A 72,089-nucleotide genomic window follows, 5' to 3' on the forward strand; every position below is an offset into this window, starting at 1 on the left:
TCAAAGTTCCTGCATGAAATGCTACTATAGAATAGGTAAAGGCTAGGAAAGATTGGAAGCAAACGTAGAGTAAAGTCATATATTGGTTATCTATCAATGTCAGAGATAGCATGATGGCCTTATCTATAAGAATCCAATATCCCCACTATTGCATGGAAGAATCTAGCAAGACTATTTGAAGTAAACACAAAGGGTAGAAGGCTACAACTCAAGTTGGAGAGCTGAACCAAGTGAAAAGAGAAAACCTCTTCATTAATGATTATGCCTTGAAGATCAAGGTTATTATGGAAGCTCTTGGATCTATCAATGTGGTAGTTGATGATGATAATGTTATGCATGCATGCTAAAGATGAATATAAGAGCTTCAAGTCATCTATGAATACAAGGAATGATATCCTTGATTTTTCACACATGATTTCTATGTTAATACTTGAGAAAAAGAACCTTGGCTTGGATTTCTCTTCTTCTCAAAGCAAGAACAAGTGTTCTACTCTATTAGCAAAGATATAGGTCATGGCAAAGACAAAGCTAGTGGCTGTGGTCAAAGTTATGATGCACAAGAAAATAGAGAAGGATAGTCTCGGGGAAGGGGGAGTCAAATAGGCCAAGTTGCAAATTCTAATAAGAAACAAAATTTTGGTGATACTAGGGAGTGTTGGCTTGAGTATTAGCATAGTGGTTAGAAAAAACACGTTTCTAAAAAGTACTTCAAAAAGAAGGCTGAAATTGGAAATGGAAAAAAGTAGCAAGGCACTTATGCATCTGGTAGCAAAAACAATGATGACATAAGTGAACGGTTGTTTGTTATGCAACACTTTATAAATACTATGACTATTGATGGTCCATTGAAGAATGATATATGGTATGTAGACTCAAGTACCTCTAAACCACATGACTTTTCACAAAGAGTGGTTTAGAGAGATGCGTAATCTAGAGTCTCCACGCTATATGTGGAGATATGGGATGATACAACTCACCCCATTACTCATGTTGAAAAATGTTACTTTGACTATGAAGGATGGTAAAACTAAGTACTTGGCTTATATGTTGTGTATACTAAATATTACAAAAAACTTGGTTTTTGTTGGTCAAATGGTAAAACTCGGATTGCAACTTTCGGTTATATTTGCTCATTATTGTGTAGAAGATCCTAAAATTTATTATAGGTTAATTACAAAAGGGAAACGTGACAGCAAATTGTTTACTGTTGATGTAAGTCTGCCTAAAATGGATGCCGTCATGTTTGTATAAGGTTCAGATGTCATACATGATATTTAAATTTGGCATAAGAGAATTGGTCAAAGACATGCAATCAAAGCAGATTGTGGATGGTTTGCCTAAGTTTAGAGTTGATGATGTATAAAGTATGTGGAGCATGTCAATTTAGAAAGTAAGCAAGGTATGTATTTCCACATGAAAAGCACATATGCAAGCAGCCACTTGAATTGATACATTCTAACGTGTGGAGTAAAACAAAGATTGTAACTTTGAGTGGTTGCAAGTATTATATTTTTTTCATTGATGATCATACTCACAAATTATGGATTTTCTTCATGTTTAAAAAAATTGATGCACTCACTCACTTTAAAAGCTTAAAAGACTTCGGTTGAGAAGGAGACAATGTTGCATATTAAATGTCTAAGGCCACATGGAGGAGGAGAATATCTCTCCAATGAGTTTTTTGACATTTTACAAAAAAGTGGTACATTGAGACATCATATATATACATATACTATGTAGCAAAATGGAGTTGCTGAGAGAAAAAATAGGCATATTGCAGAGGTGACTCATACATTGATGCCGGAAAGAAACTTGCCTCATTACTATTGGACTCTGAAGCAGTTGCTATTATTGCATACATTATGAATAGGACAACCATTGTTGATGTACATGGCATGATACTCAAAGAGAAGTTTACAAGTAGAAATCTAAATGTCCCATTTAAAATTATTTGGATGTATTGCTGCTTATGTGAATATTCCTAATGAGTTATGCAATAAATTGGATCCCAAAGCAAAAAAAATATATATATGTGGGATATTCTCTTCAATAGAAAAAATATAGATGTTATAACCATGTTACATGTGAACTAAGAGTTAGTAGGGATGGTTTTATGAAATAAGTAGTTGATATAGTAATGTGCAGAGTGCATTGAGACTAATGAGCATGAGAGTGTGGCTGTGTAGAAAACAGATCAACAATCATAGACATTGAGTAGACTATAAGAGCCTCCTAGTTATGGTTCTACTGGAGTGGTCGATTGAGATCACAGGTTACTCTACCAAGTACATTATAGATGTCAATACAAGGTAAAGAGAAAGTTGGGGACTCGCCTATTATGACACATGTATCTTCAGATTTCTCTCATGTTGATGTTGATTCATATGACTGTGATAAGAGCTTGGATAAGGAGTTTGGGATTCCTTCTATTAAAACACCTGGAGTTTAGGAGGCATGAGAGGATGATAAAATACTTGATAATGATCTAGGTCCACACAGGTCAAGTAGAGTAAGAAAGCCAACAACATGACACTTGATATATGATAGCTATGTAGCTCATCACTATGTATATAAAGTTAAGGCTAGGCAGGTGTGGAATCCACTTTTTTTAGGATGCCGTTGGTAATGAATATTGGGATCGTGCTATGGATAAAGAAATGGTTGCACTTAAGGACAACAACACATGGGAGTTTGTGCCTTTATCTGAAGCCAAAAAAGGTATTGGCTACAAAAATATAGCTAAGGTTTGGGCAAGATGTGGAACCCACTTTTTTTTAGGATGACATTTGTAATGAGTATTGGGATCGTGCTATGGATAAAGAAATGGTTGCACTTAAGGAGAATAACACATGGAAGTTTGTGCCTTTATCTGAAGCCAAGAAAGCTCTTGGCTGCAAATGGGTTAAGGTCAACCCAGATGGATCTATTGAGTGCTATAAGGCACAACTAGTTGCCAAAGGGTATGCGCACACTCATGATATTGATTATGAGGAGACTTTTTCTCCATTTGCTAAAATGGTCACTGTAAGGATTTTCATATCAATGCCTATATCAAAAGGTCGAATCATGTATCAAATGGATGTTAAGAATGTCTTCTTGCAAGGGGAATTGCAAAAGGAAGTTTATATGGAGCATCCATCTAGTTATGTGGATGAGAGTTGTCTAGATTATGTATGTAAGCTTCATAAGGCCTTGTATGGGCTGAAGCAAGTGCCCAGGGCATGGAATGCAAGATTGCAGAATACCTTGTTAGCATTGGATTTCACAGAGCATAAGCTAATCACTCACTCTATGTATGTGAGAGTGATGCAAGTATTGTGGTCATTACTATATATGTGGATGATTTGATCATTGTGAGTGATAGTGAGATAGAGATTGATCATGTGAAGGGTCTCCTCAAGACTGAATTTGAGATAAAGGATTTGAGAGAGCTCTGGTATTTTCTCAGCATAGAGATAATCAAGACTACAAAGGGTATATGGTTATTACAGAGACAATATGCATTGGACTTGTTAAAGAAGTATGGTATGGGTAATTACAAGCCTATTTCTATGCCTTTGTATGTTAATGTTAAGCTTAGTGCACATAAGGCTGACTTGATTGACAATGTCATTGTGTATCAGAAGATTATGGGCAACCTTATCTATTTGACAATCACTACGCTAGACTAAACTTACACAATTGGTTTGGAAATTCAGTTTATGCAGCTTCCACATAAGCCACATGTGGCTGTAGTGTGACACACATTTTGCTATGTCAAGTTCACATTGGATTATGTCTTATTCTATGACGCATGCATACCATTGAACTTACATGGTTATACAAATGTAAATTGGACTGGTAATATTTTAGACAAGAATTCTACCAATGATTTTATGTTTTTCTTTAGTAGTGTTGCTATTACTTGGAGCAACAAGAAATAGCTAACAATTGCCTTGTCTAGTACTACAAAGGTGCTACAATTGCAACATGTGAGGTAGCTTGGCTACACAAGCTACTTGGTGATTTGGGGATACATGTGAACAAGAAGGTTATCATAAACCATGATAACCTCAGTGCATTCAATTGGCTAGGAACCTAGTGTATTATGCACAGACCAAACATATAGAGATCCATTACCATTTCATTGGGGAGTGGGTTCTAAGAGGTAAGATTGACTTGATTTATGTCAACATAGATTATCAAGCTACTAACATTTTCACCGAGGCCGTGGGAGTCGAGAAGCTTCAATGCTTCGTGGCTATGCTTAGATTTCATGAGCTCATGTTGAGCTTAAGGAGAAGTGTTCAAATGTTAGGCTCTATATAAGCTAGCATCCACTACACGCCTTGGTAATGCAACAAGATATTACTCGCTGCATGTTAGGTGACCGACATGAAGATACACCAATGATTCTAAACTAGACTACAACTATGTAGTCCATCCTTGGTTATGGCACATTCATTGTGCCACCTCTTTTTTCCTTAGCGAGTTCACACTTAGTGATGCATGTACATAGGTTGTGGTGCTTTCATATTAGTCTTTTATCATGTTGTAGACTTAGTTCTTTTGTGTGGAAGGAGAAGGAAGAAGAAGAAAAATAATTCATCATTATCCTCTATGTGCTCAAGTCTCTATTGTTTTATATATGTGCTTTTGGTTTCTTCACCTCTCTTCCCTTTTATTTGTCTTCAAGCATGACCATTGATAAAATATTGGGTCAAAATGAGGCATGTAAGGCTCTAAAGTCTAATGTCTAGAGCTAGGAAAAGCTAGCATCTAGGGCTACTTTCTTGGTCCCAAACAAAAAACTTTGAACCATGGCCTTGCAAGCTTCATTTTGACCCAAGATTCTACTGAGACAGTCTCATTGAGACACTCAATGCATCGCAAGTCAAGTTTTGTCACATTCCTATAACTCCATGTTAATTAATAATCATGTTATAGTTTTCACCATGTGGTTTAAGGCATACTGTATTTATTTATTTATTTATTTATATTTTTCCGTCAAGGCAAGAAGAATCTAGGCATGTAAATTGACAGAAGAATTCAGCTCTGAAGGGGTACATTGGCAACCTTGTTACCACTATGGTGGTCTTCCACAAGAAGTGCTCACTAAGATAAGAGGAAATAATTATGAAGATTTGAGTATTAATTAAAGTTTCACCCTTGCTTCTTAAGTGGTCAAACCTTTTGTACCTTGCAATGTGCATACTTGCTACATTAGGTGAGCTTGCTAAAGCATGTCATTTTTAAAGCAAAGAAAGAACTCATATTTAGATTTGAAGGTCCCTTTTTTACACCATTGAAGAAGTCAAGGAATGAGAAATTTTATTTACACATCATTGTGAATGCCCTTTTTATCACTTACTATCATCAGCTTTTGCATAAATCCAAATTTATTATGTAGATGTGTGGTTTGCATAAATGTGATGATAATGTGTGGAACATGAATGTCTAGTAACATGTTATATATTTACATGTGATAATGTACAATACATTTGTGTGATAGCCTAATCCAATTTGATTTTGTAAGCATATTGTACATGCACATGTGATTACATAATATAAGTTGATTAGTTTAGTGTGATATTAGTGTGCACAATAATGTAATCCAAATCCACATAATACACTTGCAATACATTATATAGAGTACATGTACCTATTAATAAATTTGATGCATGTGTGCATTAAAGTAGACCAAATTTCTTGAACATGAGTTAATGGTTATGCTAGGCATTTCAAGGACCATAATAAATAAATTTACTCAAAATGATTGCAATTAAACACATTCGTATGCATAAGACACACATAAACATACGTGTGTGTGTGTGTGTGTGTGTGTGTGTGTGTGTGTGTGTGTGTGTGTGTGTGTGTGTGTGTGTGTGTGTGTGTGTGTGTGTGTGTGTGTGTGTGTGTGTGTGTGTGTGTGTGTGTGTGTGTGTGTGTGTGTGTGTGTGTGTGTGTGTGTGTGTGTGTGTGTGTGTGTGTGTGTGTGTGTGTGTGTGTGTGTGTGTGTGTGTGTGTGTGTGTGTGTGTGTGTGTGTGAACATCAAAGAATATACAAAATGTACTAACTTTTCAATTTGTTACAATGTATGGCATACATGGCAAAACCTTGTACCATATATATGAGAATCCCACAAAGGAGGTTGCTTTTCCTGAAGGAAGTCAAATGATAAAGTTCATGCCTTATTAATAACTGTGACCCACTTGATGTGGATAGCAACTAAGTTAATGAGGAACCCCTTAGCAACTACTTACAAGGCCTCCATGGCTACACTAGTCCACTTGCACAACAATGGGCCATCCACCACACATGCCCAATAACTCCCCCAATCGGCCAACTACATGTCTTGCAAAATCTCATGAACATCCTTTTCAAATGATACTTTCGGGATAAGTGACTCATAGCCACACTAAATCCACCTAATCTCATGCAATGCAATGGTGCTCAATCTCAATCTTCTCTTCTTCTATAATGGTGTTCGTACCTAGGGGGAGCATGTATTGTCTCAGAGGAGGCTCCACCTTGTGCATTATGCAAGACCATACGTGTAGTCACTTGCTTGGTAATGCCAAGCAACTTGCTTGGCACATGCCATGGAATAAGTATCAAGAAACTAGTATTTGGAATGAAGAGATCAAAAGAGCATTGGAACTTCCTAATTTCTCTAAGGTCCACTATACTACCTAGCCTCCAACAATGTTTTGTGTAGGTATGGTAAGGATGAACCCTCTAAGGGCGGCTTGAGGAAGTGGAGTCAGGTTTAGAAGGGACGATCCACTGGCATCAATAAAATTTATTGTCTTCATCATCAAAAAACCATATTTTGAAGTAAGGGAGCCAATTTATAATAATTCAAACCTGGGCTTTTACCATTGACTATTACCAATCTTTCTTTCTCCGTTACTTCATTCAAGAACCATAGCATAGAATTCTTACCATCCATCGTAGTCTTGCATCCTAGAAAGTACATCATTTCCTTCCTCATTGATATGTACTACAATAAACTTATTGGCCTTGGCTCCTCTAAAGTAAGGTTCCTTTGTCAAGTTACTAGATTTTCCTAATCTCTTTTCATCCTTTTCAATCATCACTTGATTCTTGTATAGCCCCAATCTTGAATATCATTCACCCAACATCTTACATGTTCCAATTGTTTCTTTCTCTGATTCTATTCTATAAGCAAAGAGAATATATTCGTACACAATTTTCTCCATAATCTTAACAAAATCATTCAACAAAGAAATATAAGCACAATTCAATGGAATGTTGAAGATAGCCTTCTATGTGGAATCTTCTTTATTACATATCGATGAACCACTTATTGCTCTTGCCAGTTTTTCTTCTTGTCCTTTGCTTCCTCTCACGCTATCAAGCATGTAGGCATGAAAATCTTATATTTGTACCATTGGAGATTCCACACATGCATTTCAAAGTTTTCAACTAGGTATTCACCATACCCTTGGACTAAGAGTATCTTGTTGGAGGTTAAAGGTCACATGTGCTTAGCCATCCACATTTACTTTGTAGTTAGTGCTTGCATAGTTGTACACTGCAACAAGCAACAATCACCCATCACTGTCCATTCTTTATTCTTTACTATGACAATAGAATAAGGGAAGACAAGTCACACCTTATAACTATTGAAGTTCCTAAATATGGTCTTGCTTTCTCTTCTTGCTCCAACCTCCATAGCTCTTGCTTTTGGCTTTTGCTTGTGAACTCATTCTTGCTCACACTTTCCATCTTTCAACTAGTATTATTATGGGAATTCATGGAGCTTTATCCATTCTTCTTCAACCCAATAAAGATAGCTTCAACCAAGTTTTCATTGCATCCATTTCTTCTTCCACTTGAGGCACATAGTAGCTCCCATTCTTCTTCAACTTCTTCTCGAATCATTTTCTAGTGACATTTGAGGTCAAACATGGTAGGACAACCCAAAGTAATAGTCCACATTTTTAAATGGAAATTTAGATGCTATTCCTATATTCCTTGCCTCGGCCCATTGGCTTCTCCTGTCCTTGTACTTCTCACCCAACATTTGGGGGTTTATTTCAACTTATTGGACTCCATTTCACATCCCATTCCAAGTTGATATGATCAGCATTGATTCCCTATTGAGAACAAACCTATTGTTCATAGATTGGGCCAAACAAATTCTTGAAGATTAGTGCTTCTTTGATGCTTATGCACTAAAAATTCAATGCTAGGATGATGTATTAATTCTCAGGAAGGATTCATGGATCAATTAGAGCTTGCTTTGCTCAACCATTAGAAGATTTATCACTATAATACCCTATGGAAACCAAGAGTACAACTTGAATGCTTATGTATTTAATGTCTACATACTATCAAGGATGTTACATGGACATAAAAATACTTGCCACTAATATACATGTGTGATTATGATCTTGTTGAGCTTTGAGCTTTGGTTTTGAGCTTTGTTACAAGCTTCATTGGCTTCTCAATTAGAAGCTTGAAGATCTATTATATGTATATGCTTCCATATGTACAGTTAATGTACTTGGGCTTCTTGAATGCTCTAAGCTTAATGTATTAATCTTACTTTGACATTCCCAATTTTCTTCAGTGGGAGTACCTTACTATTTCCTTGTAGATCTTGGTTCATTAGAGACAATGGGAATCTCTTGTTTATGTACATGCTCAATTAATCTATACATACATTGTATTTGTAAACATTGCCCATTGTGAATAACTCTACTTTTTCTTCGAATACATGGTACTTATTCCTATCAATGTGTTGTCAATGATTGATACATGCTTGTTAAGCAAAATGGTATGCATCTATGTACCTACCACCTTTGGATGTTTGACAATATTTGGTACTTAGTGTTTTATGCTCTTGCTTGACACCCTAATTTTTATCTGGATCTCCATGATAATGGGAGCTTGTCATTTTTTGGACTTTTGCCTACAATTTCATTCTCTTTTATTGCAATCTTATGGACAACAATGGTGAAACTCAATTTTGAGTCATATTGTTGAGAGTAGACACTTGGTTTGAGCACTTCATTGCATTTATTTTGTGGAGAGCCATACATTGTATTGCACTTCATCTCTTGCATTCCATTTTGGGATGGTTTTGGGACTGATTTACTATTAGTACAACAATTGATACTCTTTTTTGGGTAGTCGTGATGGCCTCTGCTTCAAGTGCTTTTGAAAATAGTGCTATTTTCAACATGGAAAAGTTGCATGTCAATAACTTTAACAAGATTTGGTTTAAAAGAAGAAAACTAGGCCATTGAAAACTAAAGGGATAAATCTCAAAAAGTATGAAGTAGAGATTTGGATTGATCTTAATGAGTTATGCAAATCCACTATCATTTTATCTTTGTCAAAGTAAATTTATTTTAATGTCATTGAGACCAAGGGTAGTGTTTGGTAGTTATGGGAAAACATACATAATCTTTTGTTTTCTATAGCCATGATATTATATTTCATGAGAACAAAATGCATAAGAAACTAGAGTAAGTGATTGAGGAACACGTGATGATCTTTTAAGAGGAAACTTTGATAATTGTATAGCCAACCCAATTAGATAACATGTAGCTTCTAATGATATAGTGGCCCAAGATCTGCTTGTTTTGCAAGATCAAGATGTTGGACAAAGAGGACATAATATATAGTTCTCCCAACCAAACTTGAGACACTCTACTAGAGCCTCATATCCTCCTAATCTTTGTGAACCCTCTACATTACATCATGGTAATAGATTCTCATGAGCTCCTTACTTATTTGGAGATTATGCACGAAGGTGATAGTTACTCTTTAGAGGGCCATGCAATCTGAGTTTGATTCACTACAAAAGAATTAGACATGGGATTTGGTTCCATTGCTTAGTGGAAAACATGCATTGCTATGCAAGTGGATGTGTAAATTAAAGAGCAACCATAGTCACCCTAAGCCAACATATAAGGTCCATTTGGTTGCTAAGGATTCTCAATAGGAAAAGGGAGTTGATTTTGATCAGATATTCTCCCCTATAGTCAAGATGACTACCCTTCTATTGGTTTTAGCCTTGGTTACACAAATGGATCTGTACTACCAAGACACTACGCTAATGGGTCACACAAACTTATATTAGGTAGGACGTACAGGCAATAGGTAGTCCATCTCTAGCTATGTCTTCACCTTTGTTGGAGGTGGTATTTCTTGGATGTCTGCATTATCTTGTCCACTATCAAGGCTAAGTACATTGCAACCATTAAGGCTTGCAAGGAGGCCCTATGGTCATGCCGCTTCATTGCAGATATTGGTATCATAGATATGAATCCTACATTGCATTCGAACTCTATAAGTATCATCCAATTGGCACATAATTTGATCTTTCATGTGAAGACCAAGCATATTAAGGTTCATTATCACTTTATCAAAGAGGTGGTTGAGGACAAGCAAATAGAGCTTATCAAGATCTCTACAGATGAGAATCCTACTGATCTACTCACTAAAAGTCTCCCAATGGAATGTTATGCCTTCCTTAGAAAGATGATAGGCATAGAATAATATGATCTCTCTTCCTTATCCAGTTATATGTATACATTGTACTTTTTCTTTTTTTCTTGTTTTTCTTCTCACTCATGCACATTTTTCTTTAAGTGGGATGTTATTGGGGATTAAAGGTCACCTATGCGCCTAGTTGCTCACATTTACTCTATACTTAACATCTACACACATGTACACTGCAAGTGGTGGCTGTCCATTTACTGCCACTTTATTCTTCATTCTTTATTATAAAAATAGAATAAGATAAGATAAGTCACACATCGTGATTGTTAGAGTTTCCACGTACGGTCTTGCTCTATCTTCTTGCTTCAATCTCCATAGCTCTTGCTTTTGCCTTTTCTGCTAGTGCCCTCATTCTTGCTTACCCTTTCCATATTTCATATCGTAGCATATTCTTGGAAATGAATAACGTTTGCAATACTTCTATACATGAAGAAGAGCTATAGTACCTCAAATGTTTCCTTAGAAACTTCAAATGCATCAAGCCACTATAGATTGAACATCTAAGTTCATTGGATTGTTTTTGTCAAATTATAAGGCTTTGTTCATCAATGTGGTACTAAGTCTTTCAACCTTTATTCCTTTGATAGCCTCACTTTCATTCACTTTTATGAAAAACTACAATTTATCATCATATTTTTTTATATTCATATTATAAAACATCACCATTACCAACTACACATTGAGTAAATCCATAACCTTTGAGCTTTATAAACCTAACCTTGTATGCTTTTTTTTGTCTCCATCTTCAATGTTTTTACACCATTAACATGCAATGGGTCTTCTATCAACTCCAAAATCTTTGTGTTGAATAGCTTTCAAACCTCTATTAACTTTGAAGGTCTAAGAAGACGCAATAATTTTGCTTCTCTTCAATGCACAACTAAACCTACACTTAACACCCTTGAATATTTTCATGCAAGTCAATGTGCTAATTCCAACCTTGTCACAAATAGATTGTGTGTCCATAGCAATAAAATAACATCTTTTAATAGACTCAACCACCTTCTCTTTCACAACATTGGACATTGGGTTGCTCAAAGTCTATTCCAATGTACTTTTATTTAGCAGTATGCAAATGGATAATCCAAGCTCACACTCATCACTAAGATTTTCAATTTGAGTAATCTTGGAAGCCTTAATATGTTGCTTTCATTGGTCTCTATTTACGATCAACTCAGTAATTGGCTTTGTCTTTCGTTTGAGTTCATGTATATGATCTTTTTTAGGTCATCCAATTGCAACTTTGTCTCCTCATACATAATCTCAATATCATGGGTAGTGTCCTACATTGTGATAATATAATTGCTTCTTTGAGTTATTATTTCATTCACTTGGTTCACTTGTCTTATTAGCCGTGTTGAACTTAAAGTTAATGTGCAACAATAATGTCATAGTTTCTATAGTTGCTTGATAGGTTGTAAACACCTTTAACACTTCACTAAGCCACCTAGTATAACCAAGTAATCCATTTTCACCCTCACATTTATTTCACCAAGTTTGTAATTCTAGAGAAAACAAAAGGTTTACTGGTTAGGGTATCAATTGGGTAGATTACCCACATCAAACCAAACATCCACATGCTTCAATTCCATCTACATTCAAATAACTTTATAGAACTTGAGGATTCGTATTGATATAATGTACATTATTGAATAAAAAAGCATATTCAAGTTGTATCTCAATGTGCAACTCCTTGAATGTATTCATTTTGCTTATTGATTGTGAGATCAAGTTGGAGATATATGAATTGATTCCACAAATTTTTTGAATGTATATTGAGTATATCAAGGTAGTCTAGATGGATACACAAAGGTGGCAATGAAGATACGGGATTTAATATCTACATAGGCAGATTGAAGAGGCTAAGAATGACACATATAGATATTGATGAAAAGAGAACAGTTGAGTTTATGGAGACAAATTGGAGAGGCCAAATAAATACACAAAGATGTTAACAAAGAATCGTTGATTCTATGGAGATAAACTAGAGAGGCATAGATAGACACACATATATATTTATGAAAATAGGGGATTTGATATCTATGGTAGTAGACTAGAGAGGCACAAATAGACACACAAATGTTAATGATATTAATATACTTGAGTCTATGGAGGTGGATTAGAGAGGCACAAATAGACACATAAAGATGTTAATAGAAATAGAGGGCTTGATGTTTATGGAGGTAGACTCGAGAGGCACAAATCGACATACAAAGATATCCCAAAGAAAGCATGTGACTTAGTGTGTGAAGGTTAAAATGGATAGACACATTCATATATTAATGGACATAGAATAGTTGAGTGTGAAGGTAAAGTGTACAGACATAAATAGACTGCATAGATTGGATATCATTGATTGATGGTGAGCAACAGAGATCAAGGGAAACTGGTAGTTTAGTGCATCAAGGTAAGCTAGATAGACATGGAGAAGAAGTCACAATAGAGCAATGAGGGTGGCGTGATAAAAGGTTTGCCACGGTATTGTGTACGCCTAGAACATTGAAAAGTTATATCAAGGGCATCAAAAAAGAGGGGCCGTCTTAGCAATCTCTTATTGCCAATCTCATTTGGTGCTTTTTTTGTGAGATAACTTGGCACATGTTGGAGATCTGTACGTATGGTGAAAGAAACCCCCTAGTTGCTTCAACATTTCTCCCTCCTCTTGAAATCTTTTACCTTTCTTATTTTTCCCCTCATCTTGTATCTCTCTCTCTCTCTCTCTCTCTCTCTCTCTCTATAATATATATATATATTATCTTTGTTTCTTTTCCAATGATATCTTCAACCTTCATTATGGACTCCTTGGCTCTTGTTGTACTTGGAATGCTCAAAGTTTCATAGGCTTTTTTGTCAACTTTGTGTATTGAAAGAAGCAACATGTCAAACTTGTACCTAAGAGCTTTGTTGTATATATATCCTTGTCCATCAAGGTAACCCTGTGAGCATGGGTAACACATACAGTCAAGAAGTCATTTGCAAAATCTTGAAGACATACTAGTGTACTTGATTGCCACCTCACATTGAGTCCATACTTGTCATAGATCTCCCAGATAAACCTAAAAAAAGGGGCTTTGTGTATGAGCGTGTGAAAGACTTTTTGTACCTGTCTAATTTCTACAAGGGTGTCCAATCACTATTTTACACTCCTCTTCATGGACTTCTTGGCCTTTACCTTGGATGAACTTTTTGATTTTGCCCTTGCATGGGCAAATGCCCCTTGTTTCCCTTTGCCAACATTTCTAACTTCACACTTCTTGCCTTGAGATGTGATAGTGTTGGTGTATGGAGTTTAATCTTGTGTCTCCTATGGAGGCATGCTATGGGGGTCTACTCTATCTTGCTTTGTGTCTTCTCCCCTTGCAGCCTTCTAAGGATTTTCCTCTTGTGTTATCTGTGCATCTTCTCCTCTTGTAGCCTTCTTTGTTTTAGTTTTGCATCCTCTCGTGTCTCTTGAGGATCTCCATATTGTACAAAATTGATCTCAATCTCCTTTGTTTTTGGTTTTGCACCCTCTAGTCTTTGCCTCTTCGTTGGATATGCTTTGGCCTTGTGACATGTCCACTTGGACCTTTGGAGCTTTTCTTGCTATTTTCCTCACGCTAGTCATTTTCTTATATAACAAACAATTGTGGAAATGAGAATAAATATGAAGGGGAGATGAGCATAGGGCAAGGAGACATGGAGTAGAACTTCTGACATAGGGATTGGACCCTATGGTGTGTAGGGAGTCCATTTGAGTGTCTCTATGTGCATTGTAGGGTTTGGACCCAATTTGATGACAAATAAACATTTTTTGACTCCCAAAAGACAAGGTTCAAAATGATCAAATATGCCTTTTTGTGGACCAAAAATGTGCAATAGGCTCCAAATTTTGCAGCTTGGACGTGATATAAGCTACATACTTGCCAACAAGGTGAAGAGTTGATTGGACAAGAGTAATATGGAAGGTTTACTCGAGAAGAGGAAGGTGAAGGTGAAGGTGAAGTTTCATAAGTTAAAAAATAGAAGTGAAAATTTAATTTATACATTCTCCACAATATGTATGGGCAATGTCACACTAACAATGTAGCATCAATCCTTTGGGTTCTCTAGTGAAAGTGACACATGGCAAGCTAGGAATGATGACATGTGTATAAATTTGTGGTTTATCTAGTCGTCCATTTGCCACGTGGCACTCATATTGTAATCATGGGAGTTTTTGGTAGACATGCATTAATGGGGTCATGTACCCTTTGTAAGGCCATGCAAGTTATCATATGCAAAATTTACCCCATTGCTCTTGGCATTGCCAAAAAATATTTGCAACTACACCTTCCTTGAAGCTTCTACCCTTGTCAAATTTGCAAGGTTTCCCCAAGTATGGCCTTTAAACATTCAAGAAATTTGAAGGCTATTTTGTGAATCAAATGTGCTATCCTAGGGGAAAAAAGGACCCAAAAAAAGTCCTAGTAACAGTCTTTCTTGACTTGGACCCTACAATGTGTAGGGAGGCAATCTAGGGTCCAGGTCAAGAAATGCTAAATTTAGGATTTTTTTCTTTCTAATTGCCAGGTACATATAAGTTATACTTCATGTAGGTGCTTAAAGATAGGATGTTGGGGTGTGTCTTGCCTCCCCTCAAGTAATTTCAACCTCATACCTTGTCATGCTCAATGTTTAGTCCATGAAAATTTGACTAATGGTCTTAGAGGTGATTTTGAAATCTCTATAGGTATTCTTGTTGAAAATGCACGGATATGGGATTTTCTCGATATTTTCTCCAAGAATAGAGAATTGAACTTCGAGTTAGTGCACAGAAATAGGGCATTGGGGTGTGCTTTGCATGTTGCCCTCAAGGATAAACCAAGTGCTCTCATCATGCTCCATTTTAAGTCCAAGAATGTTTGACTACAATTTCTTAGAGGCAATTTTCAAAATTCTTCAAGTATTCTTTTGGGAGTATGCTTGTAGAAGGAATTTCCTAGTTATTGTATCCAAGCATAGGGGTTGCAGTGGAATAGAAATAGGAGTCAACTTGTCCTTCCATGGAAGCTTCATTCGTGGTAGTTTAGAAAGGTCTAAGATGTAATGTCCCAAGCTCTTGAGTAAGATTGCACATAGATGGGATTTTGTAGATATTGTGTTTTTTTAAAATCAGGCACAATGTTTGAAGCTCAAGTTAGTGCTAAAAATAAGGATATTGGGTTGTACCTTAGACTAGTCTTCTTAGCATTGACTTTCATGGCTCTTTAAATATTTCTTGAAAATATGCATGTAGATGGAATTTATGAAATATTATGTTCCTAGCATAGGAGTTGAACTTTACGTACCCTCATGGAATTCTTGAAAAAAGTTCATGTAGATGGGAATTATCAGATATTTAGTTTCTTTTTCCTAGCATAGGAGTTGAACTTCAAGTATCCTCCTAGAATTCCAACCTATATTGCCTAGCTAATATGGTTGCATTGGAATATAAATAGAGTCAAACTTGTCTTGTCATGGATATTTGATTGGTGGTGGTTCAAAAAGGTCTAAGAACTAATTTCCAAGCTCTTGAGTTACTCTTTGGTAAAAAATACATGTGAATGATATTTCTTATGCAAATTATCCTTCATCCAAGCAAATTTTTTTCACAAAGACTCTCAAGCAAGATTATTGGCTTTTTCAATCATGTTGGATTGCCTTCTTGTGTGCCATAGGGTCCAGGTCACTTTGGGGTATTTTTTTTCTTATTTTCGTGATTCTTGCCATGTCTTTCTCATTCTAGTGCAAATGGAGGTTAAATAAGAAGGAAAAACCAAAGAGTCTTTTGATGTGGAGTTCTTAGAAGATATTGATATTAGAGAGGAGATGCAAGTTGGTCCAAAAGATCCATACATTAGGAGAGGATATTCTTGTTGGAGAAGAAGTTGTGTGTCAGATGCATCACCAACAAAGAAGCTATTTTCCTTTACAAAACTAGAAACAATTTATAATTTGACAATGACATGAAACATTGGAGTATCCATTCCATTAAGAGGAGTGTAAGCTTTATGAACTCTATTTTGGGTTTTTATTAGGAAAAAAAAGAACTCTCTTTTGGGTCTTTTAGCCACCTCCTCTTTCCTTAAAACAAGGAAAAGTATTAAAATAATATAGTATCCCTACTTTTTTAATCATGTTTGTGTTTTTAATATTATCCACAAAGGATTTGCTCAGATTTCTTCTCTTCTCATTTAATAACACTTTTTCAACCACATTTTATATTTAGATTTTAGTCACGGGTGTGATATGTGGTTTTCAATGCAAAATGTAGTAAGAAATAAAATTATTGGTCAAATTTTTTGTTTTTTATAAATATATTTGGAGGTAAAATTGAAAATTTTAAATTTAAAAACTAAAAATCCATTTTGTTTGAGTTATTCAACTCCATTCTACTACTCTACCCACCTACTGTGTATACTTTTACTTTTGTACAATATTCATGCACACTATGTGCCAGCAAGCACGCACTAAAAGATGTGTACTCACACCCACTAACATCAATAATTGTTTCCACTACCAAAGCCTATAAATACATCCCTTGTAACTCATTTGAGAGCACGAAGCAACAGGAGCATTCTAGCATTTAGTACTCAAGCTTTGTATCCTCTCCCAAACTCTCTTATAAGCCTTGTAACTCTCAGCAAGCTAATATAAGTCTCATTTCTCATTTTTGTTGCACCCAGAAGCATGTTCTCTCTGTGTTTTGTGTCACCCATCCCGCTATATTTCCACTTCCGCCTCTCCGCCGTGCCGCTCTGTGTTTGGTATCATAGCCATTAACATGACACCATCTGAGAGAAGTAAGATTGTTAGTGATGTGTGAGGTTTTGCTCACTATTAGGCAATAAGGCTGTTGTGCCATTTGTGCCATTGTTTAAGCGTTTTTTCCTCAAAGTCCAATAAATCCTCATGGCTTCCTCCAAGATCGATGGCAATGTGTTCAACTTTCAAGACATTGTCCGAGCGCTACAAATCATTGGGAAATTCGACTATCATTGTGGACGAAGCACACCCCAATTCCAAATGGATTTTGCCAAACATCGATGCTGCACATATTTATCGTGAGAATCAACTTTTCAAGTTCAAGGCTTCCACACTTTATATAGAAGATCAAGTAATTCTTGCAGTGGGAGATACATTAGCAAAAGACCAATGTGTTAATCTACTATCTCTAGTCCGTCCCAAAATACAAAAACATCAACAAAAGAAAGATTATCCCTATTTGCATTTAGAGTATATCGCCATAGGCATTATCCCTTTGTTCCATAGAGGTCTTGATGTCTCATGTATGGCTGCAATATTAGATACTAGACATGTAGAGCTGATGGATATGATTGTAGGTCACGTTGTGTCACCTTTGTCTAATGGTCCCACTTTCTTTGAGCTTCCCCTAATTACGTTATAACTATGGATGATCCATACCTTCTTGAATTGCTCGTGCTGCATATTAGAACTATGGGTCTACAAATGAAAGTCTCATCCGCTCATCTAGCTATTCAATATAGGATGGTCTTTAGGTATATGTCATTAGCGATTCCGAGAGTTATAGAAGAAATCAATTCCTCTAAAGGTAGAGGGCAAACCATCATCATGAAATCTGATGAAAGTACTCATCGCTTGCTTCCTGATTGTGTGACCCCATGAATGGCAATTGGACATCTCGTCCCTCAAGAAAAAAGTATTGCCCCACAAAGTTATAAAAGTATAAAATATCAAAGGTAAAACACTTCATCTTCCATGGTGCATGGCTCCTGAAGTTGCAAAAGAGAAAGCTCTACAAAAACTTCTTGTCCAAAGTCAGTCGCAGCTCAGAGTATCCCCATCACAAAGGGAAAATGTGTAAAAATTTCATACCTAGCCATGTGATCAGGTTCACATCATACATGGCATTTTCCATCATTGTAAGAAACTCATTGAACACGCATCCTCCTCCATTGTCAATGTTGTCCAAGAGTTTGAGTATGAGAACAATAAGTACAAGGCTACTCCGTACTTAAGGCCACAAGATTCTGCTTCCTCGACAACAGAATTACAAGCCTCTAATTTGACACACCTTGCTCTTACAAGTCTAATCAAGAAGGTTGATAATCTACGACAAATACGTAACAATATTGTTGTCTTATGTCAACAGTTAGTCAAAGCACAAAAGTGCAATCTTCATTAGTACTATCTAGCAGTGCTTCTTCTTCTACCAATCCTTCTCCCTCCACCTTGTTGTCCCTCACTCCTACTATCAATTGGCATGCTTTCTCTACACAAAAATTACAAAAATGTCAGAGTTCATACTCTGCTTCTCTTACACCAGGCTCCCTTTATATGCTTCAGGTTATGCCAGTGTCAACTAAAGGTAAAGGTAAAATTATTACTATCTCTGAACAAGGCACTAGTAAAATTCATGAAGGAATCTATGATATGCCGTCTACTTCTTATTCTGTGCCTGGCTTTAATCAAGAATGTCAAGACTCTCATGAGTCTGATGACGATCCAAATGAAATCATATTGCCCTTCTCTCATGTCTCTCATGAAATGTGAAACTACTATTCAGCAACCTAGTTTGTTTCAGCCTTCCTTACAACTAGAAGATACTGCTGAAGCATTGTTAGAGTATCTTGAGCTCGTGTTTCTTGAGTGGTCACATCATGACTATAAAGTTGCCTTTGATCATATTGATGAGTATGTCTTTTACAGAATTAGAAGACAGAGAGAAGCAAATCAAGTTCTGGACCAAATGCTACTATGTATCAATCCAGACGACAAGCAGAAGAAAGACACCCAACGCAAAATGGAATCATGTATCGATTCTCGCATGATGGGTGAAAGTTTGGAACAACATCTGCCTACCGGGTCTCCTAATGAACTACCTACATGGTACTATAGAGTTCAAGTTACTTTCCAAAGTCAAGCTACTTAATACTCTATCATCTTCTAATGAAGATGATATAGTGACAACATAGTTGATGAGGATTTCACTCCTATCAATCCTCATAGAGCCAACATTCCCCCAAATACATTGCTTTAGGCTCTACTCAATGCACATGAATCAACTATTGTAAGTACACTTCCTACTCTCCCTGTGAATACTGCTACTAAAGCTACTGGTACTGTGAATGCTTCTTCTTCCTATTCCAAAACTTCTTATACAAATTTCTACAATAAAATAGACATCCTTGAAAAGGTTGGATCCTTCCCTATATGGTCCATAGATGGAAAATCTCGTGAGAAAATTAAGATGCTCATTTACATAATGTACCACTATGTTGGCTAGAAAATTATGAACAAACCACAGACTAGCCGCATAGACATATTGAATGCCATGACTCATGGTTTTATTGGCGTCTTAAAACAATGGTGGATCTCTATCCATCCTCAAGTCAAGTTAGCAATTGTCCAGCATTCTGATCTAGTTCAGTTGTTCTTTGAATTGCTTCTTGGTAAATTGGTAGGCAACAAAATTGGATAATGTGCTTGAAACCCATGAAGCCTTTTTTAAGTCAAAGCTCTATGATCCCAAGCAATACAAGGAGTATTTGATTTATATGAGAGATTTATTGTATGAAGGATTAGGCCAATTTTGGTATAATTGAGTTTATCCAATTTAGACATTCAAGAAATTGCACTTGTTTCACATTTGTCAGTTCTTTTGGCATATCTAAAACCTCTATCAAGACATGTTTTTATGGCTTGATAGTACTACGTTGAATTTGTGAGCCTGAAAATTCAACTGTAGTGGTAAACATGATAAACTTTGTTGGGGAGAGTACCATTCATGCATTTCACTACTTTGACAAATTGATAGAGATTATCTATGTGTTCCTTAATGGTTTCAGAGAACACTAAAATATCATCGATATAGACTAAACAAAATAAAAATTTAGTAAAAACTGAATCGGTCCACGCCGCTTTGATACCAAACACAAAGTCGCGTGGCGGAAGTGAAAATACAATGGAATGGACGACACAAAACATAGAGAGAACATGCTTCTGGGTGCAATAAAGATGAGAAATGAGACTTATATTAGCTTACTAAGAATTACAAGGCTTATGAGAGACCTTGGAAGAGGATACAAAGCTTGAGTACTGAATGCTAGAATGCTCTTGTTGCTTCATGTTCTCAAATAAGTTACAAGGGATGTATTTATAGGCTTTGATAGTGGAAACAATTATTAATGTTAGTAGGATGTGAGTGCACATCTTTTAGTGCATGCTTGCTAATACATAGTACGCATGAAATATTATACAAAAGTAAAAGTATACACAGTAGGTGGATCAAGGTGGTTAGTGTAATAAAAGATATGCCACGGTATTGTGTACGCCCAAAATATGTTGAAAAGTTACATCAAAGTCATAAAAAAATAGGGATCACCTTAGCAACCTCTTATTGCTAATCTCATTCGATGCTTTTTTCATGAGATAACTTGGCAAATGCTAGAGGTCTATTTGTATGGTGAAAGAAACAAATTCCACAAATAGGCGAAAAGCTTTAATGGCTTTGATCATGGCCAAGATTTCTCTTTGATAAGACGGGTAATGTTGTGCTTTATTGAATATAACCAACGTATTTCGACAAATGTGTAGTGTAGGTGGAGAAGTAGAAGAATCTTCTTCACATAAGCAAGCACCACACCCAAAATCTAAGGCATTTGTGTAGAGAATGAGGGATAACCCAATAGGTAGCCGAAGAGGTGATAAATGGCAAAATTATTTCACACTTATCAATTCATCTAGCATGTCTAAAACATTCATCAAGACATATTTTTGTAGCTTAATAGTACCATGTTGAATTCTTAAGCTTAAAAATTCAATTGTAGTGATAAACATGATCAACTTTATTGAAGATAGTACCATTCATGCATCTTCCACTGCTTTGGCAAACTGATAGAGATTATCTATGTGTCCCTTAATAGTTTCAAAAAATACTAAAATATCATCAATATAGACTAAACAAAATGAAAATTTAGTAAAAATTGAATCAATCCACCCTTTGAAGTATGTCGAAGTAGTTTTAGTACCAAACAACACCATCCATCGATAATGCCCTTAATGGACACAAAAACTTAATTTATACTTGTCTTTCTTTCTTCAAAGACGCTACCAAAATTTTAATTTTAAATTAAATTTGTTGAAAATTTTAGCTTTCTTGAGCTTCTTAATCAAGAGATCCTTCAGTGAAATAGAGTGACCATGGCTGATGAGATATACAATTAAAGGCTGGTAGTTAATTACCATTCACTTTTTTCCTCTTTTGTTCAAAAAATGTATTTACATAGAAAGCTTGGCATGACCAAGGTGAGTTAGTGGATTCGATTAAATCTTTATCTGGATTAGAGCACAATTGATAGTACCTAACTATATCTCCAAAAGACACCATCTTCCTTCATAAGAAGGACAAGGAGATAAATGACACAAGCCTATTTCTCCTAAAGTATACTTTTTTTTTGTTTTTTTTCTTATATAAACATATTTCGTTTATTTAACTCACATATTGCATTTCTAGTTGGTTGCAACAAGTATTAGAACCTCTATGAATAAATATGTTATATTATTCAATTATTTTTTAAAATATTAAGCCCCACCTAGCCTAATTTTGAAGTTCTATTTTTGAAGGTTCCTTAACTTGATATTATGAGCTAATAAGTAAACTAAAACATTTGTGGTAGATCCTTCCATCTCTATAAAGGCCAATTCCAATGAGATGAGAATGAGATAACGTTCTTATTACGAGAAGGTGAACCCTGGGAAAGTCCAATATATTAACATTCCTTACAATGAGAGATCTAATGGTCTAATGATATTGTAGAAGCTCAATTAGCCCCTTGGCTCCACTTAGTTCATTAACCATAACAAAAGAGCTCTAATGGTATTGTAGAAGCTCAAGATCAAGAGAACAAGGAATGCAAAAAACCTCCAAAGAGAAAAGCTCCAAGGAAAAGCCCAAGTCAAGACTCCAAACAATACCCCTCAAAAGAACGAGCCTAAGGAAGATCCCAAAAAGCATCCCCTAGGACTCCTAGGAGAAAACCAAGCAAGGAGATAAGAGGCTAGAACATCTCCTAAAAGAATCTCTTAGAAAAACGACCCTAACAATGGAATTTTAGGAAAACGCAAAATATATCATTGTATATAACCAATTATATGCAACAAAAATCAATACAATCTTAATTATTTTTTATATTTTATTCATTTTTTCTATCAAATATACTCATTAATTATAAGTCAGATTATAAGAATCTTATATATGGGTTTGTTCTATAAGGCATGTACACACCTTTGATACTCTCAAATGTCCTATTGGATATGAAGAGTTGAGTAATGAAAATTCTCTCTCATAATACCTAGAGCACCTTTTAAGGCAACTAATCACATTTATTATTTGTGAGTTCATCCATATAAAACTTGAAGTGTCTCATTCCAAGGCCCCAAATCTTAAATCAATAGAAGTACTAAAAAAACAAATGAAAATTACCAACACTCGTACTTTCAAGGCTTTGAAAATTTTATGATGTATTACTGGGGTAGCTCATCACATTTATAAGGTTTTTTGCCCTTCTTCCAATTAATGTATCATGACTCCTAAAACATTCAAGCACATCTTCTCAAGATTATTGATCAAACCAAGGGCACCAAAAAACCACAATTCACATGAGAAATATCTCCATTACATTGCAAATAAAAAGAGAATACCCTTATGCTTACCACAATGCAAACATGCTGCCTTATTGAGCTTAAGCAAGATTAGATATGACACAATAGTGATTCAAAATCATAAGAAATTTATAATAAGAGCTATAAAAGAAACACTAACAACAAGGAAAAAAGTTGACAAGATCTAATGGATAACATTATCTCAACAATAAGAAAAATGAACCTCAAATGCTCAAGCATTCAAGCAAGGGGCAAACTAGTATGCACTATCAATACATGAATTTCACAAGTGATGAATGACAAAGTAAATATGAGATATCGGCAAACATGGAAACTCCATTGAAACAACCCCATTTTACAGTCAAATTCCACAAACCTAATCAGCACACTACTCTATTAACCATGTGGTTTTTCATGCTTCTAATGTGTATCGTTGAGCATGCCCAATGTGGTTTATAATAAATATTTCAATGGATTGTACACATTGTCTGGTGCAACTTTCAAGTACATCAACATTTAAAGATTCAATTTATTTCGAAGAGGAAGGGACTAAGTGACAATTAAAACGATCAACACTACTTAAAAGAATACTATTCCTAGTTAAAGCACTTTATTCCTAGCTAATTTAAAACAATTATTCCTAGTTAAAGCACTTTCTTAAACACATATTGAGTCTATGTGGAGCTTCCGCGTGGCGTGACTCCATGCATCCCAATGCATGGAGCTTACCTATAAGAAAATTATGAGCAACTCTGGTCAAGGGGAAGAAAAGGATATGGAGATGTCAAAAAGTGTTGGCAAGAATGAGCGATCAAGCAGCATCGTCAACAATACAAAATCCACTTTAAAAAAGGAAAGAAGTGAAGAAAGTCTACCTGAAGAAGAGGTCAAGCAAGACTAATGTAGAAAGGAAGAATGCAACAATGAAGGAAAATGAGATTCGAAAGAAGACTATAAGCTCAAAATTGAGGCTAATCCTCAAATCGTTTCAAAATTCTTAGCAATTATTTAAAACTCCTAGCAAAGATCCTAAAAAGAAGTATGGAGGAGAAGAACCAAAGCTTCATCCAAGGCTCCCGAAACTCTATGCATATGCACTAGCCCTCCATAGCCCCCAAAGCCACATAGTCCCGTGTCAATCTATTCTTTGCTGCTCTCCTCAAAGTGAATCTTATCCTCTGTTGCTCTCCTCAAAGTGAATCTTATTCTTAAAAATGCAATCTCCAAGTAAACATATCTTTGTACCACCTCCACTATCTCCTCTCCCTATGTGATAGGGCACTGATTGCCAAATCCATTGGAAGGAAGTGTTAAACACCATAACCTTGGTTTTCCCAAAGTTCATTCTGAGATCTCTGTCCTGACAGAAGGCTTGTAGTGCATCTAGGTGGCACTATGCACTACAATGTCAAGAATCGCGTGGTGGGGGGACTTGCTTGAACTGCTGCGTCGAACACACATTGTATACACAAGAGAAAGCTCACTCAAGAACACAAGAAGAGAGATGGAGGACAAAATGTTTTCTTGCTCATTTCTTCATCTTCTTCCACACACTATACAATGTACACAAAGTATAGATAAGATACAACATAAATGAAAGTGACCTACTAAGTCAAACACTACATAACAGACTACACTAATCGGCAGGTGCTATATCTTTACCAGCTGTAGGTAGGTGTAACAAACTAAATATAATAAGTGATAAGTCAGTGGTCATGTGGATATCATAATGACCATCAACGTGCTAAGTGTAGACGTGCGGACTCATCTAGCCATGCAGTCCATCATCAATGTCCGCACATGTTGAGCTTGCCATCTCAACATACAATCCCTCCAGTGTGCTAGAGATGAGGACTATGTCATCGGCATACACTAGTATGGTTATCAATAACCACCCTAGGCCAGCTCCCTCCCCTCCAAATCCATCAATGTAGTCCGTAATCGCATCAATATAGAGACTAAATAGAGTAGGTGAGAGTAGGCATCTCTATTTCACCTCAATGTTGCTTGTGATCTCCAACAACCCTTCTAGTATTCGTACTCGCTCTATAACAATCGCATACAGTGTTAATATTCCCCCATCTCATCTCCATTGAGACCTCCAACTCTCGTAGTCTCTACATGAGCCTAGCACATGGTACTGTGTCAAATGTCTTACCCAAATCCACAAAGCAGCAATATACCCACCTCCCTTATGCCTTGCTCTCCTCAATGATGACTATTGATCTAAAAATGCATTAGCCTGACTTAAACTGCCCCAAAACATGCTTGATTAATTTAAAAACGTTATTAGAAATGTGATCTTGGAGAGTATTTGTGTCCCACATGCCAAACCCTAATTTGGATGCCCTCAACTTTCTATAAATAAGCATGTAGCTCGACACTCTCCCTCAATCTCATTTTTGCAGATTTGAAGAGTTATATCTCTGCTACCCACACCTTGCTCGTGGAGAACATTTTCCATTGTTGTCTCATGTCATCTAGCACCTAATTCCAACCTCTTCCACTTGTCGCTTACCTCCTAGAATTGTCGCCACACCAAAGAGCTTACTTGGTTATGGTCAGGGCATCCACACGTAATCACCATCATATTTGCATCTTGTCGCCATCAATAGGAGCTATCGCCATCATCTTCTTACTTGTGTTTGATATCTATACCTAGCATTTGCAGTCATTTTCTCTCCTCCGACAAAGATCTTCATCATCATCTGCATTGTGGCCAACATCAACTTCCACCTGTCACCCACCAACATATGTTAGCTTATGTTTGCTTGTTCCTTCCCTCTACACAATCACCAGGTTTTCTCTCTCCACAATTTTATGTTTGCTACATATTCTCTCTCCTCTATTGTCGTTTGCATTAAATCCAGCCTCTTTGGTTGCATTTGTTGATGTTCAACAAGGCTACCTTGCTATGTTTCTGGATCCCTTTCGGAGTAAATACACTCTCCAACTCAGAACCTCTGCCTTGATCCTAGAGATACGAGACTTCGAGGGTCAATATTCACTGTATAGTGAGTTTGATGCATGAGCATTGTATATTCAATAATCATTCACTTCATTATTCATTGTGTTCATTGTTTCTAAGTTACCCTAACCCTAACTATGTTCCGTGTTATCAGTTTATGCTTTATTGTACGATTGATTTTGTGTTTTCTATGTTTAGAGCATTTTTTTCACATGGTATCAAAACTAGGTACTTTCTAAGAAACCTTGGTCTTTGATGGGAAAGCTCATCTGCAAAAGCAAAAACAACAAAAGGGTCATATGACTTCGAACGCATTCACATCAATGCCTGAATCTCCACATCTAAATATGGACAAAAACAATCAAGAGTGGAACCCCCAACTTGCTACTACCCAATCTAACATGAATAAAGAATGATCGAACTACCATGGAGTCCAAAGACCATATCAAATTTCCACCAGAGTATGATCTAATCTTTATACGTAGGGCTCAACAAGAGGTTGAAGGTAAGCTTGAGTTATCTCCTTTAGATTCAGTGCACAGAACTAATGATCTTGCAAGACCTTCAAAATCTCCACTACGAACACGCCATTCGCAAGTGGAGCCTAGCTCGAATTACACTCCATTTTCATGGTATTTATTTTCTCCAATGCTAAGTATAAACCCTCTTATATCAAACTCTATGCCAATTGATTCTGTCTTTTAAGATGGCCTTACCTAATGGACCATCCAACCATTATGTTATGCCTCAATTGAAATTTGGACGGGGCTATCGTGTCCCACGTGCCTCCACCTATGGTACCATATAGAACTATGACAGTTTTAGTACCTCTCCATCAATTGGCACTCCTTGGATGTCAACAACCTACTTCTGCCTATCCACCATTTACCCCCCCCTCCCCCCCTCATCCACCACCCCTACCACCATCATGTCCTTTACCTTACCTCGCCTATCCATCTTCATAGACACCTCATGGTTCTAACTCCTCATCCGTCAAGTATGCTTTTACTAACAAGACTCATTTCAACGGATCAAAATAAATCACTTGGTCTAACTTAATGAGGCATGTCTTAAGACTCTCAGTACCTATGGAATTTAGTACATGGGTTGGAACCCCAAACTGATCTTGCACTTACCCATACAAGATCATCCACTCATGGAAGACTCCCAACGCTTATGCTATTGTCAAGCTTATGCAAATCTTATAGCCTAAGTTTTACTCTCAGCTTTAGCATTTCGGCTTAGTATCTGAGCATTGGGCACAGTTGAGTACCAGCTATGCGACTCTGAAGGATGGGACCCATCGCATCAATTTGGATCATGGAGCTCTAAAAATTTAAGAACATAGATGAAAATGACTTGAAAGTCAAGCTGATTGAGTATCGGTGTCTCATCATTGAGTTCTCAATCACTAGGATCCCTAAGTCCTCTAATGATCAAGTTACCTTGCTCCTTAACAAGCTACCAAGAAAATATTTCCATTTTGTGTAGCAAGTGATTTCGTAGCCTCAAATGCCCGCATTTTATGAGTTTGAGTGTCACCTCTTGCATTATGCACAATTGTTTGCATTATGCACAATTGTTCTATCAATTTCATAAAACATCCTCGATAGAGGGGGTTCTCATTGCATCTTCTCAAAAGGGACATCAAGGCAAAGGCAAACAAAATTCAAACTCAAATCAAAATTAAAACAAGGCAAGTGGACCCAAGGAACCACACAATCTACTCTCAAACATGGATGGCAGAATGTACCTAAGAAGCATACGTATTGTTAACATTGTCAAAAGGCTGACCGTTATGATGACAAGAGACACACAATCAAAATCCTAAAATTGATTGCACACCAGTCGAGTAACCCCCAACAAGCCCCAACAAGGACGATGGCAAGGCCAAACCCACACTGCCACAATCAACTCCGGAGGGTTTGTCTAACCAGTCTGCAGAGCCCCATATCATCCCCTTCGAGACATCAGATGCAAGTCTCGTCACATCTGCAAGTTGCCTCTCGACGAGGTGACTGCAAAGGCACACTCATTACAACTGAGCACATCACAACATGTTTCGCTTGTGGATAGTGGAGCTACTCATTATATGACCCCTATAAATGACATTTTTATTTCACGAGCTCTTGCAGGTAAAAGAGTCCATGTAGAAAATAGCACATCGGTCAAGATTCAAGCCTAGGATCACATTAGTTTTGCCACTCACCAAGGCCCGAATTTAGCTACGCTGGATAATGTCCATCATGTCCCCTAGCTTGGAGTAAACTTGTCTGTTCAACAACTTTACCAAGTAAGGCAAGCAGTTTTCTTCACATTGACCACAGTCCAGGTCCTAGAATCTCAAATTGGTTTAGTGATTGTTCAAGGCAAGACACCACCTAATGGCCTTTATCATGTGACCCGTTTTCTTACCGAGTCAACTGCTGCTAATTCAGAGCTCCATCTCTTCCAAGTCTTGGCCACTACACGACGAGAGCCCACGAACTTTGAGCATCTTTGGCATTTTTACTTACGACAACTTAGCTACAAGTCTCTTTATGAGATGTTGTGTCAAGGGATGGTTTAGGACCTTCCACACTTAAAACTATCTCAAGAAGTTTGTAAAGCATGTCAACTAGATAAGCAACATCGTACACCCTTTCCTCAACAATTTACCACCCGTACTAAGGAATCCCTTAGGCTCATTCATGTAGATCTTTGTGGTTCCACATCCATTGTCGCCTTCATTAGTGTGCAATACTTTGTTTTGATAGTTGATGACTTCTCTACATATATGCGGGTGTACTTTCTCAAGAACAAGTCAAATGCCTTCACTTACTTCAGTGCTTGGGTACTATTGGTTTATAACCACATTGGTCGCCATGTGGGTACTATGAGGAGTGATTCTCGTGGCGAGTTTAACTTCCATAAGTTCTCTAAGTTTCTACATGAGCATGGCATTGCACGCTAGCTAGAAAAGCTTACCCTTCGAACTGATCTCTTGATCTTTGTGGACTATTATTTCAAAGCAAAAGCCTACCGTTTGTTGCATTCTTGAACAAACAAGATGATCGTTAGGAAGGATGTCATGTTTGATGAGAGGGACATCATACAATCTTCCGCAGTGGACTTTGCGTCCTCACCTCCACTCACATCACATGAGATTGTGTCTTTTGAGCCGGCGAGCTACTATCCACTCTTGACTTTCCTACAGACACTTCAATTCCCACGTCCCCTCCGCGAGACTCATTACCTCGCTAGTACCAACACACCATGCAGGATTCAAGGATTCTTCCATTCGAATTCCCTCCAAAGGGCCCTAGAAGATATGCTCGACTTACCTCTCAAGCTTCATATGCATTGTTATTTATGGCTAATTACATTCCATAATTTGAGCTAAGAAGTTGGGCAAGAGGCTCTCAAGGATCCTCTATGTTATGAGACCATAGAAAAGAAACTAGACAGTATCAACCAAAATGGAACTTGGACCTTGGTGGATCTTCCTCATCACAAGTCGATCATCGAGACAAAGTGGATCTTTAGAACTAAGCTAAAGGCTAACAATACTTTAGACAAATGCAAGGCTTGTCTTGTAGTGCAAGGTTTCGAGCAAAAGCACAACATTGACTATAAAGAAACCTTCAAACCTATTGCTCTATCGACATCTTTTCGTCTATTGGTTGCACTCACCGCTCACCATGGTTGGCCGATCTACCAGATGGACATCAAAAGTGCTTTCATTAACGATTATTTGGAGAAAGTCTATGAGGAGCCGCCCCCCCCCCCCCCCCTCCCCTCCCCCGAATTTTCTTCTACCAACTAAATCAATAAGGCATTTTGGTTGCAAAAGGCTCTTTACGTACTAAAGCAAGCACCAAGGTCTTGGTACCATAAGATAGACAAGTTCTTATGGATTCATGTATACCATTCTATCCCTTATGATCCAAAGCTATCTATGCACACCATAAGCATGTGGGTCAACTATATCCTACTCTACATTGATGACATCCTTCTCACTGACTCAGATTCTATAGCCATAGTAGAAATCAATGCAAAGGTTTGTGCTACATTTCAGATGACCGTTGGCTTAGGTTTGTTATCTTATTTCTTAGGGATGGAGATTGTTCAATCCGTGGAAAGTATCTTTGTATCACAGCAGAAGTATGCCCTATAACTGGTGGAATAATATTGCACCGATCAGCCATGGCTAGTGGCCACATCTCTTGATCATCCCACTATCCATCTACATAAGGATACCTGCAGTCACCCTTCTGATGCTCACACTGATTGCTCTATTGGAGAGGAAAACTACTTTGGTTGATACATACTAGGCCAAATCTTAAATATTCAATCAATTTGCTTAGTCAGTATTCTAATGCACCTAGAATGTCTCATTGGATTGCTTGTCTTCATGTGTTAAGATATTTAACATGTACCTATAATTATAGACTCACTTTTAGTCATGGATTATGCTTGCAAGGGTACACTCATTCTAGCTAGGCAAGAGATCCCGACACCTAGCATTCCCATGGCGGCTACCTCTTTACCTTGAACACAACCACCATCTCTTGGGCTAGCCGTAAGCAAGAGACGATGGCAACTTCCACAACTGAGACAAAGTATTAGCCTCTCTTTGATGATACTTGTGAGACCATCTATCTAAGAAACTTGAGGGTTGCGCTTCACTTGCCATATGAGGTTCCTGCAGTTGTCTATTGCATCAACCATAATGCCATTGCCCTTCGCAAACAATCTGATCATCACACCTCAAACGTGGCACATGGCAGTTCACTTCCACTTCACTAGAGAGCAAGTTCAGCTAAGCACTATTCGCCTAGATTTTGTGCCTTACAATGACAATTTTGCAAATATTTTGACGAAAGCAATTAATAGACCGGTTCTACAACACCTTCTATCACGGATCGATTTGGGTATACCCTCCACTACTTCAAATTACTTCAAATTGATGGGGAGGGTCATATTCTCGTACTTCTCCTTCTAGTTTGAGAGATGGCAATTTCCTTTTCTTGATAATGACACTGATTATGCTTACAAATTTTTACCCATATTTATTTACTTTGTATTGTACATTATGGACATTTGTAACTCTCAATCTTGAATGAAGAAATGAGGCGCATGTCTAGTGCAGAAGGCATCAACTCACTTTATAACGTAAGAGGCAAGGTTGAAAAGAAAAATGCAAATGCAGGACAGAGAAACAAAAGCAAAAGCAAAGGAGAGGAAAAGAGTGACATTACTTGCTATCACAGTGGTCGAAAGAGCCACAAGAAGCCTAATTGCAAATATTACAAGAAGAAACAAGAGAGAAATAAGAATACACAAGACAAAAAAGAAGGATAAGATAGATGTATCTGAGATAGCCAAAGGCAAGGAAAAGGCCAATGTGGCCTCCAGTGTAGTCATAGAGGAGATTTCGAATACAAAGGCTGGTGTATTATGTGCAATTGATTATGATGCCCTTGTATGTCACATGCAAGATATGCAAATTACCAAGGCTGATGTGATTGATGCACTTTTGTCAATTGATGATGGTGTCACTCAGACTTGGATTGTAGACTCTGGTGCCTCTTTCCATGTAACTCCTTGCTTGGAATGTTTTGCTATGTTCAATGCAAGCAGTTATGGAAAGGTGTATCTTGGAAATAATCATGCTTGCAGCATTGATGGAATTGGCACTGTACACTTGTCTTTAGATAATAGGCAAGTCCTTGTGTTGAAAGATGTCATATATGTGCCTACCATTAAAAAGAGTTTACTATCTGTTGGTCAGCTTGACTTGCATGGTTATACTACACTGTTTGGTGGTGGTTTGTGAAAAGTGAAAAAGAATTCAATGCTGATTACAAAAGGAACCAAGAAGGGCACTTTGGATTGTTTGCACTATAAATCTTTGAATGGCAAGTTTCTTGCAATTGCTGAAATTGGCTATCATTTGGAGTTATGGTATAAGAGATTAGGGCATATGAGCCAGAAAGGACTTGAGGTTCTTACCTCTTTGAAGAGGGTTAATAGAATAACTTGAATTTTGTAATGAGTGTCAATTTGGAAAGCAAATAAAAATTTCATTTTACTCTGGTCTTCCTGTACGCCCAATGTCTTGGACTTAGTGCATTCTGATGTATGTAGTATGCCTGTGAAATCTTTGGGTGGTGTTGCATATGTCGTCTCCCTCATTGATGACTATTCCAAAAAGATTTGGATATACCTATTGAAAAAGAAAAGTGAAGTGTTTGCTATTTTTAAAACTTTTCGTGCATTTGTGATAACTCAAATAGGTAGAAAGCTAAAATGCTTGCAAATTTATAATGGGGGTGAATTCACATCAACTGAATAAGTCCTTTTGTGACTTGCATGGAATTAAGAGGGAGCTTACAACTCCTTACATCCCTTCTTCAAATGGGATGGCTGAAAGATATAATAAGACTTTATGTGAAAGAGTGTGATGCATGCATCTCCTGCTAATCTCCCTCACAAATTTTGGGGAGAGTCAATCAAAACTGCAGTTCACATTTGCAACCGCTCTCTAAACAAGTCCTTAAATAATGGTATCACTGAGGAGGTTTGGTTTGGCAAATCAGCCTCATATGACCATTTACGCATATTTAGCTATGATGCTTTTGTGCATGTTCGAGATGAGCTGAGGAACAAACTTGACCCAAAATCCACCAAAGGCATTTTCATGGGCTATGGTCCTGAGGGTGAATTTGGCTACAAAGTGTGGTTACCTCAATCTAAGAAAGGTATTCAACACGAAGTGTAATGTTGTGTTTAATGAGACAAAATTGCTGAAAGGTACTTTAGCCTCTAATAAAGATATGAAAAAAATCAAATTTCAGAATTTGCAGCCACCTATTACTTCATATGATTAGCCTCATGGTGTTGTACCACAAACTAAAACTAATGATCAGCCGGTTATTTTTGAGCCAGATGATGATAGACAGCAAATAGAAGCACAAGGAGATCATGGACAACAAAATAGACTTGTTGATTATGAAAATGCAAGTGGTGGTAATGAAAATGAAGGTGCTATACAGCATGAACAGTATTGAGAATGGCTTACAATAGGTAATAAATGCTAAATATGCCAACATCCAGATGTAAACCTAATTCTTGAAAATCTAGATCATTGGATACGCAAGTCTACACACGTAAGAAGGCAACCACATAGGTATGACCTCTCCTTGCATTATGTGATGCTTACAGATGCGGGTGAGCCTCTTACATACAAAGAGGCCAAGTCGTGCAAATTCAGCAGTAAGTGGGAGCTAACTGTGTAGGAAGAGATTAAATCTCTATATGCTAATGATACTTGGAATCTTGTGTTGTTGCCCAAAGGAAGGAAGCCTTCTCCAAACAAATGGGTTTACAAAGTAAAGACAGTTGATGGGAAACCCAAGTACAAGGCAAGACTAGCTGCAAAAGGATATGCACAGAAGGAAGGGATTGACTTCCAAGAGGTCTTTTCACCTGTTGTGAAGATGACCACTCTACGTGTGTTTTTTGCTCTCACCGTTGTATTGGACTTAGAGCTGTACCAAATGGATGTAAAAACAACTTTTTTGCATGGTGACATTGATGAGAAAATCTACATGAAACAGCCCAAGGGTTTTATAGTTCCTGGAAAAGACACAGCCATGCATATCATTGTTTGTACATGAAGAAGGATACAGATGGCAGCCCCATCATACTTATTTTGTATGTGGATGATATGTTGCTAGTTGGAAAGACTAGCTTGGATACTCTCAAAAATCAACTGAAATCAATCTTCTCCATGAAAGATTTGGGGAATGCAAAGCATATTTTGGGCATGAGGATTCGCAAAGATAGAATGCAGAAATTGTTGTTTTTATCTCAAGGTACTGGACAGATTTAACATGGCTAAAGCTAAGTTTTTTAGGGTATCCTTACCTCCTTATCTTAAGCTTAGTAAAGCCAACCGCCCAAAGGATGCCATGGAAGCAAATGCTATGAAGGGAGTCCCTTATGCATCGGCTTGTGGCTCTCTTATGTATGCTATGGTTACTACTCGTCCAGACATTGCTCATGCAATGGGAGTTGTTAGCAGGTTTATGTCAAATCCTAGCAAAACACATTGGAAAGCTATCAAGTGTATTCTTCAATACCTAAAGGGTACACAAAGAAGGTGTATTTGCTATGGGCAGAGTGCACTTAGTTTGCAAGGTTATTGTGATGCAGACATGGCAGGTGACTTGGACACTCGTAGGTCCAGCAGCAAGTATGTCTTTACAATCGCTGGTGGGGTCATTTCTTGGTGTTCCAGGTTGCAGAACATCGTCACACTGAGTACTACTCAAGCTGTATACATATTAGCTACTGAAGCTATATGGTTGAGCAAACTTGCAAAGGATCTCGACATGTCTATGGGTATTGTAGTGTTGGGATACGATAGCCAAAGTGCTATGTATCTGGCCAAGAATGCCATGTATCATTCACACACAAAGCATATAGATGTGTGATATTAGACAGATTCTAGAAGATTGTCTAATCACATTAACCAAGATCAAAACACACGACAACCCTGCAGATGTTCTCACTAAAAGTCTAAGCAAAGCTCAACATGAGCATTGCATACGACTAGTGAGAGTTGGCTAGAGGTTCACTTCAAACCTTTAAGTGGGAAGTTGTTGGGGATAAAGACCCATTTTCACCTCCATATATAGTACATGCATATTATTTAATTGTACATGTGATTGCACCCTTATATGCCCTAAGTATAATTTTATTCTTTGTGTACCAACACATTGTTGGTACACTCAAGTCAAATCGTACTTGCACACACACACACACACACACACACACACTCACTCTCTCTCTCTCTCTCTCTCTCTCTCTCTCTCTCTCTCTCTCTCTCTCTCTCTCTCTCTCTCTCTCTCTCTCTCTCTCTGCAGCTCATTCCCAACTCAGCTCCAACAACATTGATTTGAAACCCTCACTTAATACTAAATCTTGTGACAAACTAAAACAAATCCCTTTAAAAAAACAATAACAAAAAAAGCCCATTGTTGATTCCATCTATCTTTGTAGGACTTGGTGGGTCCTTGGACAACCGACAAGCACCCTTAATTCGATGCCCTGGCCTCTCTGGGGTGATCACTTGGGCTCCCTTGGTAAGATAAATATTGTCTCTATAGTCTTGGTAGGTCACTTAACAATCAACGCACTCTCTTTGTCCGATGCCCTGACTGCTTTAGGGTGAGATGCCTCGAGGTAAAAGAAAATACATTACCATATTTAATTTCTCCTTGCTCAATTTTGGGCTTGAGAGGGAGTGTTGAGCTAAAAATACATTAGCCTAACTTAAACAGCCCTAAAACACACTTGATTAATGAAAAACATTATAATTTTAAAAAGAAATGCAATCCTAGAGAGTAATTCTATCGCACATACCTAACCCTATTTTGGGTGCCCCAAAACTTTCAATAAATAGACATGCAACCCACCACTCTCTCTCAAACTCATCTTTGCAAGTTTTAGGAGCTGTATCTTTGCTTCCCACATCCTATTCATGAAGAACATCGCGATTAGAGCTTCCCATTGCTGTCCAACTACCATTTGGTGCTTAATTCCAACCTCTTCCACATGTCACCTATCTCCTAGAGCTATTGCCATCACCAAAGAGTATACATTTATTGTTATCACAGTATTCACATACATTCTCCATTATCTGCATCATGTCGCCATCAGTAGGAGTTGTCACCATCGTCTTCCTACCAATGTTTGGTATTTGCACCTAACATTTATAATCATTATATCTCCTCCAACAATTGTCATCATCATCTACAATGTCACCATCAGCTTACATCTATCGCCCAACATTAGTCAACCTATGTTTGCTTTTTCCTTCCCTCTGCACAGTCGCTACATTTTTTCTCTCCTCCAAAATTTTGCTTTGTTGCATATTTTCTCTCCTCTACTGTTGTCTACATCAAATCCAACCTCTTTGGCTACATTTGCTATTGTTTGACACAAGGAGGCTACCTTGCAATGTTTCAAGATCCGTTTCAAAGTACGACACACTCTTCAACTAATAACCTCTGCCTTGAGTTCGAGATTCAGTATTCACTGCATAGTGTGTTTGCTACATGAGCATTGTATATTTAGTAGTCATTTACTTCATTATTCATTGTTTTCATTGTCTCTAACTTACCCTAACCCTAACTGTGTTCTATGTTTTTAGTTTATGCATTGTCATACAATTGGTTTTGTGTTTTCTATGTTTAGAGTATTTCTTCACAATGGCTCAAAGTGTGAGGATATGATTGAGAATGGAGTAACCCCTCCTAAACCCTGCCTCTCCACATGCCCAATGTTGAAGCTTCTCTACCCATTTGCTTAGTTCATGCTCTAGTATCGATCCATAAAACTTGGCTAGCAAATGGCCAACCATGACTGCCCTTTAGATCCGTTTTGGGATTGGTACTATAATATTAGCTAACCAACTAGCATTGAAGCCTTCACATAAGGCCATATTAAATAGGTGGGCTAGAAGGGATGCTAGGACGTCTCTGGCATGTAATAGGTGCTCTGCTACTAGTCCATCATGGTCCTAGGCCCGACTGTTTTAGAGCTTATTTATGGTGTCGTGAACCATTATTGGGCTGAATAAGGTAGATGATGTGGGTCTATCCTTTGGTCGTCGAGGCAACAAGGGCTACCCATGTGCATGGAATAATGAGGTGGCATATGCATGCCACATGTTTGGGGAGGTAATGGGTGTATGAACTCAAGGCATCTGGAATGCTTTCCATGCCTCCTTGCAAGCTTATCCTAAGAATAGCTAATAAAACTCATACTCCAATCTAGATAGAAATACCCTCTTCTTCCACTATAATAGGCGGCGAAAGATCAAGCGTGTCTAACTATGCGTATGGGTCCCTCGTCCTTCGCCTTGTTGGAGACAAAGACTAGTTTTCTTACATTCCTCATCGTATCAACTATTCTATGGGACATTCTTGCTTGGGGCGATGGTGTGGGTACGTGTAGGGAAAATACGTGGCAGCTAAGGTGTAAAGTGCTCCTACAATGTGTGTCATAAAATCCTCTAGGGATATGTGAGGGTCCATCTCCTATAAGCTCCAATAGAGATGATCCAAGTAAGCACTCTCTATCAATCTAGTGAAGTAGTATCTGGGCTCGGATGGCTACTCACTGGAGGGATCACCTCATGTTTGCAAGTAATGGTAAATTGTAGGTAGGCGTGATCAACTGCCATTGCTAGGGAATGAGGGGACACTCTAAATGATCGTTTGTCATCACAGATGAGGAATAAGGGCCCTAAGAGATAGTCCACTATATGCTCACTCCTAGTCTTTATATAGATCCTCCAAAGGGGACGACTCCTATATGTGTGGATGCATGCTTATATGGAAAGCATGTGAGAGTGTTCGATCCAAGCCATCTAGACAAGCCGTTAAGAATGGCTAATTCGTGTGCGCCTCCCAAGGCTAGGAGGTGATCACCATAATCTATGAACTCTACTGCATCCTATGATGTCCAATTGAGCCCCATCTCCTTTGGTACTCTCTCTCTATACATATAATCCTCACTCTCAAAGAAGGGAACTTGTCTCCATCTTATGCGAGCATTGAAATCCCCCACCAACATGACATCTCTCATGCTAAAATTATGTACAATGTCTTCATATAATGGTAGACACAGTGACTCTCCATCCGACCGTGCTTATGGAGAATGTGTTGGGGCAAAGTAGCACATTGCCAAGTATATACCACAAGGGCGATCTATATGTATCCAGCTCCACGTGAAGTGAGCCTCCTTGACTCTCCACATGACCCATATCATGTGTTATAGCTCCTCCCTATATAGCATAACTACTCCTCCAAACCCTCTAGATTTCCCTCATGATCAAGCTCTAGGACGGCATGCCATCTCCCATCTATATCCTCTCACTTTTGGCAAGTGCGTGCCCAAGCTCTGGTGTATCTTTGTATATAGGATGATGTCCCTAATAGTGAAAGTCTCCTGGAATAGCCCTATATCCATCCTCATGGCTCCATTGCAATTCCACATTGTGAACTTCAAGTATGTCTCATAGGTTGTGCCCACTCCTTGCAGTGGGCTACCTGGGTTGACATGAGAACATCCTCAAGGCATATTTTTTCTCCTTTGAGAGCCTTGCTTTTAGAGAGAAGCTCATCATGACCCCAAATCAACAAATTTGATGATAAGGGGCCAACCTTTTCCTAGATCTTTTCCCCCACGCCATGCTTTGTTCATCTTGGAGGGATCCTCCACTCCCATTTTTTTCATATACTCTTGGCATCTTCTAGAGGGTTGTCTCCCTCTTTCCACTCAACCACTCGAACATGCAAGGCTCTAATTTTCCTGCTCTTCTCCTCTTCAAGCACTCGATTCACAAGCTCTTCCTTCTTTGTTGGCATCTTCTTCGCCACTTCATTCCATTCGAAATTTTCAACCACCTTCGCTTGTGCTTGTTTCACTATGGTCACCCATGTATTAACCTCCTCCATCATGTGTGTCTTCAACTCATCTATTTCAATTTGCATGTTGTTGGACATTACTTCAGCGATTTCCCCTTCCTCCCTTTTAAGGAAGTCCAATTGGTCTTAGTATTCGATGATCTCATGCCAGAGTTCTTCACTCACCCTATTCCTCCCTTGGAGAGAGGCTTCAATATCTGCCTTCCAAGAGGTGAAGTGTGCTATAATCTCCTCATACATTTCATTCTTCCATTCTTGCACCTTCTTAGCCATCTACTCTCTAACTTGCTATATGTCCTCATCATATATTGCTGCCATCATCTCTTTGATATTTTCCCATATCCTTATAGAGAGAGAGAGAGAGAGAGAGAGAGAGGTGGATCACTCTTTCAAAAGAACAAGCCTTAGCAACAAGGAGTCATTTTGCAAGGCTACCTATTACCAACTTAAAAAGAAACTTGTAAGGAGGGAATGATCTGTTAAGGTGAACAAACTCTCCCTATAAGACAAACTATGTCAATAAACTCATCTCAGGCCCCTTGTTACCCCTTGTTAAATCCCACATCAGCTAGATAGTTTGAGAATTTGCCTTGTGTGCCCATGCACAAATCTGCATATAATAATTTGCTTAGTTACATCATTAAGCAACAAAGAGTTGCATGCAGCCCTCTGACAATCAACTAATGTGAAAGGTCGAACAAAACTTGCTACTGAGGCATTCTCCACAAAGAACACCTATATCTAATCCCTTGGGTGGTAGGCAAATAAAAATTTCAAGCTACACATCTGAGAGCTGATCTCCAGCAATGAATGACAATTTACGCAAGCTAATGGTTTTGAAAATAAGGATGCCCATCAGTCTGTGGAACTTGAACCTAAATCCTTCCATTCAAAGGGACGAACCCTTACCACTTTGGACATGTAACAAATAAATTATCCATCTTCTAAATGCAAAGGAGCATTAAAAGGGTTTCTAGATAGGCAACACATAGAGAAAGTTGCCTATCATGCATCATTACCAAGAAACCCTTTTAATGCTTCAGTCAGCTCACATTCCCACGGATTCATTTAAAATGCAGAAACGCCAGCAGACATTGCCAAAATTGACACAAGTGAGACAAATTCACATAATATGCGGACACCCTAGCATAACATGCAAGAAGTGACATGACACAGGAACAACACACTGCCAAAGTGCTGCAAGACAAGAAGGTTAGAAAGAGCTCTATTATCTAAGACCATGGAGCAGCAAAATCAAGCCATGACTTAAGATTATTGTGAAGAAGTCAATGAAAATTAAATTTGACTTCAACACTTGGAAATCTTCGCATGAGATTAACCATTAAGCAAGTAAACCTACCAATTGATTGGTAATCTTCACGGCATTTTGCCTCACTGACTGCTCCATCAATTGCAAGCCGCTTTAAATTCGGACAACGTGCCAAGAATGCTCCAATCCATGGGGCAAAAAGATCATGAATTTTCGATGCACCAAGCTCCAGCACAACAATTTTTTCCAGAAGTGAAGAGCCCCGGAATGCATGCCCATAAAGCCCCTCCCCTAAATCATACTTCAGGGCCAGCCAATTTAGGCAAGGAAATGAAACAGCAATGGTTTCCAGATCCATGGCAACTTCTTCTGCATCGAATGGCAACCCCCACAATCGAAGCTTCTTCAGCTTACTGGCCCTGGAAATCATTTGGTAGAACCTGGGCCACATGATGGTGAAATCACTCACATTAACTTCTTCAAGCAGGTCTGCCGCTTCACCTATTTCTAGCTGTATAATGCTCACATCCTCGATTCTTAAGCGCCGCAAACTCCCCTTGCTCACAAGCTCAAACTGCTCAAAGGTTGAATCTCTCAAAACAAGGCCTTCCAGCTTATCTGACTCCAAAAGGATACTATCAACACTCAGTCCCTCGATATTCAAGGTCTTCAAAGATGCACTGCTCAGCTCAATGGTAGATTGTGCATCCGAGAATGTGATGTCAGTGTTAACCAAAGATAGGTATTCCAACCTGGGACAGACAGCAAGTAGTAGGTTGAGGTCCAGAGCAGATAGAACAGCCCGATCAGTAAGAGTAAGTGACACAAGAGAAGGAAACTTATGAATGGATGGATCAACTGCTGGTACATGTGCAAATCCCCAAACCAAAGTTTCCAGCTTCTGTGCTCCACATTTCTCCAGTATGTTCACCTTCGGCTTGATTGGATTCATAAACGTCAGAGATCTGAGCGTATCCTTTGTGTGCATAAGCCATGCGATCACCAGAGCTGCAGAAAACTCTTTTGACTTATCCATGCATATTGACAGCTCCTGCAAGCATTTTGTCCGCATTATTGTCTCTGTCATAAGAATCTCACACTGACCCACTGTAAGGTCCCTGAAGGCAGGCCAGTCTGAATAAGCAAAAACCAATTTGTTCAAGTGGCATGTTGCAGCCTCTCGCCATCTCCTGCACGTTGCAGATGCAGAGACAACATCACGAGCAGAGGCCACATGAGACAGGATTATTCCCACTACATCCACAGGAAGTGACTCCATAGGTATCAATCTGAAATCATACAATTTCACCAAACCACCAAAAATCAATGATTAGATTTTAGAAAATGTTTCCAAGCAAAAAGGAAGCAATTATTTCTTATAATAAGCCATCCTATAAACAGCAAGAGTTATGAAAAAATCAAGAAAAGGACCACACCATAATGCCTGGAGAGGCATCTAAGCAGTTCATCTCATGCAACTGTATTAGCCATCCCAAATGAAAAAGCTTGTTAATATCCTACAAGCAAATGTCTGGAATCTGGACACTCAAAACGGTGTGCTGAGTGAAAAGACCAAGAGGTGACTAAAATAACTTCTTGGTTGCAAAATGAAGGCAGAGAGCAGGGCAAGTCAGCTTCTGTGTAGTAACTTATAGACGTGAGCTGTAAAAAGTGGATGAAAGAACAGGCCTGGCATGGGGTGGGCCTACACTACATATACATCAGACTTCAAAGTACACAAAAGCACAAAAATCTAAAATCAATCCACAAAACTCCATCAATAGAAGTCGATGGTCTATATCAAGCCTCCAATCATTGCATACAAGAAAAATCTATATAAGTTGACAGTATACTCCAAACTGCAAAACTCTGTCATCCTATGACAGATCATGAAGAATAGTGCCACGAAGCAGAAATTATGCAACGGTATGTAATGCAATGTTGCACTCCAATGCTAAGCAGAAAACAGGTTCCATCTGTCATGGCAGAAACCCCGTCAATATCAAAAGTAATTCGATGCAGGTGCCATCAATTGACACACTGTTGTCCATGACCAAGACGAATGCGTGGATTGACCTTGGCTCAAGAACTGCATATGGACAGACAGGGTCCCCTCAGGCGCTGAAAAATGTGTTTTCAAGAAGAAACCAGGCATGCCTGTGTGTGAGAGCTGCATGCTCATATGACATAGAGTGAGATGCAATTTCAGACAATCGGCTGGCTGTTTCAAAGAGTGACAGATCTGGTTCGAGGCTCATTTCTCATAGGCGCGTCGACCTTTCAAGACCAGCTTACGGTGCGTCAAAGATACGTCTACGACAGATCTTGCGTCATATACATCAGGCATGGCGTTGGAATCCGTGAGCAATTTTGTCTTGATGGAGAGGCAAGGCAACATGGCCAGAAGGAAAAGGGGAAATACAAAAGACTTACTTGGAAGAGGAGGAGCGCATAACTGCGTCATCGGCGACCTCCCTGATGATGATGAAGAAGAAGGGATTGATGAACTGGCTCTCCCCGCTCCTCCATGAGGATGCTTTCCGGCTGTGCAATGATGATGCTCTTCCTTCAGGCCACAAAAGGACAGGCGCATGAGCAAAAGAGAGAAAGACGCAACACAGAGAGAGAGAGAGAGAGAGAGAGAGGACTACTTTAATAAGGGATTGACTATAGGCTATTGTCCGGCAAGTTCAACGAAGCGCTCTCTCGCGCGCTCGCGTTAGACTATTTCTTGCAAAGGCGGCCCTGGCACTTGCAGGTTAACAATACCGCTCTTAGCTCTAGCCTCCCAAGGTTCTTATCCTCAAACGTATACATACGTAATATTCCCCATTTGTAATCACATTGTGAATTACAACAATATCATGAGCTTCTCCTTCACCAAGGGACTGCATACCTAGCAATGTGTCATTGGGTGCCACGAGCCCCAGTCTTAGAGAGACTCCTGCTATCACATACTAAACTCCGATAACATCATGAGCTTTTGCAGGGGAGGGACCTGACCAATAGCCCCCTACCCCCAACTGCACCTAGCTAGGTATTTGGCACCTCCCTGCAAAAGCTCATGATGTTGAACATTGCAGGGGAAACAATGGGGAAAAAAGCCCATTTTTCCACATGGGAAAATACCAAAAACTTCTCTTATGAAATCACACTATACATACCACACCATTATCTTCCTAAGAACTTCTTTAACCTACCCAAAACCAAAAACTAGGTATAGCAAGCAAATTCTCAACATTTTTTTATGTGAGCCTTTGTTATGACACCGGATGGGCCAAATTCTCAACATTTTTTTATGTGAGCCTTTGTTATGACACCGGATGGGCCTCGACATCTCAAAGGAAGATATGTGGCATCTTCGAGCTTCTCAATTGGAAGGAATCAAACCCACAAGCTCATACTACACATGCACACGCCTTCTCAATCAAGCTAGCCACCCACTCGCAAGCAAACTCTAAATCTTCTAAGATTAGATTTTAAAATCTAATATAAATAATTCAATTGTACTTTTTTGAAACCTCCAAAAACATGTACTTTTCTAAATCAAAGGTTTTTCTAGCAATTCCCAAAAAGGTTTTGCATGAAACCTTCTTTCATTTCACAAGATGACAATCATGCTTTTATAGGCTACAACTAGCCCAACCTTAGATGACACCGATGCTAGCATGTATCCATTTTCATTAGGAAAGTTTCACTAACCAAACAAATTATCATGATGATTATGAGATGGGATAAATTAGGAAAGATGGACAAGCATGATGATTATTGGGCGAGAGACAATAGGAAACATAGAACAACAAAAATTTGTAATGATTTTGGTTGTTGGCTAGTCAATCAAGAGGAAAGACACTTGTGTCTGTTTTGCAATACACCTTGTTGTTTATTGGCAAGTCAATAAAGAGACACACATCGTAGTTGCTTTCCCAATGCACATAACATTCATCAAAAAATGATGTATTGGTGTGATCTATGGTTTGTGAGTTTTATTGAGAACTTTTGTCTAGTTATAATCTATGGTTTGTCGGTTATTTTGGGAACTTTTGTTTACCTTACAAGCTCAAAGTGGTGTATATGCTACAAAAACACAAATCTCTCAAAAGGCATTGAGTATGTATTTAAAAAAGATGGACACAAGATAATGGTTAGCCATCGTAACACTTCTTAACCAGATGCTCATGTTTATGCTTTGACACATTCTAAGACTTACCTAAAGCTTTATTCGTCATCCATTTTCCCAATGGTGCATGGTCAATGCTCTTTTATGAGGAAAATATCTTAAATGCGGAGAAACATTTGTGAAGAACAACCCTTTTGCACATTCAATTTCTCCCTAAGTACTAGCCAATTCACCATGATAACAATAGCAAAATCATAATCACATTGCTTCTTTTAGACTTTGGATTTCCTCATAAGGTCATTCATCAATTTATCCAAGTTGTTGAAGTCTCCCATCTTGATTTTACAACTTGCTAACAATATGTGGCCATTTTAACTCTTATGGCTACATCATCAGTAGGAACCCTAACAAAGATGAAATGTTCCATATCTATAATTTGGTAAATTACATGTACATATTTTTCCTCCTATTTTTCTAAAGACCCTTTAGAAGTCTAAATCATTTGAAAAAACCTTAACCTTGAACCTCATGTTAGATCATGTGTAGAAATGTTCTCTCTCACATATCTAAAGACTCGTATTGAAACAAACTGGGGAGCAAATTCAACACATGCATTTCTAGTACTAATTATTAAACATCATACATCCATGTAACTAAAAATTTGTTTTGAAAACAAGGAAAATGGCATTTTGAATGTCGCACACGCGCGTGCGTGCATGCACACGCACGTGCATGCGCATGCACAAGCCTGCACATAGAGTTAATGCTTGTGTGTGTTACAAGAGGGCAATTACATTACAATTAAAGCAAGCTCATGAAATCTGATAATTGTTTATAAATCAAGACATAAGTATATTAGCACCATAATGCACCATGGTAGAGTACAAACGGAAGGAGATTTTATATTGTAGAACATTTTATATTTTAAAATGTATAACATTAACCATTGAAGCAATTTATAGAATTTGAAATCCAAATAGCGTGCACCACAATAGGGGTAAAAGTGAAGATTGGTACCTTATTGATGTGTGTGTGCACATGGGCATACACTTCTACATGCATGACTCTTCCTCCTTAGAGAGAAATCGTGTGTGTTTGTTTGTATTTCTAGTTATATAAGACTCTTCCTCCTATGTGTAACTCTTTCTCCTTGGTTCTCCTATTATGTTTCATTCTTCTCCTACTTACATTCAATAGCTCCTTCTCTATTGCATTTGTTCTCCTTTGTATGTGTTTGTGTATTTGTGTTCATGTGGGTGTGGGTGTGTGTGAGTCTAAACAATCCATACATTTTTAGAGAAAGAGAAAGTCAGAGTATATATGTGCTTTTGTGATCACATTTGCAACTTTCTCCTTGTGATATTATGGCAACAGAGTATCAAGTATTTGAGCATCATGAAGAGTTTCATAAGTCTTCTAATAGATAGCATAGATTGCTTAATGTAGATGCTAAAGGATATGAGGGACAATAATTTTCCCAAAGCTTAGCTTGTTTTTATGCATTGCATGAAGGCTTCACTGGGAATAAGAATAAATGGATTAAATTTCCTACAATTGTCTCAACTTTGAAGAAATTCTCGAAAAAAGCAACAATCATCTTTTTTCTCTAGAAAGGTACCATTGGCACAAGGTGTAGCTCAATGGATTTAAGGCATTGTTGGGAGCCATTTATGGAAGACATGTATTTTATTGCTCATAGTTTTTTTGATGTCTTGCTTTTAGATAATGAACATAAGAAGTTGAAGTTGGCAAAATTGCCTCACAAGGTACATGTTTTATACACATTGTCCCTTGGTAAAGGGTTTTCAATCTTTAATTAGACATCATTGTCGTGTTTGGGTAGATGTGTTGGATGTTCTTAAATATATGCAAGAGCACTTGCCAAGGTATTGATGCATATTTAGGAAGGGTGGTATGTTCACCTCGTCCTACTGGAAACAAGCATTGCTTTTGCATTGTCTAGGATACAAATAAGGATAAGCTTCCAACTATTTCAATTGAAGCTGAAAGTGTTAAATGTACCAGGACCATGCATTTTAAACTCGAATGGGAAGCCTTTGCCATGCTTGCATTCCATGTGACTGGTTTGGACATACGTCTTTAGAGTGTCCTTTTTTGTTACACCCTCCTCCTCTTACTACCATTCCTCCAATCAATGCAATGGTGACTTTGAAAATGTGAAATAAATAGTCAAGTAGTCTCCTCAAAATGTATCACTTGGAAAAGAAAAAAGTGATTTGAAAAAGTCCCACTTGAAAAATAAAAATGTAAATCCAAATGAGTGGCATCCTAGGCTCTAGTTTTTAACATTCAAGGCAAAGGAAAGGACAAGATTGGTTCAAATTCTTGACAAGCACCTAAAAACCATGTCCATGTACAAAAAAAAAAAAAAATCTAAACTAGTAGCATCATAGGCTTTGTTTTCTAACATTCAAGGCAAAGGAAAAGACAAAGTTGGTTCAAATTCTTGATAAGCACCTAACAAACATGTTCAAGCACAAAATTATGTGATGGAATCTGGTTGGATTTAGTCTACTCTTGCTTTGAGTTGCATTCTATGCCATTAACCTCTACTGCAATCACAAGATTGTGGATTGATATTATGAAAAGTGATTCGTCTTCTATCAGTTTGAAAGAATGTTCTAAACACAACAATATGACCACTTCTTATTCAACTTTTCATGATGATGCTCTTGTCATGCAAGAAGTTGTGACTTTTATGAGATGCATATCATGTTTAAATATCATATAGAATGTGTTTCTTGTAACATTAGAGGCCTTTGTGATTCTAATAAGTGGAGGTTGATCCTCCATGTGTGCGTTACTTGTGAGCTTATCACATAAAAAATGTCATAGATTGCCAACTTTCAAATAGTGTAACAACAAAGTAAAGTTTTGAATAATCATGGTTACATTTCTTAGTTGAATATAATATAGAGAATGATATTCTGAATATGAAGTACATATGGGGGACTATGGACCATCCTCAATAAGAGGAATATACATTGGAGTCTTGCACGATGAGGATTGCTTTATACCACATTTGTGAAAAAAAAAGAAGATTGCATTTTTCAAAAGTAATAAATACGTGACCACAGAGGTGATATTGTTACTTGCAAAACCAACCAAAGACACTAGTTAGTGAGGAGTACAATGTATCAATGAGTTGCATGTGTCAAGAGACCATCTCGGTTGTTATCTCTATCATGCCATGTGGGTAATATGTTATTTGAAGCAAAATAAGACATAATTTTTGTGGTACACAACAATTTCCTTTTATCTCTAAATATATGAACCGATCTAATTGCCCTCACAAATTAGCTTGCGGTATGGGAGTTGCCATAGCTTATGAGAAAAACCTTTTATATGGGTGTACATTATAAAAGCTCTTAGATCCCATAAAATCCTTAAGATTTCCTAGAATTGGTGGCTTTTTCAACTTTTGGTTATATTTATTGTACAAAAAATTTAATAAACTAAAAATATGAATAGGGAACTACTAAGAGAGTCGATTAAGGAGGTTGATAGGTTAGAGTAGTGGATTACTATGTGAGTTGGCATATTTATAAACTCATGGATAAGTTAGCAGTAAGATAGTAGATCAATAGGGCACACTACCTTAGGGCATCTATAATAGGGCACATAGAGTAACATTTAAGAGGAATAAACTAAGAAGATGAATAGAGAATTACTAAGAGAGTTGATTAAGTCCAAATTTTGAAGAATAAGATAAAATGATGCGTATATTTGTCCAGAGAGAGAGAGAGAGAGAGAGAGAGAGAGAGAGAGAGAGAGAGAGAGAGAGAGAGAGAGAGAGAGAGAGAGAGAGAGAGAGAGAGAGAGAGAGAGAGAGAGAGAGAGAGAGAGAGAGATGTATAATTATGGGACTAGCACTTCCAATCATACTTAATGAATGGGTATTTCCTCTTACCTAGTTTAGTGTGTAAAAGCTAAAAACCATAGAGATGATAACATGATTAGAATTTATTATTAAGAATTTGAATATCAAGAGGGAGATTTACACATGGAAGAAGGTAAAATAACAACATTACAATGAGGCCCAAAAATGCAAGGGTATGAGGAATTCGATGAATACAATGATGAGCTGATGCGATTACCAATGGGTGCTCATGATCTTTTTTTTTTGGGGGGGAAGGGGGGGGCTTGGACCGCATAAAGGCATCAAACTTATGATACCACTCCCTAGGTGCCTACTTCAAGCCATAAAGACTTTTCTTCAACTTGCACACTAGGTGCTCCGTGCCAAGTTCTGCAAAGCCCTTAGGCTGCGCAATGTATATCTCATCATGCAAATCCCCATGCAAGAATGCAGTCTTGACATCCATTTGGTACAAGTCCAAGTCAAGCTGCGCAACTAAGGCCAAAACCAAGCGTAGGGTGGTCATCTTGACCACATGAGAAAAGACTTCATCAAAGTCAACTCCATTCTCCTGTTTAAAACCCTTAGCAACAAGTCTTGCCTTTATAAGCCGGCTTGGGGTTTCCAGGGGTACTTTTCAGCTTGTATACCCATTTGCATGGCAAAGCCTTCTTGCCCTGAGGCAGGGCAACCAAATCCCAAGTCATATTCTTATGCAGGGAGTCTATCTCAGACTGTATTGCCCTCTCCTAGGAGTGACTATCACCCTTGCGCATAGCCTCATCATAGGTGAGAGGCTCTCCTGCATCTGTAACCAAGACATAATGCATCGAGGGCTCAAAACTATTAGGTGGACGTCTATCTCTAGTAGATTGGGTTGCATCCCCATAGCATGCATCCCAGTCTCGCCTGCATCCCCATAGCCAAGGAAAATGCATTTGACACTCTTAGGATCCAACTTAGTACGCTTGTCTTTGGGCACATGGCAGAAGGCCTCACATCCAAAGACACGTAGATGTGCATAAGATGGAGGTTTCCCAGTCCATACCTCCTCTGCAACAACCTAGAAATCCAAACCATTAGAAGGTGATCTATTTATGACATGCACAGTTGTACTGACTGTCTCAGCCCAAAAGCTCTGTGGCAAGCTTGCATGGCTAAGCATACTACGTACACGCTCCTGGATGGTTCTATTCATCCGCTCGGACAAACCATTCTGGGGTGGGGTATAGGGGGCGGTCAATTGATGCTTAATACCCCTCTCGTAACATAGTTGCTCAAAAGCACGTGACACATATTCTCCCCCATTGTCAGTCCTAAGGCATTTCAGCCTATGCCCAATGTGGTTTTCAACAAATGTAAGCCATCTCTCAAATACAACCAAGACATCGGACTTAATCTTAATGGGGTAAGCCTAGACTTTACGCGAAAAATCATCAATGAACGTCACAAAATACTTTGCACCACCCATAGACTGACAGGGCATGGGCCCATAGACATCCGAATGTACCAATGCCAGGGGCTCACTCATGCGTGTCCTACCAGACTTCTTATGTGTATTCCTAGTCTATCTACCATAAAGACAATGCTCACATGAATCAAAATATGCGTAGTCAAGGGGCGGTAAGTACTGCAAACCAAAAAGCAATTTCATTCCCTTCAAAGACATATGGCCCAAACCGGCATGCCAAAGAGATACATGTGGGATGGAACCCACTGACAAAACATGGTCAACAGAGGACCCATCAACTACAAGAGGATAGAGGCTGCTAGCTTTGGCACCTCTAGCAAGCACAAGTTTGCCATGGGTGATCTTCTAGGCAGAATCCCCAAATGAAACATGAAACCCAGCATCATCAAGCTGCCCTGCAGACATAAGACTGCGTGTAAGCACGGGTACATGACGTACATCCTGTACCAAAAAAGTACTGCCAGTAGAGAACTGCAGTCGTACATCCCCAATGCCAACAATAGCAAGTGACCTATCATCACCCAAGCGAACAAAACTAGAGATAGTACGGTAAGAGTGGAACCACTCACGGCATTGTGTAACATGAAATGAAGCACCAGAATCCAAAAGCCAGCACTATGCATACATAGAGTGAACGTCGGTCAACGACGTAACATCACAAGAACTAGCTGCAAGTATATACTCCTCATCGGAGTCATCAGTCTGTATGACATTTATCTCCTCGATTTTCACACTGGATTTCGCAGGCGTAATGCTGTGATCAGAGGACTTTTCCTGTACTTTGTCTTTCCCCTTCTCTTTGCGCTTCTCATTGCGCAACTCATGACACTGTGGGCATACATGACCCTTTTTGCCGCAATGATGACATGTCACATTAGCATTTCTCCCATGAGACTTGCTACGTGACTTAGCACACGACTTAGACCTAGACTTCTGTGAGTCTCTACCATGGCCATTCGCATGGTCATTCTTACCACTAGCATCTCTGCATCTAACAGTAAAAGCATGTGACACACGAGAGGCATCCAAGTTCTTACGGTTGATCTCTTCCTGCAGAATAGCACTCTCTACATCAAGCAAGTTCAAAATAGTAGCGGGAGCACATAAGGTAGTGCGGAATACATCCCATGACTCACTTAGAGTCCCAAGCAAAAACAATGGAGTAACCTCATCATTAAAGGTAACACCCTTCGAAGTCAAGTTCTTGAGAATAGCATGGAACTGGCTTAAATGAGCAGATATTGTCATATTCTCCTTCATGTGCAGGTCCATAAGCTACTTTAGCCAACACATCTGACTTGCTGGACTTTTCTTGTCATAGAGGTTCTTAATTTTATCCCAAAGTTGCCAGGCACTCTATGCTTCCTCAACCACATTGTAATGCACCTCTTCAATGAGAGACAAGATGAGGGTGGACTTGCATAACTCATCAAGCTCATCCCATTCGTCATCAGTCATAGTCTCAGGCTGCTCCCCATGCATCCTTAGTGGCTTTATCTGTGATTTTTGCACCAATACCTGCCAAACTTGGCTCTTCCAATAGGCATAATTCGTACCATCAAGCTTAGTAATGTTGAAGATAGCACTGTCAATGGAAGAAGAACCCATAATGTAGTCCAAAATAGTACAGACAGTTCAAAATTGCTTGTTGTTTTCTGCTGTAAACAGCCAAAATACCACCAAAATCAAGGCAAAATGACCACGAACTGATAGCTAATGATATTGTCCACCAAGTACCATCAAAAGTACATAAAATTAAGATAATTTAGCATGAAAATTCCACATCAGTCCATACACAACTGCTTGCTGTAATAAATTACAGCTAGGTACAATGAGAACAAACTGTAGGCAAAATCAATGCACCAAGTCAACCATGGACTATCAAAGCATGACCAGCATCAAGCGGGCATAAATCAGCATATGACAGTCATATGGATATTGAGCAAACACCCAAGCATGTCAAACAAATTTGTCAGTAAGCCGACACACCCCTTGTGTAATAGGGAAAAGTGTACACAACACTGGCAAGACTTGACACAAAGAGGTGTATGCTCAGTAAGTGCAAAGCCCAAATCAGCCCAAGTACATGTATGCAGACCACGGCATATCAACCATGCAACATCCAAGTGAAGAAGATCCCAATGTTAGAAGACTCAAAGCTCAATAGCATAAACCACCTGCTCAATGTCTGTCAAACATCCAACGATGCTCCCACTAGCATAAAAGCCGTATGGATCAAGCCAAGAAGCTCAAGAAAGGCATATGAGAGTACTAGTGATGAAATATCCAAGACCAGACATCAATAAGACATCATGACCATATAGGCTATGTAGCCTCCAAATAGAGCATCTATAGACATCAATTGTATCCAAGAAGTATCCCAAGTAAGTTCTAGGAAGCTAGATGCAAGCCAAGACAAGGCACTAGTAGCAATCAGCTCCAAACAATGTAACTAGCATGTAGTAGTGGCATAGGCCAAGCATGTTAAGATCGGTTAGACATAGGTAACATACATGCCATATGTACATCCAAGACGGAGCATCAAATGCATTCCAAAGCTGAGCTCAAGCTCAAATGAAGATCCGGAACCAAAGACAAGCTCGATGTCATACCCCGAAGGTCAATACTTCATTGCATATCCCAAAGACATAGCCCAAAACCAATAGGCATAACCAAACGTGAGATAATAGGCTTCAGCCCACTGTGGTACATCAGTGATTTACTATTCAAAATTGAGTATTTTCAGCAAGAAAATCAGTCCAAAATGATGGCATAACATGTGTCTTACATCCCCCAAACAATCGGGCATCAATAGGTACCAAATTGGTTAAGTAGAAGTGCCCAAACAAGCATAGCATTAGATGCCAATGTTACTTCTGCATAAGATGACTGTGGAATTGCTGTAAACAGTCTTGGGAATGTACAGATTAGACCCAAAACTGATGCCAATTATCAAGGAGGCTTCAACATGACTGTGGGATTGCTGTAAACAGTCTTGGGAATGTACATATTAGACCCAAAGCTGATGCCAATGATCAAGGAGGCTTAAACTGAGGTTAGAGACCATTGCCAAGTGGTTTGCCAAGCCCAAAGAAGCATGACATAGCCATCAATGAGGAGTAGGTGAGCTGCTATAGTGTGCTGTCTAGAACAGCTAAAAAAATGGTGCAAATTTGTTGATCCCTTCTTCTACTCCTGTGCATCCACGTGGCCTCAATGGTAGTGGTTGAAGGCTCCGGGGGGTGCCCAGGGAGGCAGAGGCGCCTTTGCCCCTAACAAAAACAAGGAAATAGAAAAAATCTATTGTTTGGAAACGTTTGATGAAGGCTGAGATTACCATATGCGACAATAGCCCCACCACTTGGAGAGCTAGAGCAATCCTTGTGACATTCTTCTTAGATGTGCTCAAGCAAAGGTTTGAGAAATAGAGAGACGCTATAGCTTATTGGAAGGAAAGGAATGACAATAGCACGAATAGAGAAGAGGGAAGAATGTGGTGTTGTGAGGGAGGAATTGATTACCCTTTATAGAGAAGCAAGTCCTTTGTTGGTCATGGGGCAATTTAAGAGGAGTACAAAATCATAGCCTATCATCAAAGATGGTGAGGGCCACTTAGAAATCAGTTACTTTTAGCAACCAATGGTACAATCTATAACTCCTAAGTAGGATGCCACCATGCCATAGTATTATTTTTGTGGATTGAAAAATCATCTTGCAAATCAGTAAATAGTAATCTAGACTATCATATTTGCTAGGATGCCATAGTTGTAGTCAAAGTAAGCAATCTGATCTGCAAATCCTATTAGAATGTAATCAAAATGGATTCACTATGGATGAATAGTGGGCCTGTGTAAAATTGAAAATTAATAGGAAGTTTTTTTACTTATTTATGCAATGGTGTGTGTGGTTGTGTGCACCCAACATACATGGGCGTGTATGAGCATGTGCATGTGCACCCATCAACGATCACTTGGGTTAACCACTCACTGAGCTATTTTCAATATGTACAGAAGGTGTATGCATATGTATGTGTGTGCTACCTCACTCATATGTTCCATGTGTGTCTTTAAGTGTCCACCCCTTAGTATATACACATGGATGTGTAAGTGTAAACATCTCAAACCTTATGTGAACGTGTCCTTACTTTTTCATATATGTGTATATACTTGTGTGCACATGGCCGTATATGTTAGAAAGTGCATGTGCACTTCCATCCCTCGAGTTAATTATGTCTAATGTGAGTATTGGGCAATCATCCACATCATTTAAGGCACCCTCTTTGGAGTTAATGGACACTACGTTATGGCATATATACTAGGCCACATAGAATAGCTAACACATATAATTAGGGTTCACTCACAAGGAGTCGTAGTAGCACACTCTTGCACAAATCTTAGTTTAAAGCACCATTAATGAGCACATGGGGTAGTGACACAATTATGTTAGTACTTAGGCACATTCACAACTTAGCTTTAGAGCACATTATTCTCACAAGTATAGTACTAGGGCACATAGTGCATCCTTCTACACATAATCACCTTAGGCACCCACACAATTGGCCATTACACCCATGCATATATCCTTAGGTCATGGTTAGCTTAGTTAATGTCTTGAGTACTAGTACTGGAAGTTTGTGTAATATTTCCACACAATAAAAGTTAGTTGGTTAGTTCAGAAGTTAGTTAGTCAATTAATAAGTTAGTAAGGTCACTAACTAAAGACTAACTAACATTAATAACTAAGGATTTTTATTTAATGAAAAATATTTTATTTAGAAAAATCGAGAGTCGTAAATTCGAGATATTTTTCGGATTGACAAGGACTGTAGCCACCCTGCACGTAAGTTACAACGTGAACTAGACTTATGAGCTATATTAATCACAAGTATTAATGTGTATAGTTTGGGATGGTCCAAAAATATTAGATTTTGGGCAAAACTAGTTTATTTATCCTAAAAAAGATATGGAGATTTCTAGAACTGTATGTTATCTAAAAGAAAAGGCAAGTGGTGTTTTAATTAGTTTGGAGATTTTATAAAAAGAAAAAAATAAAGAGAGGATTGCAAAATCGCTCCTTTGCGATTGCAGCCCACATACAGAAAACAGCACTTCGAACAGAGAAAAGAAGAAGGAGTGAACTAAGAGCTTTCTAAGCAAGTGTCTTGGGGTTTTGCCTCCCTTTCGGAGCAAACGGAACCATTAGATTTATGATCTGAGCATCAGATCACTGATCTTTCCAAGATCCCCCTCCACAAAGAGCTGCACTTCTCAGCCACAAGCCCTCTCCTCTAATTCACTATAAATATGAGGCATGGGGAGGCACAAGAGAGCATAAGGAGACCCCGAGAGGCTGCGAGAGAGAGGTAGAGAGAAGGATACCCTCCAAGAGATTGAGAGAGAGAGAGAGAGAGAGAGAGAGAGAGAGAGAGAGAGAGAGAGAGAGAGAGAGAGAGAGAGAGAGAGAGAGAGAAGAGTCACCTCGAGAGGCTGCACAATTCCCTCTATCTCGATCCTCGACTTAACCATCTTCTCTTACACTCTCCCATCTTGAATCTATTCCACCTTCTTAATCTCTTGAGTCTACTTGCAAACAATGGCCCCCAAGCGAAGAATGTCACGTGCGGATGGCAATCCCATAACCAACAATGAAGCTTCGGGCGAAGGCATCACTGTCAATCCAACTGCAGTACCAGTCGTAAGTAATGTATTTCCAAATTGATAGATGCCTGTTTTGATTCTCGTATGAGATACGTTAGGCCCCATACTATGATGCTCGAGTATACGCCATCGGAAAGGATAAATTTCATCTCACCTACTTGAAAGATGGAGTTTGTGAAGTGCATATATCAAGGGAAGTTAATTGCACCTAGTTGCATATGGCTTATTTATTGGTAGAGCAATTACAAGGAAGAGTTAGTCAAGGGTTATGAATGGTATAGTCGTCAAAAGAACGACATTAAAAGATGGTGCATACAAGTGCTAGGTTAAAGCATAGTCAAGGGTTATAAATAGCATAATTGCTAAAAGAATATGACATTAAGAATCATGAATAGAGAGTACTAGTTTAAAGTTTAGATACTTCAAAAGTACTTAACTTAAGAGCCCAAATATTAAGAAGAACTAGATTCTAGCTCAAGGCAAGGCCTGTTGGAGTCTAATTACTTGAGATAATCTCGCACTTATCTTATCAAGAATTTACACGTTATGCCTATAACATGTTTTGATATATGAGAATAATTTTCTGTTTGCCTCATGGCTTGACTAAGAGCTAGTACAAGAAATTAATCATAGGGATTAAAACTAAGATGTTTTGAGATCCATTGGATAACTATAATCCAATTCAGGGTTGGGTCATCGATCAATGTAAGTTACCTATAGAACTTACGTCATTAATAGTGTTTGAACACTTAACATATGCCTTAGCCGAAGAAAGGAAGCGTTAAGAAACATTTTGCATAGTATCGCTCTTAGATCCCAAGGGGAAGAGTAAATATGCAATGGAAATGTTATATCATCTATTCTTGCATTGTTTGGAAAGAATACAATTGGTTTTTTTGTTAGTTGATCGAACAACATCCTAAATGCTTTTACATTCAACTGGTTGTTAGTCTGTTATTTGGATGATTGTTCCAAGTGCTTGTGATTTATGCTAAATGCATGGCAAGGGTCTGTGATGACAAGTTGCCATGGGGATAAAGAAATGTTTTCTTAGAAAATGATATTAGCACTGAATGCCTTGTTTGTGCTTGATTCTTAAAGGATTTGATTAAGAAAGGATCGTGCTAGGCTACCCCCAAGCTAGCGGCGAGACCCTACTTCAAGGGGGTCATGATTATCGCTATGAGAGGCTTGGACCAGCTCCGTAGGCGAAAGGTCTGTCAATAGGGATAGTCTCGAGCTGTAGGAAATGTGGGTGCCAGAGGGGGCTCTGGCTGTAAATCCTATATTGTTTCTAGAATCTGACGAGCCCCTTTGTGACCCAGGATGGGATACTGGAACCCTAAATACTAGTTACAAGGGTGGAATCTTGGTGGGCAGAATACCTTCGTGGAATTCTGTGTATCTTCCACTGGGTCAGTGAATTTGTGGTGCCATGTGATTTGGACCAGTTACTTCTGTTGGACAAAAGGGATACATAATTTCTCCTGTATGGGCGGGAGACAAAGATTAACATGAAGATAAATTAAGGAATTTTTTTGAACTTATTTTGCTTGCTCTATTTTTGTGTATGTGCTATAAGTTACATGAACGAACCTCGTTCCCTAAAAGGCTTAATTAAAGAAGCTGATTTTAAGTGTCACACATAAATGTGGTATGACCTAATTAGAAAACTAAAGCTATTAAGGGTGGGCGGAAGCCCCAATAGGTCCGTCCTACGGCAGGGTGGTCCCAAAGAACTGGAAGGCTTCTCACAAGATTTTACCGTCATTCAACCTTTAGGTATTGTTAGGTTAGAACCCGATTCATGCCGTTTTAGGGGACTGGAATGGGACTATGCCCTACGGGCAGAGAGGTTGAGCGGCGCATCTCTCTCGTTTCCCATTCTCTTTGAACCAAGTGCGGCATGGATCTGCTTCGGCTTGGGTATCTCTATGTAAAGTAGGATGTCCAAGATTTGACGCTAGAATGTTGTCAGGAGACCTTGACAACTAGGAACCCAAATTTTAGGTCGATCCTAGTGGATTCAGCCGTGAACGTTCTGTTGCGAGAGGTGGATTCGGGAAACCCTAGACGATAAAACTCAAAACATTCCATGGGAGTGCTGAGCAGCAACGCTTAGATTCGTTTCTCGATAGAGCGCTAAAAGCGTGCTTGGACAGCCGATGGGGTGGGCACCTTACAGTTTGAAACTTCTTAGGTATGGTTAGGTCAATGCTTGTGCATATAGGGGGCAAGCATTCTTGCACAGTAGGCTATCATATTCATACATAGGCCTTCTGAGTCACACACACCCGTAAGTCATATTATATGCCTCTAGGGCACTTAGGGTATGTGCATTTTTATTAGGTCACACTTACCCATAGTTTAGGAGCATTGATTCTTTAGGGTGCATGCACATAAACCCAAGCATTCCACCCATCTTAGCTACATATACTCTAGATCCCATCCACACACACATCTTAATGTGTGGGAAGGTTTGCTATAATATTTTGAAAATGTTCAATGTTCATGTGTATTTGAGAGTGTTTAATGTATTAACTATGGTCAAGTGGTCTAAATTCTTCTAGTTTAGGTTGCTAAACTAAATCAAGTCCTATGTAAATATTTAGAGACATGCACATAAGTTCTTTTTTGTGAAATTTAAAGAAAGTTTAGCTTATAGAAAACTGGTGGGATATGATTGTTAGAGTAGTTTTAAATTCTCCCACAAGATGTCATAAAATGCCCATAGTGTGATGCATGGGTTATGGCATGGGATCTTATGATTTGTGTATAGTGGCAGACCATATCTTTTTTCATCTTACTTGCATAATCGTATTATAGGCATGGAATTAGTTTGAGAGAGAGAGAGAGAGAGAGAGAGAGAGAGAGAGAGAGAGAGAGAGAGAGAGAGAGAGAGAGAGAGAGAGAGAGAGAGAGAGAGAGAGAGAGAGAGAGAGAGAGAGAGAGAGAGAGAGAGAGAGAGAGAGAGAGAGAGAGAGAGAGAGAGAGAGATGTATGAAAGTACCCACCCTAATTGGCAAATTTAGGAAGCCTAAGATTGGGCAAGTACCACATAGAGGGACCTACCCACTAGCTAGGTCGCCCCTATGCACACCTTGGAGAAGAGTCCTTAGATTAAAGGTGTCAAGGTTGATTAAGTCTCTTGGATAGACATAGAATATAGACTCCATGTTTTTTATTGTTGTGTTAAAGAAGATCAATGGGTTTAGGGCATTGATCAAAATAAGATTGTTATAGAAATGAAAACAATGAGAGAATGATTTTAGGATGTCCCATCTTTGTTGACTTGTTAGTCTTTGGCAAAATTTATATTCAAAGTAAAACAAATATAAGTTGTACCATAAAGGTGAATAAGAGAAGCCCATAGGAATGCCCCTAATTTACTTGTTGATTTTCCCACTTAGCTAGATATAAGTATGATTGATTAGCTAGTTGTTTATTACAATAACCTTTTGGAGACTAAAGAAAGAATTTCTTCTGTTGCCTATAGGTGGAACTTGTTCGGAATCTTTGGAATGAAATATACGAGGAATTAAAATTTTGAAAAGACCAAGAGATCATGATGCATAGAATGTTCTTTAGATCTTCAAATTGATAATAAGCAATGGATGTGTAACATTTCTTAATATCAAGTGAGCAAGCACTAAAGATATTATTAGGGAGGTTAATAACAAGATCAATAGCCGAGTTAATGAGCTGGTATGATTGGACATGTAGGCTTGAAGTCAAGAATTTTTTTTGGTTGAAGGCCCTATACATAGTTTGAAGCATTACTTGCATGTATTTGGTAGAGATGCACATAGATTAGTAATTTCAGAATAGAGGTTAGATAATGCATTTTTAAGCCATCTAAAATCCAATCTATTCAATTTAAAGTTGCCCATAAAGAAAGGAAGCAACCAAGAAGAAGCGGGAGTGAGTTCAAGATTTAAACAATTTGTGTGTTCTTGAAATGATTAATGAGAATGTCTGTAATGAAAAGGACTTAGGAGAGAGAAGAGAAGAGAGAGAAGACTGTTGAAAGGAGAGAGAGAGATAGAGAGAGAAGAGGAGAGAGAAAGTATAGAGAAGGAGAAAGAAAGGAACAAAGAACATGAAGGAAAGGAAGCCATGGAAGATGTAAGAAAGGTGAAGAGACTTACTTTAGCAATTTTTGGATGCCCTAAACGAGTTCCTTTAGAGCTTTTATAGCCCATTAGCATGACTAAGTATTTTCCATGCTATCCCACTCTTTTACATTCCATCCCAACCTAAATGATTTTTCCCCTCAAAAACAAAAAGAGGCCTTATTGCCATGGTGTAGTGGTGGGGTTGCAGAGTACAATTATGCTCAACATTCCAATGATATAAAATTTTGTAGGAAAGCTCAAATCTAAATAGAATCGGGGCATATTGTCATGTATATGAAAGCTTTCATAGTTGCCATGAAGAATCCTTTGAATTTTGGCACTTGAAGTGTTTGATCTTGAGAAAATATTGATCAAGAGTGCTTGTAGGTAAGCCTTGGGAATGAGATATGAAGGTCTCTTGAAGATTTGAAAGCTTTGGAGTGTGTGTGTATGGCTAACCTTATGTTGTCTCTAGGAGGGTTTTCTCCAAGAAGGCAAGAGATGTTAAGAAATGAGGAGAGGGGTTTCAATATTGAGTAATGCTCGTGCCAATGCTTGGGGAAGACCGTGGAGATGAGGTTGAACTGTAATGAAGAGGAATGAGGAGAGAGAAGACTATAGAAAGGAGAGAGAGAGAGAGAGAGAGAGAGAGAGAGGAGAGTAAGACTAGAGAAGGAGAGAGAAATAGAGAAAGAGAGAGAAAGAAGGAAGGGAAGCCATGGTAGTTGTAAGGAAGGTGAAGAGTCTTGGTTCATTAATTTCTAGATGTCAAGTCCATATACACCTTTTATACCCATTAGTGTGACCATGTATTTCCCATACTTCTTGTACTATCCCATGCTTTTACAATATCACCATGATCAAGAGTAGTAGGAGCAAAGTTGGATCCACTAATCATCTAGTTGTAATAATTAGAGCATTTTACATATGAATGTAAGATTATTTGGGGCTTTGTCCAAACCCACAATAAAGAAGTGAGATGTGAGAGTATCAAAGCATGGATATGCTTCACCAATTTGAAAATTTCAAGATCTCATTAATATTTCAAGTTTATTGTGGATCTCATCAATATTTCAAGTTTATCATGGATGCATTGCATGAAAGATTCATTAAGGTTGGAAATTTGCAAGTTTAAAGTTTTAGTAAAGGTTAGAAAAGCATTAAGTAGGGCATTCTTTGCTCCTTGAACATTAGGAGGTTGTGAGCATATATGATTTAGACCTAGTTTGAGCAACTATTTAAAAGCAGTATCCTCAATAATATTGAGATTGGTAGCAACAATATGTTGGTGGCCTTTAAAGTAGAATTTAGAGTAATAAAGGTGATGGAAACAAAAATGATTATTTCTATTGACAAAGCAATCTTTTGGAAGATACAATGATTGTTTGAGAGAGGGACAAAAAGACCATCCAAATGTGATGGGTGAACATACTGAACTAGGGAGAGATACATCCTACATGGACTACAACCTTTCAACTTCTTTTGGAGAGAAAATACCTCCTTTCATGAGGTTACTTCATGAAAGAACATGGATTATAGCCTTTTGACCGCTTTTGGAGAGCAGAAACCTCCTTCCATGAGGTTGCTTAATAAAAGAAACCTACATTAATTGCTTAATGGTGGTGCCACAGTCTTCCAATGATATTGTGAAAAGTTTCTCCTTTTGTTAGTTTGTGAGGTAGATTCATGGATGTTGGTTTTTGAGGGAAGTAGGCATTTTTTAATAAGCTTAATACCATCTCCTCTGGAATTTCAAGTAGATTACCATTTTTGTGTGCGAGTGTCTTTTCTATGGCTAAGAGAACTAGCCCCCTGTAAGCAAATATTAATGATGCTCTGATAAAATCATGGCATTCACAAATCCACCTAAAGAAGAGAATCATAGATTCCCTTAATGCTCTTCCAATGAAGATATTTTCTATATTCTAGATAATGAACCACAATGTGTGACTGAACCACAGAATAGAAGTATTTTGAGGTTTGATTTGTGACCAATAGTGTCACATGCACATTTGATAAAAGGTGTAAATTAATTTACACATCCATAGAGGAACTTAGCATCCTTTTGACCATCTAAATCTTTGTGAGATTTAGAGGACATGCAACAACCATATGGGGAAGGGCATCTATTTGCTTTAAAAGTTTGCATTAAGAATGGTCCTACTAGGCATGTAGTGCCTCATAAAGAAGAAGAAGTCCCATCATAAGCTAGTCTAGTGTAGTTATATATTTTTCTCCAAGTAAGATAAGGCCTCGATAAGGCACATTTCAATTGGGATCAAGGCTAGAAGAGTGTAATCTCCAAAACTCCAAGTCTTTTGTTCTTATCTTGAAGAAGGAGTTCTAAATGTTGTGGTGGAATTAAGGCATCCACATAAATGGTTTCCTCCCTATTGTTTCCCCATGATGGGTTGTGCCAAGTATTGGCTAAGATGTTGGCTTCCTCTTTGTAGTGTGATGGGGGAATGAGGGAAGAATATTCCATATTTTCAGGGCTTGGAGTGTGAGAGTATTTCAAAAGATGTCCTTGTCTTGGGATTCTTAGAGGAAAAATGGACTTTGTTAATAATAATGAACACATGTTTCAATATGTTTTTGGAGGAATCAAACCATTTTGAGGACATTTTCTCATCTTCTTCTTTACACATTTCTAGGCCTTGAGCTGGGGTTTTAAGCTTTATGGTAGCAACCTTTGGGTCCACCAAGTGTGTTTGGTAGATTCTCCACCATAGAATAATGTCCAATTGCAAGAGTAGAAGTGCCTTGGAATTCGGATCATTGGCTAAGGTAGAAAGTCAAGATTGATGACATTATGGTGAAATTCATCATCATTAATACCTATAAATGATCCTTGTATAAAAGTAGGAGGTGCAAGGAGAGTGTCTTCATAGCCAAGAGTAAGCAACTTATAATGCCATATATTCTAAAAAGGCAAAAAATGAAAACCATTAATGGCTATAGAAGATAAAGATCATAGCTAATAGGGACACCATGACCGCTATTATATGTGTGTGCTATTAATGAGCTTATCACATAAAGAATTCCATGGATTATCAACTTTTAGATATAATGACGACAAAATAAAGTTTTGATAAATCTTGCTTATATTTCTTAGTTGAATATAATACAAAAAATGATAAATGATATTTTGATATGAAGTCTTGGAGGGTGCACCTATAAGAAATCATTTATATAATGTGTATTCAAAGGGTATTAAGAAATACCCTTTCTTTAAATGCTATAAGGTCATAAAATGGACCCTTTACTTTACTAAACTTAACATTTTTTTTCAAATTTTATTAAAAAAACCCCTTTTTTAAATATAATCATCTAAATTTTACTAAATAAATTACCCTATCTTTTGAACTCACACGATATCTTACATGTTCTATAAGGTGCACGCCCTGGGTATGAACTACATATAAGGGACTATGAACCATCTTCAATAAGAGGAATATACATGGGAGTGTTTAGCATAATGAAGATTGATTTATACTATATTTTTTTAAAAAAAGTGAAGATTGCATTTTTAAACCAAAGTAATAAATACATGGCAAAGAGGTGATCTTGTTACCTACAAAACCAACCAAAGACACTAGTTAGTGTGGACTATAAAGTATCAATTGGTTGTAGGTGTTGAGGACCACTATGGTTGTTATCTCCTTCACAGCATGTGGATAATACACAATTTGAAGCAAAATAATACAATTTTTGTGGTACACAGCAATTGCCTTTTGTCTCTAAAAATGAACTAATCTAATTGACCTTACAAATAAGCTTGTCGTATGGGAGTTTCCATAGCTTGTGAGAAAAACCTCTTATAAGGGTGTACATCATAAAAGTTCTTAGATCCCATAGAATCCTTAAGATATCTTAGAATTGGTGGTTTTTTCAACTTTTGATTATATTTACTATGCAAATAAAAATTGAAAGATAAATGGAGAATTACTAAAATAATTAATTAAGTAGATTGATAAGTTAGAGTAGTGGATTAGTAGGTGAGTTAGCATATTTCTAGACTCATGGATGAGCTAGCAGGGTAGTAGATCAATAGGGAACAATAACTTAGGGCATATATACTAGGGCACATAGGATAATGTTTAAGCTTGGGGATAAAATAAGAAGATTAATCTATTTACTTCTGTTATAGAAACATTTTTTTGGGGTGGCCCACGTGTTGTCCTATGGTGCCCCCCTAAAGATGTCCTCCTTGATGCCACATGGCTATGCTTCATACCCCTAGTCTTGGAACATGTTATGGTATTCATGTTTTATGTATATCTAATGCTCTATGTTTCTTTTCATGTGTGCTTATGTTTTATTTTATAATACATCTGTTGCTATATATACTTTTTTATTTTTATTACTAAATATTTTTATTTATGTTTATTTATTGTTAATAACATCATTTACCAATAATATTGGTAAATGATGTTATTTACCAATAACATCCTCTACCAATATTATAATCATCAATTTAAAATAAATATTTTTACCTATATATGTTTTAAAATTTATTTTAATTTCATTCACCAATATAAGTTTAATCAACTTTATTACCATATTTTTAAAAACATACAATCAATTTAAATCGTTCAGGGTTTAGAGATATAGACTATATGTGGCTTTATTGTTGAAAACAATAGTTACACTAAACTATTATGTTATGATATTCGTGATTTATGTTTATCTAATGCTTGATACTAAACTAATATTCTTCTTTGTATTTGTGCTTATGTTTTATTTTATAATACATATTTATCTAGTTTTTAAACTATAATTTTCTTTTAATGTAGGTTACTTTGTATCTTTTGGGAATTCCTCATGGAAGATAACACGTGGGACTCTTGTCCTGGCTAGAGGTGCTAGGTCTGGCACTCTTTGTCCCTTGCTTGTATCTAGGCATATTGACCATGTTTTAGCAATGGCTGCAATATCACATATATCGTTATGGTATCGTCGACTTAGGTACATGTCATTAAAGGGAATGAAAATGATTACCTGTTTGCAGTATCCTTCACCCCTTGACTATCAACGTTTTGATTCTTGTGATTATTGTCTTTATAGCAGGCATACACATAGTTCACATAAGAAGTTTGGCATCACATGCATGGGTGAGCCTCTGGCTCTTATTCATTTTGATTTTTATGGACCTATGCCATGCAAGTCATTAGATGACATGAAGTATTTTGTTACTTTCATTGACAATTACTTACATAAGGTTTGCTTATATCCCATAAAGCAAAAATTAGAAGTCTTGGCTACATTTCAACATTGGCTTGCTTTTGTTGAGAACCAATTTGGGAATAGACTAAAATGCCTAAAATTTGACAATGGGGGTGAGTATGTATCTAAAGACTTTGAGCAATTTTGTGATGGGAGGGGCATTAAGTGTTAGTTGACTGCCCCATATAACATATATGTCCATGTGCAAACAAGGACACACTTGTTGATGAAAAAACAAGAACACATTCACATAAGGTTTGAGATGTTTAAACTTACATATCCATGAGCATATACTAGGGTTGGACATGCAAATACACACATGGAACAAATGACTAAGGTAGCACACACATACATGTGCATACACCTTATGCACACATTGAAAATAGCTCAATGAGTGGTTAACTCAAGTGATGGGTCCACATGTACATGCTCATACACACCCATGTGTGTTGGCTATGCACAACTACACACCATTGCATACATAAGTAGCAAATCTTATTGTGGATTCATCCATAGTGAATCCATTTCGATTACATTCTAGCAAAATTCGCATATTTGACCACTCACTATGACTACGACGTTGGCATCCCACTAAATACAATAGTCTTGATTGCTATTTACCGATTTGCAAGACAAATTTTCAATCCACAGAAATAGTAATGTGGCATAATGGCATCCTACTTGAGCATTATGGATTGCAGCATTAGTTGTTACAAAGTAACTAATTTCTAAGTGGCCCTCACCACCTTTGATGATGGGTGATGATTCTATACTCCTCTTAAATGCTCCATAACCAATGAAGGACCTACTTCTCCATAAAGGGTAGTAAATTCCTCCCTCACAATGCCACATTCTCCCCTCTTCTCTATTCATGCTATTGCCATTCCCTTCCTTCCAATGACCTATAACATCTCTCCACTTCTCTAAAGCACACCCAAGATGAATGTCACATAGGTTAGCAATCATAGACATTGAATGGACCACAAGAGTCTCCTAGTCATGGTTCTGTTGATACATCTTGTACCTCATAGATTGAGGTCATAGGTTACTCCACCAATTATGCAACATAGCTGCCAAATAGAGTAAGGAAGCCAATGCAATGATTGACATATGATAGCTATGTAGCTAACTACTATGTATACATGGATAAAGGTTATGCAAGACGTGGACCCACTTGTTTTGAGGATGCAATGGGTAATGAGTATTGGGATCATGCTATGGATAAAGAAATGGCTTCACTTAAGGAGAATGACAAATGGGAGTTGGTGCCTTTACTTAAAGATAAGAAAGGTATTGGTTGCAAATGGGTTTATGGGGTCAAGCATAATGGATCGATTGAGCACTGTAAGGCATGCTTGGTTGCTAAAGGATATGTGTAGCCTTATAGTATTGAAAACGAGGAGTCTTTTTCTCTAGTGGCTAAAATGACCACTATAAGGGCTATCATAATAGTGGCTGCATCAAAGGGTGGATCATGCATTAAATTGATGTTAAGAATGCCTTCTTGCAAGGGGAGTTGCAAGAGGAAGTTTATGTGGAGCAACCACCTGTTTATGTGGATGAGAATCTCCATGCAAGCTTTGTAGGGCCTTGTATGGCCTAAAGCAAGCACCTAGGACATAGGATGACATGATTGTAGAATACCTTGTCATCATTGGATTTTGTAGAGCACAAGTTGATCACTCACTCTATGTTTGTGAGAGTGATGTAGATATTGTGGTCATTACTATATATGTGGATGATTTGATTATTGTGGGTGATAGTAAGATAGAAATTGACCATATAAAGGGTCTCCTCAAGAGTAAATTTGAGATGAAAGATATGGGAGAGATGCACTATTTTCTCGACATAGAGATAATCAAGGCTTCGGAGGGTTTATGGTTGTCATAGAGATAGTATGTGTTGGATAGGTTGAAGAAGTATGGTATGGCTAATTGCAAGCCTAATTCTGTATCTTTGGATGTTAATGCTAAGCTTGGTACACATGAGGGTGACTTGATTGACGATGTCACTATTAGAAGATTGTGGGCAATCTTATCTATTTGATTATCACTAGGTTAGAACTAAACTACATAGTTGGTTTGGAGAGTCAATTTATGTAGCTTCCACGCAAGCCACATTTGAATGCAATGCGGCACACATTGCGTATGTCAAGTCCACATTGGATTACACCTTATTATATGGTGCAAGCATACGATTGGACTTGCATGGTTACATAGATGCAGATTAAGATGGTAGTATTTCAGACAAGAGGTCTACTACTAGTTTTATGTTTTCCTTTAACAGTGTTGTTGTTACTTGGAGAAGTAAAGAATAAGTGATAGTTTCCTTGTTTGGTTTAGAGATAGAGTACAAAGGTGTTGTAATTACAACATGTGACATAACTTGGCTATGAAAGCTACTTGGTGAATTGGGAATGTAGGTGGACAACAATGTTATCATCTATTATGATAACCTAGTAGCATTCAATGTCACGATTGTGGGAGAGAAGGAAGGAGTCTCACTTGTAGCTTTCTTGCTTGCACAATGGGGGAATACACACAGAGGTGGAGGCTGAAAACAGTTTTCCTCTTCTTAGTTGTGAAAGCCAAAAAGAACTCTCTTACAAAGAAATAGAAGAACCCTATATATGGGTCTCAAACCAAACTCAAATAACTAAGGTGGCATACTAACTGAGCCACGAACTAGAGTAGATAAGGATAGCTGTCATCTAGCTATTATTCATGGGCGGTGTACCAACCGCATCTGCAACTGACAAGTCGGTGACATAAATGCACAACGGTCACCCTGGCATATCACGAGTGGAGCTCGATATCTCAACACTCCCCCTTGAGCTCAATCCCAATTCCTGCACACCAAGCAGGTCTCTGAACTTGCGCAGCTTCTCTGCGCCCAATGCCTTCGTGAATATGTCAGCTATCTGATCCTCTGTGCTGACATAAACTAGATCAATAAGACCTAGTAAAACCCTCTCTCGCACATAGTGATAATGCACCTCAATGTGCTTTGTTCTAGCATGATAGACTGGGTTATTTGCCAAGTGTATACTACTCATGTTGTCACAATAAATGACAACTGGCCCATCTGTAGACTGATGCATATCATAAAGTAGCTTATGCAACCAAGCTATCTCACATGCAGCCATTGCTGCACCCCTGTACTCAGCCTTTGTGCTCGACAAGGCAACTGTAGGCTGTTTCTTGCTGCTCCAAGTGACTGCAGCACTCCCAAAAGAGAACACATATCCACTGGTAGATCGTCTATCAAAAATACTACCAGCCCAATCAGCATCAGTGTATCCATGCAACTGTATCTGAACCCCAGTCTCATAAAATAGTCCATACTGCAATGTGGACTTCACATACCTGAGTATGCGTCTAGCCGCATCCAAATGTGGTTTCCTTGGAGCCTGCATAAATTGACTTACCAATCCAACAGCATAGCTCAAATCTGGCCTGGTAATAGTCATATAAATCAAACTTCCTATTATGCGTCTGTTCATAGTAGGGTCTTCTAGAAGCCCACCTGCATCTGTGCTAAGCTTCACATTCTGCTCCAAAGGAACTGAAAGAGGCTTACAGCCTGTCATCCCATATTTGGACAGCATGTCCAATCCATACTGCCTCTGCAAGAGCTGTATCCCACTTGGTGATCTGATCACCTCAATGCCCAAGAAATAACGCAGCTCTCCCAAATCCTTCATCTCAAACTTCTGCTTCAATAGCATTTTCACATGAAGGATATCTTCATCACTGTCACCTGTCATAATCAAATCATCAACATAAATGACAAGTAGCATAATACCTTTCTCTGTTTTTCTCACATAAAGTGAGAAATCTGCCTTGGAAATCTGAAAGCCAATAGTGACAAGATACTGTCCTATCTTGTCAGACCATGCTCTAGGTGCTTGCTTCAAGCCATACAAGGCTTTCTTCAACCTGCAAACAAACTCAGGATGAACAGCATGCACATAACCTGGTGGCTGCTCCATATAGACCTCTTCTTGCAAATCACCATGCAAGAAGGCATTCTTTACATCCATCTGATGTAAAGACCATTCCTTTGATGCAGCCATAGCAATGACTGCTCTTACGGTTGCCATCCTTGCAACCGGACTGAAAGTTTCTTCATAGTCAATGCCATATGTTTGTGCATACCCCTTGACTACTAATCTTGCCTTGTATCTGTTCACAGAACCATCTGCATTGTGCTTCACCTTATAAACCCACTTACAGCCAATTGCATTTTTACCTTTAGGCAAAGCTACCAATTCCCATGTAGCATTTGCTTCCAAGGCATCCATTTCTTCATCCATGGCTTTCTCCCATTTCTCTTTTTCCATGGCTTGCTCAAAAGAAGTGGGTTCTGGTTCCTGTATCACTTTGACCATATATGCATAGTGAATGGCTGTAAATCCATCATATTTCAGCCTATCCACAGGATACCTAGCTCTGGTAGACCTGCGCAACGTAGGTTCACTCCCAGGTGCTCTCAAAACATCCCTGGTCTTCCTTACTCCAGGTGTAACAATAGAAGGAATACCCAACTCATCATCAATGCTCTATTCTGAGCCACTGGATTCACCATCCACATAAGAGTGACCTACATTCACATCAAACATGGGCTGATCTACCTTCTCTTTTCCTTTTCGTGATACCTGAATACCACTATCTGCATTGCTTTGAGAAGATTCTCCTGATCTCAATCTGCCTGTCCATGGCGAAGAATGTGAACCACTGCTAGAGGACGCTCCAGGTCCACTAATATTTTGTGACTGCTGCTGTGAATTCTGTGCAGCATTACCATTTTGTGCATCTACATCATCAATCACATTTACTGGTTTATACCAGCTACTCATCTCATAAAAAACAACATCTCTGCTCACTGTAAACTTACGAGTAGAAGGGTTATAGCATCTATACCCTTTTTGCTGCAAAGAGTAACCAATAAAGATGCACTTCTCAGCTTTTGGATCCAACTTGGATCTCAACTCATCTGGCACATGTACATAGGCAATGCAACAAAAAATTTTCAAATGAGAAATATCTGGTTTCCTACCAGTATACCTCTCCTCTGGAGTCATTCCATGTATTGCTGCAGTGGGAGTCCTGTTTATTATGTAGACTGCTGTAGCAACTGCTTCAGCCCAATAAAGATATGGCAAGTCTTTTTCATTGAGCATGGCACGAGATACCTCTCCAATATGCCTGTTTTTCCTTTCTGCAATTCCATTTTGTTGTGGGGTATGACTGCATGAATATTGCTGCTTTATGCCATGCTCCTGCAGGAACCTTGCAAACTCATTTGAGAGGTACTCTCCCCCTCCATCTGACCTTAGGCATTTTATCTGCAGGCCTGTTTCTTTTTCAACCATAGCTTTAAGAGTTTTGAAACGCCCAAAAACTTCACTTTTCTTTTTCATAAAATACACCCAAACTTTTCTGCTATAGTCATCAATAACAGTGACAAAATAATGACAGCCTCCAAGAGATGCAGCTTTAGTAGTCCACACATCAGAGTGGATTAATTCCAATGGCTTCTCACTCTCTTGAACATGTCTAGGAAATGGTTTCCTTGCCTGTTTTCCAAACTGACAGGCTTCACATACCTTATGCATTTCTGCAACCTTGAATTTGGGCAATCCTGCAACAATATTTTGGGCCTGCATTGATTTAAGTCGCTGTACATTAACATGACCAATGCGTTTATGCCAGATATCAACATCTGCAACTACACCAGTCCCATGAGCAAACATTGCTGCACTCAATTCAGACATGTCTGCATCCAACGTAAACATTCTTCCCTTCTTCTTTCCTTTTGCTATCAAGTGACCTTTATTTTTCATATCCTCAACAAAGCATCCATGAGGATTAAATCTGACTTGCAAGCCCTGCTCAACCATTTGACCAACAGAAACCAGATTCTTGGTGATATTCGGAACATGAAATACATCCGACAGGTATTTCTTTTTCCCATCCTGCATAGACAAGGGAAATTTTCCAATCTGCACAATAGGATGTGCAGTATCATCACCAGTCTCCACAAATCCTGGTTTTTCCATTTTCCTTGCATCCTCCATCCATTCTGCATGACCTGTCATGTGGTTTGATGCACCTGAGTCAACATACCATACATTGTTGCTTTCTTCTGCACTTGTCACAGAATTGTTCATGTGCTGCACCATAAACAAGTGCTCATTTTTGTCATCACCCTGTCTACTAGAAGATGCATAATTCCCTTGTTGCAATTTCCCATTCATGATGTCATTCTGCTTTTTATAGCAGTCTTTAGCCATATGATCCATTTTACCACAGTAGTAGCATTCAACATTGCTGTTTGCATTTTGGCCTCTTTGCCATCCACCACGACCTCTTTGGCTCCCCCTGCCTCTAGAGTTACCACGTCCTCCTCCATAGGATTGGTTTTCTTGAGTTTGCTGCATATTCTGATTTCTACCACGGCCTCCAAATCGGCCTCCTCTACCTCTGCCTCTACCTCTTCTAGCATTTGAGTAGAAGACAGCTTCTTTTGAAGTTCCTCCTGAAGAAGATGCACCACCATTTCTCTGCTCCTCAGAAATTAGAACAGCAATCAACTCCTCAAAATCAGGAAATCTTTCACGAACTGAAATGGATGTCCGAAACTGTGCATAATCCTTTCCTAGACCATTTAAGGTCACGGAAACTAAATCATCATCTTCCACTGGCGACCCAATGGAAGCAAGTGCATCTGCAATCTTCTTCACCTTCATGTGGTAGTCATTGATGCTCATATTTTCTCTTTGCACATTATGCAACTCTTGCTTGAGCTGCATTTTCCTAGCTTGCGTATTTGTGCTATACATTTTTGACAAAGTATCCCATGCCTCCTTTGGCGTACTTGCATCCTGAATATGCACAATCATAGAATCTGAAATGTTGATAGACAGCCAATACATAACTTTCCTGGCTCTCTCATGCCATGCTTTAAATGCCTGCATTTGCTGTTGATTGGGAACATCAGGAAGAACTGGTTCTTCTTCATTTCCTGCAAGAAATTCCCAATATCCTTTTCCCATAAGGAAATTCGTCATTCTAAACTTCCATGCTTGGAAGTTGTTCTTGTCAAGCTTTTCAGTGACAATCTGTGAAAGAGAATCAGATGCCATTACAGAACACTGCAAAAAATTCTGTCACTGCAAAAAACACAGCTTCACCCTCACAAGGGCAAATCTGCAAAACTGGCGAAAGTGATATTTGACCACACAGTCACTTCCTAGTGACGATTTTGCATAAACACGAACCAAGGATGATTCTGTAACTTCCAATGTCTCTGCACATAAGCATACGATGCAATTTCTGTGTTAACTTTTCACCGACCTGTAGAACAGTGGTTGCACAGCATAAAACTGGGCCTTTTCCTGAGTGCGTGAAGAAAACTTCCGCCTCCAAAACAGGCCCCGAAATGGCCTCAAATCAAAAAAACAAGGTCGCCTAAGGCTAAAGCCCTTTCCCGCAGCATATACTGCCCTCTTGCTTCACCGCGAAGGGCGTCTCAACCTGAGACAATGCACTCCTGCACTTTCCGGCTGTGCTACCTGCAGAGATCTGCTCCCAAAATAGAAAATGAAAGCAACACTGCTCCTCTTACCAGAACACCACGAGCTTGGCTTGCTTTCTTGAGCTCCTTACCACGAACAAGGCTCTGATACCATGTCACGATTGTGGGAGAGAAGGAAGGAGTCTCACTTGTAGCTT

General features: G+C 38.4%; 1 protein-coding gene across 2 annotated transcripts; it reads right to left on the reverse strand.

Moving 5' to 3' along the window:
• Positions 1-20,536: 20,536 nt before the first annotated feature.
• Positions 20,537-42,536, reverse strand: LOC148018828 (F-box/RNI-like superfamily protein). 2 transcript variants are annotated; one of them, XM_087701108.1, is made up of 3 exons: positions 42,318-42,534; positions 39,975-41,173; positions 20,537-25,900 (listed from the first exon to the last, which is right to left on the reverse strand). In XM_087701108.1, the coding sequence occupies exons 1-3, from the start codon at positions 42,335-42,337 to the stop codon at positions 25,890-25,892; spliced, it is 1,230 nt and encodes a 409-aa protein (XP_087557234.1). In that variant the 5' UTR covers positions 42,338-42,534; the 3' UTR covers positions 20,537-25,889. The 2 variants fall into 2 exon arrangements, with proteins under 2 accessions (XP_087557234.1, XP_087557233.1); XM_087701107.1 differs by lacking the exon at positions 20,537-25,900 and adding an exon at positions 25,925-26,401 and having other exon boundaries at positions 42,318-42,536.
• Positions 42,537-72,089: the final 29,553 nt, after the last annotated feature.

The sequence above is a fragment of the Lygodium microphyllum genome, chromosome 20 (genome assembly GCF_053477565.2).
Source record: "Lygodium microphyllum isolate KBCC chromosome 20, Lygodium_microphyllum_v1.1.10, whole genome shotgun sequence".
Classification (NCBI taxonomy): Eukaryota; Viridiplantae; Streptophyta; class Polypodiopsida; order Schizaeales; family Lygodiaceae; genus Lygodium; species Lygodium microphyllum.

Bases quoted from the DNA above. Each gene is read 5' to 3' on its own strand.
- LOC148018828 (XM_087701107.1), bottom strand. From the start codon at position 42,337: ATGCGCTCCTCCTCTTCCAA. The intron at 41,174-42,317 runs GTAAGTCTTTTG...GTATGATTTCAG, and splicing joins ATGCGCTCCTCCTCTTCCAA to ATTGATACCTATGGAGTCAC. The intron at 26,402-39,974 runs GTAGGTTTACTT...TTGCTTTTGCAG, and splicing joins TGAAGATTACCAATCAATTG to ATGAGCTTTCCCATCAAAGA.